The sequence below is a fragment of the Cupressus sempervirens genome, chromosome 10 (genome assembly GCF_028749045.1).
Source record: "Cupressus sempervirens isolate cs-2001-9-10 chromosome 10, ASM2874904v1, whole genome shotgun sequence".
NCBI lineage: Eukaryota > Viridiplantae > Streptophyta > Pinopsida > Cupressales > Cupressaceae > Cupressus > Cupressus sempervirens.
The window spans coordinates 315,182,013-315,254,101 of record NC_143127.1 but is presented as its reverse complement, the minus strand read 5'-3'; the positions used below and the strand labels follow the sequence as shown (position 1 = coordinate 315,254,101).

Below are 72,089 nucleotides of genomic sequence, written 5' to 3'. Positions count from 1 at the left end.
CCTTCTTGTACACACATTAAAGTTTGTCTTTGTACCTCCTTAAATACGTAATTCGGTCCTTTTTCATTTTCCACAATCATTGTAGATCTTAGGGTTCTTGATTCGATACATCAAGTTCATTGTATATGTTCATCTTCCTTCTTTTCTAGAAACTTCTCAATGGTTTCATCTCTTAGATTGTTTACCTAATACTCTTCTTGAATTAAATGATCCAACTCATCAACCCTTATCTTCAACATGCTTTCCATATCCCAAGAAATCAACTGAGTCAACTAGAAATCATGATTTCTCATACGCATTGAAATATTGTCACCCGACCATTACTAAGTTTTGACACTCACTCATCACTGAATTACTTAGTCACTATAGAACTTCTAGCATCGATATCAACATTGTATGCTCAATTAGTATTGATGCTTAGTCAACATTTAATTTGCTCGACACTTATCGTGGCTCAGTTGACCCTAGCATCACTTGACATGAACTTCAAATTTATTTGATTGTTTACTCTATTGCTTGGTCAAGCTTTACATAAGTGATTTGTCTTGGCTTGCACTGTCAAGACTTGAACATTATTGTTTATCAACATGATTTAAACAATCACATTGTCTTGTCAAATTCTAACTAATCAAATGTTAATTGTAACTTCCTTTTCATAACTCAACCTTTCCTCTAGGTGCTTTTGTTATGACCAATTTCTCAAATCAGCTTCATCAATCAAGTAGATATGACATTTAGATAAAAAAATAACATGTCTCATCAATAGATTTTCCATCAATGGCAATACAAAAATTGTTTCAATTGTAGTTTCCAACGATCTCCCTCTTTGGTATTTGTGGAAACACCTCAAAACACCTCAAATATATTACTTTGGGAATACAATATCCCTCTTTGTTACCATGCAATCCAAAAGATTTTACTTTCATGAGTGACCAATATCCTAAGTTTCATTATGATTCTTGTCCATGCAATTTTAGAAACTCCCTCTAAGTTCTGAGTTCAGACTCCCTCTGTCATAGATATTTCTCCTTTACATGTACTCTTTCTCTTTAGTACTCTATCTCCCTCTTTGACAATAATACCAAAGACAAAACTCTCTTGGCTTCATTTTCTTCATACATCTTGATTATGTAGATAAGTACATGTCTAAGCTTAATTCTATCATCTATGTATGACTGATCAGTTATGTTGTTCTCATTCTTCTTCTTTACTTGACTACCTTAGGCACCTCCTAAAGTAGAACTATCTGCATTAATGTGTAAGATATTCTGATTAGCACATTTGATGCAATGCACCATTTCTCCTTAAGTTGTTTTGCTTAGGGGAATCACGCCCAGTTTACCTCTAAGATATTCATGAGAAACTTTAGGTAAGGCTTTAGTGAATATGTTAGCAATTTGTTCTTTGGTGTGTACATATTCTAACTTTATTTCTTTGTCTTGAACTAGTTCTCTCAAGTAGTGATACTTGATAGCAAAGTGCTTTGTTTTAGTGTGCATCACTAGATTCTTCGATATCTTGATAGTACTTATGTTATCACAATAGATAACCATTGGATATGTAATTTATTCCTTCATTCCTTTTAGTAATTATTTGATCAACATAATGTTTGATTAATTCACAATAGCTACCACATACTCGGCCTTGACTATTGATTGAAAAATACAATTTTGTTTCTTGCCTATCCATGAAACCAATCTCTTTGCTAGAAAGGATGCACCTCCACTAGTTTTTTTTTTGTCATCAATATTTCCTTCCCAATCAAAGTCAGTGAATAGCTTCAGTTCAAATCTATTACTTCTCTTATAATACAATCCATAATCTTCTACACCTTTCAGATATCTCAATATCCTTTTCACTGCCATCATATGGTTCTCCTTAGGATTTGCTGAAAATCAAGCAACTATCCCAACAACTAATGCAATATCAGGTCTACTATGAACAACATATTGCAGTTTTCCAATCATTGATCTGTATAGTATTTGATTCACATTAGTAGATTCATCATTTTTAGATAACTTACGTCCTATAGACATAGGTGTGCCCACTGGTCATGATTCTTCCATTCCAAAAGATTTTAGTATCTCCTTGATATATTTGGACTGAGTAATGAAAATACCAAACTTCATTTGATATACTTGCAAAGCAACAAAGAATTTGATTTCACCAAACATTAACATTTCAATTCCTTCTTCATTTCATCAGAAAATGATTTGCATAATGATTCTTTTCATCCAAATATAATAACATCAACAAAAATTTCAGATAACAATACCTCATTGTTCTTACCAATCTTCAAGTATAGATTACTGTTATCATTTGTCCTTTCAAAACCAATATTCACTAAGTAATTATGAAGCCTTTCATACCATGCTCATGGGGCTTGTTTCAATCCATATAGAGCTTTGTGCAGTTTGCATACCATAATCTTCTTGTTTGGGTTCACAAATCCTTCATGTTGTTCTATGTACATACTTCCTCCTCAAGTATACCATTCAAAAATGTAGATTTGACATCTATCTAATATACCTCAAAGTTTTTGTAGGTTGAATATGCAAGAAAATTTTTGACTCCTTCCATTCTTGCTACGAGAGAAAAAGTTTCTCCATAGTCAACTCCTTCTTCTTGAGCATATACTTTGCATACCACTCTAGCTTTATTCCTTGTGACTTCACCTTTTTCATTTGGCTTATTCTTAAAAACCCAGTTTGTTCCAATAACATTTTTATCCTTTGGTGTAGGTAGTAGGGTCCAAGTGTTATTCTTCTCAACCTATTCAATTTATTCATTCATTACCTAGATCCAATCTTCATTGTCTAGAGCATCTTTCACTGATTTGGGCTCGAATTCACAAAGTAAGCATACATCACTTCTAAGTCTCTTTCTTGTCATAACACTAGCTTCTGCATCTCCAATAATTTGTTCAGATTTATGATGTCTTCTTACGTACTTAGCTAGCATAGGTGGTCTTCTTCTCTATTCTTCAATGGGTTCATCTTGAAAAATAATCTCAAGCTCATTATTCCTTTCTTGTTTAGGTTCTGGTTTAGCATGCTCCACATTGTCTACCTAATGGTTGGCATTGTTTGTTTGTGACTCGACATCTTCTGCCTATTGCTTGACACCCACTATTTGTTGCTCGACAACCTATTGTTGCACCTCAATATTCCTCACCTACTGGGAAACTATAGGTTTGTTTTCTTATCCAGTAGTAGTGCCTTCAACACCATCATCCACATATATTAATGAACTATAATCTTTAGGTTCTTCTTTACATTCAACATCATTTCTTTATGTAAATTCATCAACTTTCACATTTGCACTTCCTACAACTTTGTTAGTATTAGAGTTCAAACACTTAAAAGCTTTACTCTTGGTGGAATATCTTAGGAATATACCTTCATCACTCTTGGAGTCAAGTTTTCCATTCCTATTATCTTTAAATATATGGCATTTGCTTCCAAAGATTTTAAAATATTTCACATTAGGAGCATATCCATACCGTAGTTCAAAAGGTGTGGTATTTGTACCTTTCTTGACTTGTACTCTATTTAAGGTATAGGCAATAGTACTAACAAATTCTCTCCAATATTAATGTGACGCATTCTTCTGCATTATCAATATTCTAGCATAGTCCATTATTGATTTGTTTCTCCTTTTAGCTATCCCATTTTGAGGAGGGGTCTTTGGTGCTGACTTCTGTCTCTTAATTCATCTATCATTGTAGAATGTATTGAACTCATTGGAAATAAATTCTCCACCTCTGTTAAATCTCATACCCTTCAGACTCTTCCCTATTTCTTTTTCAACTCAGCATCAAATTTAGCTTTGAGAAACATAACAGTCATCATCCTAGAGTAATCATTAACAAACATAATGAAATACTTATATGTACAATAGCTTTGAACATCAATAGGTCCACATAGGTCAATATGAACCAATTCCAAAATATTACTAGATGTGTATGTTTTGCTTTTGAAACTAGACTTTGTCATTTTTCCAAATTGTTTACACATAGCATTGTCATGCTTCTTTAGTTTTGGTAACCCTCTTACTTTCTTCATTTTACTAATGTTCACCAAATTGTAAAAAATTACATGACATAACTTTTGTGCCATAACCAAACATCTTCTTGTGCAAACAAACATGTCTCCTTAGATAAATTTAGATAGAACAAGTTACCTCTTGTTTGATCACCACATCCAATCAGCTTGCTATCAAAATCATATATCTTGGTCTTTCTAAGATGAAATTCAAATCTATATCATGATTTGTTTAGCTATGAAACACTTAACAAATTATAGTTAAGTCCTTCCACTCAGTAAACATTGTCACACTTGATTTTGTCAGTCAATTGAATTGCACCTTTACCTTTTACAACACATAGAATATCATTACTAGATTTAACATAGCCACTCTTATATGGTCCAATGTCGTCAAATTTATTTCTATCATCAGTCATATGATTAGAGCATCCACTATCAATTATCCATTTGTCACTTTTGTTCACATAAGAACTTAAAGCAGTTTTCTCATCTTCATCAAAATCCTCTTTCATAGCAACATAGACAACTTCATCATCATTACTTTTAGATTCAATGTCAGTTTCTTCTTCAAAAATATAACAATATTCCTTACCTTTGTCATACTTGTTCTTCTTGTAGTCTCGGTCATCTCTCATTCCTTTGTACTTGCTTTCCTTTCTTCCATCCTTGTCTTTCCTGTCAGGACATCTTGCAACAATATGACCAACCTTGTTGCATGAGAAACAAATATTAGGTAAATTTCCCTTGTATTTACCTCCGACTCTTCCAAATATTTTTGCAATAAGTGCTTCAAGGTCATCAAATTCATCATCAGAAGTGTCACTGCCACTCTTTACATGTTTGCCTTTTCTCTTGCTAAGAACCAGTTGTGACTTAAAAGAAGATTTAACAGTAGCAGGTGTGTAGTTATCAAAATTAGACATCTCAAAAGTAGTAAGTCTACCAATTACACCTTCCAAAGTCAAATTTCTTTTTGGAGTGTATCTTAGCTCTTCTATTGAAGAAACTCTAATGGCATATATAGGAAGTAGAGTTCTCAATACCTTGCTTATCACTTTTTCATCTTTAATTTCTCCATTTTTACCTCGAATAGCATTGACAACTTCCTTGATTCTTGTACAATATTGCATTATGTTCTCACCTTCCATCATTCTCATTTCATCAAATATTTGTCTCAGGCTTTCTGACTTAGCTTTTAAAACATTATCATCTCCTCCATATATGGTCTTCAGTTTGTCCCACATTTGTTTTTCACTGTCACACTCTTTTATGTCATTGAACTTGACATAGCTTAGGGTCAAAGCAATCTCCAACATTGCCTGATTATGTTCTTGTTTTTCTTTCAGTTGTTGAGCAATCAAAGGAATGATTATTATCTTCACATATTCATTGTCCACAAAGTTCATTGTAACATCACTAATATTGGATATGTGTAACCTCATCAACATTTTCCATGCAAGAAAGTTCTCCTTGTTTAGCTTTGGTACCTCCCTTTTGTGAGTCACGATCATTAGCTTTAACTACCTTCAACCTTCTCTTGATAAGCACCAATTACTTTGATACCAATTGTTATAGAATAACTAAGGCAGGGGGGGGAGTGAATCAGTTACTCAAAGTCCATAAGTACCAATTGAACAATCCAACCTTTTAACATTATCTATTCTGCTTATCCAACTGTAACTCGATCTCTACTATAATCTAAATAATAATGTTAACTAGCAGTTCACTATCCTAATATAGCATACTTGCTAAATGTAAGCATTTGAAATATAAAACACCATAAAACATTCATCACAAGTTTGACACTAGGATTTAACATGGAAACCCAATTTGGGAAAAACCACCAGCAACATGTCACCACTTTTCACTCTTTTGAAGTGAGCCCTGTTAGGAGCGAACCCTATTAAAGGTTACAATACACAATCTTAAATGTGACCTTGTTAAAGGATTTAATCACCCTATTAGGAGTGGCCTTGTTAGAGGATTTTAAAACATTCCATTAGAAGGTCACCCAATTAAAGGATTTACTTATATTGTTAAGTCCTTCAATGATTGTTAGGTCAACTTTTGATTAAAAGGATTTCAATACAAACTAATTACAATGATTAGAAAGAAAATAATAGGGTTTGATCTGTATGATTACAAATCACTTTGCAGTTTTAGATCTTAGTTTAGTTCATGTGTTGATTCCCTGATAAGCCTTCCTTGTCACCTTTATCCTTGATTCACTTATTAACTCTTCAAGAAATCACCCTTCTCTTCACAACAAATTTAAGTCGTCTACTTAGATCTGCTTATCAACCTCAACAACTTTGTTTCATCTTACTAGAAACATGTACAACTTCTCTATTATGTCTCTTCTCTGCATGTCCTCTCCTTACTCTCTTCTCTTCCCCTTCTTGTGCATACATTAAAGTTCGTCTCTATACATCCTTAAATAGGTAATTCTGGTCCTTTGCCATTTTCCACAGTCACCATAGATCTTAGGATTCTTGATTTGATATGTCAAGTTCATTGTATTTGTTCATCTTCCTTTTTTTTCTAGAAACTTCTCAACGAATTCATCTCTTAGATCGTTTACCTAATCCTCTGCTTGAATTAAATGATCCAACCCATCAATCATTATCTTCAACACACTTTCCATATCCCAAGAAATCAATTGAGTTGGTTGGAAGTCACAATTTCTCACACGTATTCAAAATACTTTCACTTGGCCATTACTAAGTTATGATACTTGATCATCAATGAATTGCTTGGTCATTGTAGAACTTCTAGCTCGACATCAACAATGTATGCTCAGTCGATACTAATGCTCGGTCAACACTAAATTTGCTCAGCACTTATTGTGGCTCGATTGACACTAGCATCACTCAACATGAACTTCAAATTTCCTTGATCTTTTACTTTGTTGCTTGGTCAAGCTTTACATAAGTGATCTATCTTGGCTTGCATTGTCAAGACTTGAACATTACTGAACTTGTCAACACAATTTAAACAATCACTTTGTCTTGTCAAACTGTAACTAATCAAATGTCCATCGTAGCTTCCTTTTCATAACTCAACCTTTCCTCTAGGTGCTTTTGTTATGAGTAATTTCTCAAATCCTTTTCATCAATCAAATAGATATGACATTTAGAGTAGATAACAACATGTCTCATCAATAGATTTGTCATCAATGACAATACAATAGTTGTTTTAATTGTAGTTTCCAACAGTATGTATATATGTATGTGTGTATGCATATGCGTATGTGTATGTGTATGTATATGTACATACATACATATAGATATATATATAGATATAGATATACATATTCCTCTTTGTGGTTATTTGTTAGTTTATTATTTTTCTTTTGTTTTTATAATATAGATATTTTCTAGTTTATTTTTTACTTTTATTATGTTTTATATTCACTCACACATACATTTTTATTATTTATTTTATCGGCAAACGATCAAAACTTGGATTACTTATTATTATTTGTTGTAATTAATTCTTTTTTATGTGTTAAGTTTGTGTAAACTCAAATCAAAGACCTCCCACATGAGAGGCTCACAAGTTGCCATTGTGTTGTAGGCTCTTGCCTACATTTTTATTATTTATTATTTTCTATAAATGTTTTATTTTATTCTTTTGATTTTCTCGCTTTACTTATCTTACATGGATTCTTACAAATGTTATTTTATTTTATTTATTTATATTTATATTTTATGATTGCTCTCCCCCTCTTTTTGATGTTGTTTTTTATTTTTACTAATTCTTGTTGCCTTTTTTATATTTATATGCATGCATTTTTTTTTAGTCTTGTCAATTTTTAGTTTTTTTGAGGTTCACTCCATTATATTTCAAGTCCCCTTTGGGGTGGTATTCTTTTTATGCCTCATTATGGCTATTAACTTTAGATTTTTTCAAAGGTGCATAAATAGTGAATCTATAATGCATGTCAATATTCTTTATTAAATTTAGATATTTTAGGATATATCTCTTTTTTTATTGGTGGTTGAAATTTTTGCCAGTGATTTTAAACTTTTTCTTATATTTTAAAAAAAATTAGCCACTGTGAGTAGCCCATACATGTGAAATATAGTTTTTTGAGCTCCCTTCCATAGATTTGTATGGTGCATGTTTTTATAACTTTTTTGGTAGTTGTCTATTTGATTTATGCTCCAAATTCCATACAAGCACACCTATGACAAGAAATAACGTAATGGTTGTACACTACGTTTGTATTGTGAATGCTTGAAGAAAAACCTACGTGCCACTGGTATTGTCCTCCCAGAGAGGAGTCACCACAACCAACCCTACTTCTACATAAGACTCAGATAAGTCATGGGATTATCCACAAGAGGTAAGTGCACTAAACAAATAATTTTTCTTAATTGTCTTAATGTGTTTTTTGTTTTGTTTTGAAGACCTACTTAAACAAAGATATTTTTTTCAGAATCCATAGTCCTCACCCTTTGGATTTCCCTCCGCAAAAAAACTTAGCTACATTAATCTTCTTCCACACAAACCCTCAAATGCCTCTATAAATTATCAATAAATAACTTTTGTCGCAAAAAAATTCAAAACATTAAAAAGAAATTTGCTTGAGTCCATCATAAAAACCCTCAAAATAGCTACTTCCTCTTCAAGAATGTGAAATTCATAGAGCATTCTCAAAACCACCCTTCTTTAGATTTCAAGCTCAAAAATCTCTCATCTTCACCATTAAACACTTCATATTTCAAATGTCATCACTATATCTCAAAACCCTCATTTCTTCTAAGCTCAAGTTTGCCATTTTCTTATGCTCCACATGTATCTAGCCTCGTACAGATCACATCTCCTCAAATATAACTTCGTCCATATAGATTTGATGATTAGATTTCAGATAGCAAGAAGCCTACACACTTGTTCTTAATGAATTTTGTAAGGTCTTATTTTATTGTTAGCTTCCTCCTACGTTTGTTGTTGCATATGCCAATCCACTCATCATGTCAAGGGTTGAAAATATTATTTCCAACATCTTGTTTCTGAACAATGGCAATTTGTAGGCGTCTCATCTCGACAATACAAAGTTCAATCATAACCAATGTCAACACTTCTCATTCCAAAAATGGGTAAGATATACATCTCGATGTAATATAAAACACCCCACTCTAAGTGGTCACAAAATGAGTTTTGCAATAGAGCTCGACAATTCTTTAGAAAAAAATCCACCCCTGCTATGTAATTGATTATGCATGGTTTGAATTCATCAGATAGTTTGAGGAACATTTTTATTTTAGGCTATAGTTGTCAAGTTTTTAAAAATTTTTACATGGCTTATGTTTGCTTTCACATTTTACATGTCATTGATTGTTAATTTAGGGCATAGTTTTTGAAGTGTCTTTGTGTTTACGATCGAGCAATATTTTAAGACAATAGCTGGATTTGGCTAAATGCTTTCTCTAAAAAAATTAAGACATTTTTGTTGAAGTAAGATAAATATTTTATCAAAAAGATAAATTGTGGCATCTTTTATTCTTAGATAGGGTTTTGATATTCATTTATGGCATTAAGTGTGGTGGATGGAAGAGCTATGAGGAATGAAGGGCATATGATGTGAGCACTCTAATTTGCCTCTACACTAGTAGCCTCTATTCTATGGCCTTATAGAGTGAGGGTAATAGATGTTTTGTCAGCACGGGGTTGGAGGATGTATGAGAAGTGGAATAAAATTGAACATTAATGTGATTCAGTTCAATGCAAATTGGAAAGTGATTGTAAAGGTAAATTTTTAGGCCCCTAAATATTGTGGAATATCTATTTTTAGTTCCTTCTCTTTCTTTTATGCATGTGCCTCCATTTTCCTTTCCTTTTTCTTTCCCTTTTCCCTTAGGGCTTGTTTGTTTGTGGGAATTTAGCTAGATTAGGAATTGAGAATTGTAATTTGTTTTCAGTTCTCTGTTTGGTGCACCAAATTGGAATTGGGAATTAGAATTTTTTTTTTGGTTGGTGCACCAAATTAGAATTGGGAATTGGAATTCATTTTCCCATTTTGACCCAAAATAACATTTGTTAATTCTACCAAAATACCCATTATTGGAATTTCAAATTCCTATTCCCATTTTGACTTTTTCTTATTTGATAAATTTTTTAGGTCCACTAAATGCAACCTCCTTTGGTGAGGAATTAGTCTCGATATGAAATGATGCTGACGATTTTAGTGACCTAGTTTATAGGTCTATAAATCCATTTGTTTGCTTTCGCATCATCATCACCATTTACTTCATTACGATGTTTTTTGAAGAATTTGTCATCCTCCAATAGAAACGAAAATATAGCCTACATATGCCAATTTGAGTTTAAATACATAATCAAGGTATACCTTCAGTGCATGAATAAGAAGAAAAGGTTGAACTGAATTACCTGAAGAAAGATAGTCTATGAATTAATTAAAAAAAAAAGTAATAGAAGTTACTCAAAAAACATTTTGACCAAAGTTCATGAATTGTATTGACGAGTACATTATTTTGCAACTTCTAGACTCTCGTCAAATAAAGAACATTGTTCAAATATAGGTGCGCTTCTTGTTCAAATACAAGGGCGCTCATTGTTCAATTAACTTGATAATTCTCAATACTGCAGCTTGAGCATATATGATCTCAACTAAAGAAGAAGAACATCAATCTCAATTTCAGTGATGATTTTGTTGTTGTTCTTGCTATACTAGGCTTTGACCCTAACTTTGGTGCAAGACTAGTAAATAGGGTGATCTAACAATGGTGGAGAATGAACTTGCATTAACTTATCTTAAAGGAAAGTTCAAGGAAGTTTTGTAAAACTAATCAAGGTGTGGAATAACAAATTCTATTCCTATTCTCAATTCCTATTCCCGCAGCCAAACATGCCCTTAAACAATTTCATTTTATCAAGGGATGCTTCATATTTGAAATTTTAGTTTTTTGGACTTTACCTTTTGTTAACATTTATGGCCTCAAGCATATTTACTACATATGTGGAATTCATTTGGTCTTATATATTAATTCCCCACTTTCAAATATCATTGAGACTTGTGCAATTGAAATGTACCTATTTTTAACAATGGACATGACTTCAGCTCCAATAATGAAGCTCTTGTTCTTTTATTTTTGCTTTGCGTGATCTTAAAAAATTGCACACAATCTTAGGCAAGAAATACAATTGCTCACAATTTTAAATTCTTTCACCACATATATATTTTTGAATATATTTCTTGTGTGTTTTAGTCAAATCACACAACATATAAAGATTATGCTCTAGCTACAATAAATTGTAAAATTTCATCTTGATAACAAGCTAACTCATTGTAGAAGTCTATCTATTTTGCTTATTTTGATTCTCTATAGTAACCTTGTAGCTGATTTTTGATTGGACAAATATTTACTTTAGCCACTTTTAGTAGCTTTCCCTATTATATTATTTATTCAATTGATTTATTCTATCTACAAAATGATACAACACAATCATCTCAAATAATGACAATGCATATTATTTAACAGTTTTATAAAACACCCTCAATTTTATATTCTTTCACTTTAGTGATGAGGTTGAATGAGTGGTGAAGAATCCAAAGAACTAGGCTAGACTCAATGCAAGAAGAAAGAGGATGACAATCATATATATATATATATTTAGAATGCAGCAATTTAAAAAAAATTAAAAAATACAGACCTAATCAAACCTTGGAAAAAATCCCTTAATCTAATCTTGTGTAATGAAGAGACTTTAATATCCATGGAAACACTGTATCCGGCTTTGGCAGGAATATTTTCATTGGATTTAAAATAAGACAGTAAAGAGCATGGTTGTACATCCTGATTTCTCGGAGAAGCTGCATAGCAACACACACGATGCACTGTTAACAAGTACATTATACCCGGATAACGAGGAGGCAATGAATATTATATTGACTCCATTATTCCTCAATCCAGGAGACCAAGAATGAAGATTTGACCAGCATTTTCTCAACATTTTTACATCTCTAGTGGGGGTTGCTCAGTGAAACTACCAATAGCACGGTACATATCTGCCATCTCATACTTTTCCCATTCCCGATGATGACAATGCCCGATGGATATTAGTTTATTAGTTTCTTAATTTCTGATTCTACAAGGTAACCGAAATTGTTTTGCACGCCTTAAATTGGAAGCAATCAATCCAATCACAAGGAACGGATTTTACATGATCCATATATTCGATTCTTCTTGTTTGATTTGCTGGATTTGAAAGCATTTAGAACCGCCTGATATGTTTAAATCCATTGCTCATTGCTCGGAAGAGTAAGTCGTGTGTTATTTCCCACGGGTCACTTTTATTTCTTACATTTGTTGATTCTGCACTCTTTGCACGTCCAGGTTGGACATACACGTGAGTTGCCGCGTTCGTCATCAACGATCAACGGCGTTAGGGTTCCGTGAGCTGGGAAAGGTGCACACTGTTTAACGCCAACTGTACTCAAGGCCAAAAAGTACCAGGCGGAGAAAGGAGAAGCAAAAGGAGGACAGGGATTCTTTGCTCAGAAAGATCTTCGTCGATTGACGACGCCTTTGTGCTGTTCAATTTGACAGATTTGCAGGAGATTTTGAAAATCGGAGGGCGTGCGGTGCTTTAAATTCAGATAAGCGTTTTGATCTTTTTTTTCCAGAGTTTTGATTGACAGGGAGAGCTTTTTAAGTTTTTTTTACCCGGCTTTAAAGAGTTGTTTTAAGGGCATTTTGCGGGACAGCAACATGTACTTCCTCTGGTACCATATATCTTTCAAATAGCATTCAGAAAATCGGGGCAGTGACTGGTGAGAGTAAAGTGTTTTTGGATCTTTAGTTTTTGGTTTTGTTTTTTACAATTTGCTCCTGTCATGGGCCTCTGCCATGGAAAAGCATCAAAAGAGGTCCCAAAACAAGAGGGAAATACAAATAGTATCGGGACTATCGAGAGTAACAACAATGACGCTGGTAACAACGATTGCAAGCCCAAACCCTGTGTTGGTGAATCCCCGTCAGTTGACGGGATTAGCAGACCCTCGCCGTTTCCTTTCTATAGCCCTAGCCCTGCAAATAATAGTAACATCAGTTTTTTCAATTCTCCGGCGAATTCGACTCCACGGCGGTTTTTTAAGCGACCATTCCCTCCGCCGTCTCCTGCAAAGCATATTAAGGCCGTGCTTGCGAGAAGACACGGTTCGGTGAAGCCTAACGAGGCTTCAATTCCTGAAGGGAGTGAGAGTGAGGTGGTTTTGGATAAGAGCTTCGGATTCAGCAAAAATTTCCCCGCGAAGTATGATCTGGGCTACGAGGTAGGGCGCGGGCATTTTGGTCACACGTGCTTTGCAAAGTGCCGGAAAGGAGAGCTCAAAGGCCAGTCAGTTGCTGTCAAGGTCATATGCAAGGCTAAGGTTAGCGACCTTATTCTTTGCCTTTCTATGCTTTGTTTTCGCTCATTGCTTGATCTGGTTCTTTTTGAAGATTTAGGCTTACATTTTTCATATTTGTTTCCCTTCACATTTAACATACATTCAGATATTGCAACGAGTTATTTGCGACCTATGGTCTGTTTTCTCTTATTGGTCGATCGGTTGCTTTCTAAGTATCTAGGTTTACGTTTCTTTGTTTCCCTTGTTTCTATCTTTTCAAGTGTATTTTTATGTTCAGAAGGATTTATAGATTTCAAATTACCCGTACTATTATTTCAGTAATTTTGACTATAGTTTTTGGACTAGTTTGTTTTATTGCGGTGTGAAAATAACATTGGTTCAAAAATTGTCTTCCCGTGGAAATATTTAATCAGATAGTCAGTAATATACAACTCTGCGTCTGTATATTTTGCAGGCGGATTGTATTACATTTGCTTTTGCGTTGCATCTATGCACATTTTGCTGATAGACTGTATTGCGGTTTCTTTTTAACTTATGATCACTTTAGAACGTTTTATAATATATTCCTGTTACTTTTCCATATTCTATTGTTTAGACTAACCTACTATTCTCGTGTGTTAGTTCAACAGAGATGGCATAATATTTGTCGATTTAATGAAGAATGCTTTTAGCATATGTATATATTTCTGTTGTATATCAGCATTCTCACATTAAGTATAAGTTCAAACTGATTTTTTCTATTATTTTTGGCAAGCTGAAATTTGACGGGGACTCACCATCACATCACTGAATCTTGTTCTGTCTTGGTTAGAAACTTGTTATCACGTCACTTGATTCTTGTTCTGTCATTTATTTTCTATTATTTTTGTGTGCTGAAATTTGACAGGGACTCGCCATCACATCACTTGATTCTTGTTCTGCCTTGGTTAGAAATGTTTTTGCATTGCATTGATTTTTTACCTCTAGTGTTCATTTTCAAAAGAGAGGAATTGCATGGGATCAATATTAATAGTGGAAATTGGTATCAGGACCCTGCAATTAGGTTTATTCAGGATAGAAGTTATTTTTCTGAACTCTACACAAATGACAATCCATTGAAGCTGGTGATTTTTCCTAAAATGGTGTAAATGCTGTTTAGTTATGTTACCGTTTCTTTATTTGTGCAGTGAAAAAGTTATTGATTTCCTTTGTTGTTGTGTTTCGTGAACTGTAAAAGTTTCAAAGGATTTTGTTATCTTCTTCAGTGCTTGGAATATTGATGGGAGCTCAAGTAAACTTGGAGTATTTATTCAGTTTGTTTTCCTGAACATTCCAGCCCTACAAATTTGGCTTAGCCTTCAAATTATTTATCTTCAAGTCTTTACTTCTTAACTGAGAATTGTTATCAAATTATCTACGATCAAGTTGTTGACTTGTTAATTGCTTTCCTCAATGTTTTTTTCTTCATCTGATTTCTTCTGTGTTTTAACACATGCTTAGATGCTTGGAAACACAGATAATCTAGGATGGGGAAATCGGGCTGTGCAGTTTCCTTAAAGTTTAATCCTTCTGTTTCTCTTTCCTGTGAGTACTCACTCGGTACTCAGGTCGTAGGTATCTGTTTTGGCTTAGGACTCACTAAGTCTAGGTGAGTCCTAATGAGTCTTGGAGCTAAGATTTAAACAAATTAAAGGCAGCCAAAATTTTAAAAAGTAAAGACAATGTGGTGACTTTGCAATGACAATACTCCCCCTTTTAGTGCATAGTGCATTGGTGGCCTTTAGCAATTTTCAATTCAAAAATATATTCTTCTGCAACAAATGGAGCAGGCTATTCAATCTTCAAGAAAAGGATGTCCCCTTCAAACCTTGAGGGAGTCACCTGGACTCGTGGGAATGCATCTTCATGAAATAGTGTAGAAATCTATTTCCCAATTTTTGGTAGTCTCATGGTTCTGTTCTTTGGGATCTGTCCAAGTCTCTGAAGACTGGTAGATTTAGGTTCCAAGATGACAGTTTTATAGTTTCCGAAGATTGACAGTTGCATTTTTTAAGCCATTTTTTATAGGCAGCGTAATGGGCAGCATTCTGGAGACATGGGTCTGGGCTATATTACTTTGGATTCTTGGGATACAATCACCATGAGATGTCAGTACATGTTGGGGATGAAATCCATATCCATAGACCCGTTTTTTTCAGGGGAATGGTGAGCAGTATATCTACTGATTGCAATTGCCAATGGCATAACCATTAGGATAGTAGGCTGTTATGAAGGATGCTGACTTGAAGAGTTGATAGAGAAATCACTAACTTTTTGTTTCTGATGTCAGAGCCCTTTGAAATGTTTTTAGTTTAGGTTAAAGGAAGATTATGTGTGATTGGTGGTATAGCACATTAATTTAAATTTATTGCATTGAGATTAATTTAATTTAGAATTTATTTTTACATTGTGAGGGCCAAAATGTCAATGGATTTGAGATTGATGCATTATCTCGGGTTAATAATTGTGCTCATTTATGTCATCTGCACATTGTTATATCCCAAGAGAATGATCTAGCCTAATCAATATGATTTTGTTAAACACATATCTCTATATGATAATGAAATGACATAATTTTGTTTATACTATACATTGTAGATAAGCTTTCAATTCAAGACATGCTAACAAACATCCACTTGAGTTGTGATTCTCATATACTATCTTTAATTTATGATTTTTCTGGTTCAATTACAATATATTTTCAGCCACATTTGATCATACTAAATTCATGAGCATTTGTCAAAGTACTCTATTTCTAGTAATTTCTTCTTTTCTTTTATGTTTCTAACTTTCTAGCAACTGCAGGGGTGTTCAAACTCCATATCATTTTCATGTTTGGATATCTAACTAGGAGGTTTTTATAAATATTTCACACAAATACAAACAACCAAATGTTTCTCTTACCTGCTTGGAAACTATTGATTGACAGATGACTACAGCCATTGCCATTGAGGATGTTAGAAGGGAGGTGAAAATTCTGAGAGCATTAACAGGACATAGCAACTTGGTAAAGTTTCATGATGCATATGAAGACAATGCAAATGTGTACATAGCAATGGAGTAAGTTCCAAATGCTGTTACTTCTTATAGCGTATCTTTTTAGTTTTATAAGTGTCCTAGAATATCTATGCATAATGAAGATGACTTCTTATTCTTTAACTATGAATGGTCATGATTCTTCATCATATAATTTTTCATGCATTTTTATTTTAAAGGCTTCTTGGGTAAGGAAAAAGTTTGCCATTGATTCCAGTTGATAGGTATAGTGGTCCTTGAACAGACAGATAAGTGATTGGGTGTTCAGTCCTGGGCATGATAAGTGAAACATAAATTGGTGTGACTGAAATTAACAAGAACTCTTCCAAGCTAAAAAAATACAATTTTAAAGCAGTATAAGCCTCGTGGTTAGTTGGTGCAAATATATAATGTCTTTTGTTGGAATATGTGTCTGGGAGCTTGATATCAATGATATTTTTGTAATAGTAATCTTTCCTTGGCCTAATATAATTATGGCAAGACTAATGAAATAATAAGTGGAGTATATAACCTATTTAGAAGTACTGGTGTAATTATCCTTTTCACTATTTGAACTAAAATAGACAAATTATGACAACACACACACACTTAAAGGAAATTATTATTCATCTGGATCATAATCTTTCTGGGAGAAATTTGAAAGGAATAAACCCACTTTAGACTTTTTGGAATAACCCAACCTTTCAGGTGAGCTACTCTCAATTGGTGAAGACAATCAATCTTTTGGACAAACTGCTACAAATTCCGAATATCTGATTTTCCAATCACCTGAAATGATTATTCTCAAACCTTAAATGAAAAAAAATGGCTGAGAAGAGAAGATGAGCCTGCTTGCAGTCATCTTATTATTATCTATTAATTCATTCACCTTCCATTATATGCATAAGTAACATTCTAATGCATGTTAATTATATATTATATTTTGAACTAAAATTCCAATAGACTCATAAAATTTAGCTTTTACTCAAATCTTTTTGTTTGTGTATTTTGGATCCCTGTGTAGAATTCACTTTATTTTTTTAATGTTAAATAAATATAATAAATCCTGGTTCACAGAAATAGTATGCATAATTAATTACACAGTTCCATGGAGTTTCTTGATGGGGGACAAAAGGATGGGTTTCAGGGACTAGGGGAACCAAGGGCATAAGTTTGGGAACAACAAGGGAATAGCGGTGCAGTGACAATGTTGATATACAAATTGAAGTGAATTAAAATCTTCAAGTCAAAATCTTCAATATAGCATTTCCATGAGTGTCCATTGAAAGGTAACCTAGATTTGTCCCTTGAAAGGTAAACTAGAGTCGCAATCAGTAAATAATGGCACGATGCACATTGCAAGCAACTCAGTGGCATCCCTGTTGGAGGTGGTTCTGTGGGAGGAGGTTTTCCCCAAGTCCTCAAGTGTCAGAAACATACCCCAATCAAGGACATGTTTTTATTTATTTATTTATTTTTTGTGGAGGACGCATCCATTTTGAACAATGCTTAATTATAAATTTATTAATTAACCCAGAATCAACGTTTTAACAGTTGTCTAATTCAGATACAATACTTTGACCATACATCTGAAAAAAAATGAACTAATCCTCTGTATCTCCTGTTAATTTTATACCCAACCTGCCTGAATCAGAGTTTTTATCCACTAACTTAGCAATGAAAATTAGGGGCTTCTCAACCTCTAATTTCTAACCTAGAGGGCTCTCATCCTCACTTTGCCTAAGCCACAGCCTACACTCCATAAACAGTAATATCAGATATAAAAATATCTTTACCAACCTATCCTCTTTTCCTTCCTTGAACTTTCTTAAATATTAGCACTTGCACCTTTTAAGGGTGCAATAGTTATACCAATAGTAAAATATATATCAAATGATGATATAGATCTCTAACGTTTGCTATATCTATATCCATATGTTTCTATCTAACTGACACGCTCCCTATCCCCTCCTTTATATCTTCCATTCTTACACACATAGAAACTCCTTTCTCCTTCCTATCTCTATTTATCTTATCCTGCTCTTTACCTTTCACCTCTCTCTATATATATCCCATTTCCTCTATTTCTCTTCAAGTTGTACTCTATCTATCTATTGGTCTATTTGGCTACCTACCTACCCATCTAGCACCTCACATATCTTTATTGTTTTATTTTTTCATCTCCTTACTCTCCTCTTTCCTCTTCCTATCAGGCTATTAATTTATCTACTATCTCTCTCTATCACCTTATATATCTTTATTGTTCTACCTCTTCAAACGATGTAAGTTATTATCCTTGTCAAACTCCACCTGCAAATATATAGTACTACACCCTAACTATGAGGAGTTGATGATGTAACTTGCATCAAATAACATGGATTTAATCAATTCGATATTTGCAAACTCTAGGAAAAATGGTAGATAATAATAATGAAGACGTTACTAACCTCTACAAAAAAAAAAGAAGAATTTAAAATGATATATTTTCAATCCATGGTTGAACTTGCCAATGCTAATAGTAATAAAATGGCAATATTGTAATATTTTAGAATATAGATAATATTTCTAATGCAATGCTAAATATAAGAAAATAGATTGACAACAATAAATCAATGTTAGGTGAAAAATAATGATAAGATGTATATAAATAATTTGTAAATCTAAAAAAATTAAGAAAAGGTTGAAACATTTAGTCATAGAAGTTACAAGTATGATACACTCAAATAAGTATGTTAGCATTATAAGATATAGATCATGAAAAAAAAAGAATCACAATTAATAAGTTTGGCTTTACAAAATTTATATTTGTACACCAAACCACTACAACAGTTGTGCTTTATTAATGAGAATGACAATGCTGTTGTTTTACAAGATATAGATCATGAAAAAAAAAGGAGCATAATTAATAAGTTTGGCTTTACAAAATTTATATTTGTACACCAAACCGCTACAACAGTCGTGCTTTATTAATGAGAATGACATGCTGCTGTTGCACCCATTCTTCTGGAGGACAATAAAAGTACAAGCCATTCTGACCAAGAGTTTGTGAAGTTCATTGTAGACAAAACAGGGTGCAAAGATAATGGTAAGACTTCAGAAGAATTTTTTCAGAAATAAAGGATGAGTCTCAGCAAAGGATAATTCTAACAGAGTGTATTTCATGGGTACTAAGGAAGAAAAAAAAATAAAGATGAAATTATCCCACCAATTGCTATGAGCAAACTTTATACCTCAACAATACAGTGACATCATTAAATGCATATAACCCTATTGGCACAAGCCTTGCACCCTTCAAAGCTGCAGGTTCTAGTTTTAGAGCTTTCTTATAACCATTAAACCAACTGTGAAAAGCAAACATCAGTTTTATTTGTTGAAGTCGATAAACCCGATAAATGCCCTGTTTACTAAAGTATTTTATATCGCAATATTGATAATTAAGGTGCAAAACAAATAAATATTTTTTTCATTTTCCTTACAAAACTTTGTCGGATAATACTACCTCATGGCATGTAACAAGTAGGCAATACCCCAAGTCAAAGGAATTCTCCTATGTCTTTAGTTTCCTTTTACCGATTATTAGAGTAGAGAGTATTTAGATGATTGAATGCAACTATCAGTTCTGTAAAATTATACCATTCAATACCTTTTCATGTCATTTTAGAGAGGAGCAGCTTTCAGTGGGGTCAGGAAAAACAACCCTGGCCAGAGAATTATACAATCACAAACAATCTTAATATGATGGCGTGATATGCTGCAAAAGGTAAATTGCTCTCTTTGCAAAGTAGGCTTGTCAAAGATCTAGGTTTTCTAGGGCCTGTCCAGTTTTACAGCATAGCTCAAGGAGCAAGCTATTTGAAAGATAATCTTGGAAGGAGAGCCACCCTCTCATTTACATATGCTTCTCAGATGCTCTTGAAGCTACAGAAACCCTAATACAATTAAAATTGCAAGAAATCTTATTTTTAGAGACACAACTGTCATAGCCAAGAGAGAACAAGAAGCCTTTATTCATTACCCAGTTCTATGGCTAACCTAAGAACATAAAAGTGTCCACCATAAGTTCATCAATTCACCTATATAGAGTGTTTATAACAAAAAGAATGTGAATTGATAAAAGCCTTCGCCCAATTTTCTCACTGCAACCCTATCAATGTGTAAACATAGCTCTATCCTCATTCTCAGGTTCTTGTATTGACAAGATTGGTAGTGAAGAAATTTAGAGGGCAAATCTAGTTTGGCCAAGTAGAAGGTGACATAGAACAAGTATAGGAGAGTTCAAATATTACAGAGATTTATGTATTACAAATATGCAACTTTAGTTGGGGATAGTAGTTGATATAGAAAACCTAAAACATCAATCATTTGTAACAACATCGAGAGCATAGCTTCAATCACTGATAAGGCATAACCAAACAACTGACTACCCTCCTAAATAGAGAATCACTGGGGTAATGACCACACAACCGACTACCTTCCTAAATAGACAATTACTGTGATAACAATATTGTGGATCCACATGAATTCAAAGGCGAAGACCAACCACAAATATCACAACATACTGGACCGGTTGAATGACAGTAAATATAAGCTCAAGCACGCACTCGGAGACAAAAAGATCAAACAAATTAACTCTATCCATTGCTAGGAATACTCATGTTCATTCGTCTTCCCAAACTGACTAAAGAAACCACTCTTCTTCTGGTCTGCTTCATTTGATTTCAGTGCTACTTCACACATGATTCACAGGAAATGAATGCTGTTGCTGCTGCTTGTTTGTGGCCTCTTTATCTTCCTTTCCCCATAAACCGAAGCTCTCAGTATCTTTCCGCTCATTTATTTCCTCTTCACTCTTCTTCTCAGGCAGACTGAAGAGATAACAATCCTTCTGCATTCCTTCATTTCACATCAAACCTCCTTGCTATGCAGCTGATTGGATTGAGGGACTGCTAAGAATGAATTTTGCCCCTAAACCTGATGTATCCAGTAGTATACACTGTTTGCTGACTCAGTAGGGAAGATGTCTGATTGTCTTGTCCTGAACATTCCTTGATTGGTGCCACACAAGTAGTGAAGTTCCCACCATCCCATTGTTTTCTGGCGCTGTTCGCTTGTTTACCAGCATAAGACTGCCGGAATGTCTGAACAATCCTGCGGGCAGTCTCTTAAAAAGAAGCCTATTGGATTTATAATACATCTCCGAGAGTCACCACTTTTGGAAATTCTCTTGATTTTATTTGGTGATGTTATTTGAGCAGGCTGCCTTTTTTGTCTTCTAGCACCAAGAGAAAAGAACTGCAATTACACATTCTTTTTTTTAATAGGTCACTAGGATTTGTCTTATTCAAACTCTCTAACGAATTCCTCACTTATTTGCCTTTTATTCTCCTTTGACCTGTAGATTTGCTCACAGCTGCATCACTTTTCACTTTCTTAATAAATTATTAATATTTTGGAATATTTTAAGGAGTGTCATTTCTTAGGTGGGCATTTTACTGGCACTCATAATAGTCTTTGAGGTAGTCTGTGCAACTCATAAATAGCTTTTATGAATATGAAAGCAAGTTGATGTGATTTTCAGTTGATTTCGATGTGCATAAAATTAACATATGGTTATTTGGTCAATTACCACAAATTTGCAATCCCTTACCACAGATCTGGTGAATACCTGCGAGGGATTCCATGCGTAGGCATTCTCATTGTTTCAATGAGAATAGATAATGGCTGAAGTAAGACTGGACTTTTAACAACTTCCAACTTTTTCCTTTGGCATTGTTGTAATGTCCCCTAATGAGAGTTTACATGGTTTACCCTATAATTCCTAACTGGGGTTTGAATTGTTCATGGAAATGGCAATTTACTTCGTTAATGTTTAGCATCAGAAGAAGCAAAGCATGAATTACTTGATATACTGATAATACTGTTGATGCCATATATATTACAGGGATCTACATATACATATATGTGTGCATACATCCATGAATTATAATATCTGTTATCGGCATCACTGAGATCATGTTATTGACAGACTTCATTGTGTTTAGGCACTTATATTATCATGCCTTGTTATCGGGCAAATATTCCCTATCGTGCCTTGTGTTGTAATTAGCACTTATGATACATTTGTTATTTGTTTGTTTGGATTAATTAACATGCCTCCGAAGAGGCATGTCTCTACATGGCCTTTGGGCCATGTAGACACATGACTCTTTAGAGTCATGTCTGTCCACAATGTTTATATGGGAATTCACTGCCGCAGGGAAAGTATCAATCCCACGGCAATCAAGTACCTGCAGTCAGCGACTAACATAATATATATTGCTCTTTGTTATCATTAGCATCTTATCTGTTACATAGCATTTCAGTATTGCTGTTGCTGCTAAATGAAGAAGATAATCAAATTCATATTACTGAGATCGCTGCCAAAGTAAAGCAAAGTCATTCCGCATTGTGCAAGTCAGATACTCTCTGCAAATATCTATTTGTAATTGTTTTATCTATCAGAGATCCACAAAACTTAACAGACTTAGTCTTTGTAATGCTCTCTACTAGGAAGCTGCCAATTCCCCATGATTAACATACATCACTATGCATTTAATTTGATTAAATTAAGAAACAATGAATGATTCATAATACATTTGACAGTTAACATGGTTAACCCCAAATTCCTTACTTCTCTCCTAAACACCAACTCTAAGGAGGATAGGGATTTTCTTTTCTTGGGTCTCTTGTACGCCAATCTACAAGTAGCCTCCCTCAAGTCTTCATGACCCTGTCCATATCCCATTTTGGGATTCACTTGGCTTCTGAGGACTTACTCCACCTCTCCCAACAGAGCAACAACCTATCCTCTTAAGGGGCTATAGCGAGTGATTAGAAATGGCTAGAGTATACTAATATCTTCTGTATTTTGGAGAATATCTATCTATCTATCTATCTATATTTATTTATATAATAGTAGCAATCTGTAGTATTCTACATCCTGATAAATTAAGGATGAATCATAGTCAGCCAAATCATTATGCATTATATCAGTATATGAGTCTGCTGTTTGCCTTATAGCAGTTTGATCTGCTGCTTATATTCAGTTATCTATGTCTTAATCCGATTGACTGCTTGTCTTATTCTTTCTTCTAAAGATTGGTCCTTGTGGATCAAAAGAAGAGATAAATTTCCAATTCCATTCTATATTGATCCTTGTATGCCCTCCTCAAATGAAACCCTCTCCTCTTTATATCTTTGATTGTGTGGAAGAGTCATACCTGTTCACCATATTTGCCCCTAGCAATGGTCACACTCTTTCACAATAACAGCCATTTGAATGGGTCACGACCCTTCATCATTTCTGCCCCTTTGGATATTACTTCCTTATTCTCTTCCCCTTACTTTTTCTTTTTCTGTTAACCCTCCCTTAAATTCTTACTGTTCACCAGCATGTTGCTAAGAAATGTCAGAACAAGCTTTCTGAGATGAGGATGAAATATCTTGTTCATGGTAGCTTGGAAAACCACTCATGCATTTGTGACTCCAAATGAAATGGTTAAGAATTCATGGCGTCTGACATGTTGAGTGGCTTCTTTCTGCGTCTTCTGATTTTATCTTGATTTGGTGGTAGCCATATCTTAAATCACTATATGAGAAAATAGTATTGCCCATGAAGCTCATAAATCTTCTCACTCACCTTATGAATAGGAAATCTATTTTTCTGTAGTCTTCTTATTCAAGATTGATAATTAATATGCATAAGGGGATCCAGCTTTCTTGTCAACACAACTGGTGCAACAAATTGACTGTTGAGCTAAGTTGCCGGTTCAGATTCTGGTACAGATGCGGGTTTGAAATTCGTTCAAATATTTTTTGGCTTGGGTTTGGATTCAATTTGGATTCCTCTGTACCCAAATATATCTTTGAAAATATATATGTGTCTGTGTATCCAAGAAAAATAAGTTCATAAACCACTTTGCTAAGCTATCCGTTTATGCAATAATATGAAAGGGGGCCCCTGCATGCATACCCCGGTCCCCTACTATTTATCAGGGGCAGCGTAAGGGTAAGGGCTCCCTCCCCATCAACACCCACGGTATCAAGTTATAATCCATCCCGCAGCAGGGTGCCACCCTCCTTATACACCCCTGGTTGGCCTGGCACTATAGAGTAAAGGGCAACCGTTTCATAGGCCTGGGATGGGATTTCTTGTTGAGAAACATCCTTTGTTAATTGCCACTGTCCCATCCTTTGTTCTTGGACCATCCTTTGCATCTGCCTATAAAGAAATGGGCAGGAGCTAAACTGTCTATATTCTTTCGCCCTACAATTCTATGGGACTAGTTTCAAACAGTAAAGCAACATAGGAAAATACACCACCATATCTATATTTCAATATAATAGGATACTAATTGCATCATTTACCCATACATACAACATCATACACTTGCTTGGTATGCATGGGACATATTTCCATATCAAGGGACAGTTTGAGAATGAAAGGAATCATCAAAAGATAAGTCCAGATATCTGATTTTTTTTATATTGGTTAGAGGATTTCTAACCAAGCTATATCAAAAGTTGAGATTCAGATTTGAAGTACTGGATTTAAAGAATATATCATAGTTTTTAAAAGAAGTTCCTCTATAATCGTCAATTTGGACTTCACCAATTGTCAATTTGTATTTCCTCTAGAAGCAAGTTTTCATTTTCACCCACAAATGCATAAATGACATATAAACCATATTTTTTGGCCTTTTTAGTGGTCACGTTTAGGGTTGGGAGGATCGAATAAACCAAATTAGGCATAAAAAAACTTTAAAAATGTAAAAACAATTTGTTTTGAGACCAATTTCAGCTTGTGTTCGGCTGTTGGGCAGCAAACTCTTCAAAATTCGCTCTGAATTCTGCCCAGATTCCTCTGACAGATTTTGCAGTGAATTTGTGGCACTCTAGTAGAATTTGACGAGAATTTGACAAGGACCACTTTGGACAGAATTGAACCAGACTTTGAGGGTTGCTGGAGAGAATCTGGTAACTTAGCTGTTGAGTGGCACAATTTGACCATTATCTAGGGATTCTTGTAGCATCTTGGACTTTTCAATCTATCTTTGAACAACTTGGTCTATAAGGATTGGTCATTACTGGTTCTGTACCTTTTTCAATTCCGTAATATGCTCCTCACGTGTATCAGGGAATTATTTCTATGATGTCATGCTGGAACAGTGGTCATTTTTAGCATGTGCTTCTGGTAGGGATGTTGAGGCAGGGAAGCTCCTAACCATCTCAAAGACACAAAGGAGTCCTCATAGTTTCTCTATGTCCTGATAATGATTCTTTTATTGGCAAAGCTTTGAACTGATAGATGACATGATGCCATAAGTGGTTGACTGTGGAAGAAAGACGTTATATTTACTTGGTACTGGAGGCAGAATAGATGATTAAGGCAATTTTCATATATTATACTAACTATTCGAAGTTGGTGTTCATATATTTACTAATTTGTAGGTTATCGACATCTCAGGCTTAGTAGAGAATGGAAGAAGTGGTAAGGGTGAGGTGATGGTGGGTTTAATAGAGTTTTCATAAATAAAAAAGGAGTCTAAAAACTCATTTACTAGAAAACAAATAAATAAATATCAAGAATGATGATATTCTTGCCCTCATCTGTGCAATCCTCATTATTTAGAGTGGTCAGATTCTTTAACTCCATTATTTATTACTTGAAGAATGAAGATTTGGTCTAGAATGATGAGAACTGTGTTTTGGAGAAAACATTATGATAAAATCATGAACATGGCATGTGAAGGTCCATCTGGTGTTTAAAGGCCTTCATTGGGCTTGGTAGTAGGGGCTTTGCCTTTCAGGCCTGCTCTACACCATGATAGGGAATGCAACAAGGGCATTGCCCCTAGGTTCTTGCTAGGGGACATTGCCTCCCTCTACAAATTTACCACTCACTGCCACTCCCCGCCATCCACAAATTTGGGTCTATGGTCTCCTCGTCCTCCAAACTTTGTAGGACAATGTCTGGAAGTAGGCAACCTTCCTTGATTATACTATGTTGTTTTCCAAATGCTTTATTGAGGGATTTCTCTAGATATTTGATCTTAGTGTTAAATGTGAAGCTTTCTAATTTGCCAGTATTTTGCATTTTTCAGCTGTTATAGTTTTAGCAAGACCATAACTTTCGACAGCAAAGTACTTATTGATGTCCTAATTGCTTGCTATACATCTTGAATTTGGTCCTGGGATTTGGAGACTCGCTTGAAGTTGAAACCTTGGAAATACTAATTTGCTTGCTCCACCAGTCTCAAATCTGCAGTTCTTCCCTCCAGTATAAATATAAATATAAAAATAAAATTATCCTATACCATGTGTTCAGTGCACCTGAGTTTTTGTGCCTATTATGGTGAATTGCAGTGCCAGTGGCTGTATAGTTTAGTAAATGATCTGCACTGTACAAAAAGACTGACCCTCACAACTTACAAGTACTAAGTCTAACAAAACATAAAATATTAAAATGTTGTGATTCTACTGATTACAGTAAGCCTGGAATCAATGAATTCGTGAGCATTGTCTGGATTGGTCAAAACAATTACATCTTGTTTCAATTGATTCTTCCACTCATAAGGTGGGGTGTGATGACTCTTAGGGCTGTGAAAGGGTGCCCGAATTGTTGTGCTTAAGAGCTTCCATACATCCTTCTATTTAATCATCCAAACCAACCTACAAAGAAACATTCTTGCAGAGTAAATGGAATGCCACAGACCATCATGCAAATTACTAAGCTTATCAGTAACTATCAACATTTTCAGACTTTCTTGCATAGTATGCTGCAAATGGCTCATCTCTATGTCATAATCATTACTGGATTTCTTGTCAAACATATCTAGAAAAAGTTGAGAAAAATCATAATAATTTAAGAGCTCATCTTGGACATTGACATCATGATGTTGCGACCAATCATATGCATTTCCCTTCGAGTGTAGTTCTGTAGACTGAATTTTTTCTGGATCACACACAGTTTATGAATCCAATTTATGTTTTTGTTTTTGTTCTTTATATTTAGTTCCTTGGCTTGTTGTCTCACTTTTCACTTGTTTCTTTATTGGTATTTCTCTCTTTTATCTTTTTGTTTTTGCATTTGTTCTATTTTGTTTGTAGTTCTTTTCTTTTCTTTGTTTATCTTGTCATTTTTAGCCATTAGTTTATAGATTTTTCTTGTTAGGCATTTTTGTTTTTGTGCCGTTTTCTTATTTTCTCTTTCTTGTTTTATTTGTATTTTTTATTATGTCCATTCTTGTGTTTCTTACTGTTGGGTTTTCTTTGTTGTACACACACACACACACAGTCTAACTCTTTTGTATTCTTCATTTTTACTTATTATTTCTTTTTGTCTTTTCTTGGTCAAATTATTCTTTTTATTTTTATTTTTGTTTTTCCTCATTTTTATTATTATTCTAGGGTGGTGTATTGTCTCTCTACCCCATCCCCTCCCCCTTTTAATTGAAATCAGGTATGCAAACCACGACTTTTTTTCTTTCTTCTCTGGCTTTTCTCTCTTGCATCCTGATGATGGATCACAGAGTGTGATACAAAACATTGATGATAAAAATTGTCTACATAATCGAATCCAGAAAACAACTTAATAATACTAATCACAAGCTTCAATTTTTTCTGATGCATCAGATTTGTGGACCTCTACCTTTTGAACTTTTGAATAATTATCTGTTCTAGGCAATTCTTCCTTGTTGCACATGTTTAGTATTTCATATCGTAAATTTCCTTCTTGTGCACATGTTCAGTATTTCATATCATCTCAAAATATGCATGAAATTCGTATTTCAGCTCAAAATCATCATTATTGGCCATGTAGACTCCACATCATCATCTATTTGGATGTTCACCAAAATCTCATGCTTTCTCCTGTTATAGTCCTTTGTCTAGGAGGAGAGTTGGCTAGGAAATACCAGCGAAACCTCCAAGTTCTTTTCTAGTGCAATGAAAGGAGAGGATCTAGGAGGAAAGGGTGATTCATTAACACAAGCAAAACCTTTACTACATGTTTTGAGCCATTCCTCTCAGATGTTGTCTCATGTGAATTATATCTTGGACCAGGGGTTGAAATATCCTTAATGTCATGTCTTAAAATTCAGTTCTGCACCTTTTGTGTTCACATTCTGATCTAGATAGATTGAATTCATTTCACATGTTGGCAGGACTAATGATCTGATACCCATATAATTGTCCTTCCCACAATCTGAATTAAATAGATAAAATGTTGACAATATTTGCATTTCTAAACTATTATTCATCTCTCATAGTACTCTTTCAGATCCCAAATTAAAAAAAAATCTCACTTTGTTCTTCTGAGCATCGGCTAAAAGCCGTGCTGCATCCTCATGCCATAACTGGGTCCATCCTCTTGGTTGGGTATCTTTTATGCCATTTATTTAGTTGACCTTCTGCTTTTGGATCATTATCACATTGCAAAAGTGAAAAAGGAGAACTATGAAAGGAAGCAATCTGTTTTAGGCTTATTGGAACAGCCTAAGCTTTGAAGTGAGGCACTCCCAAACTGTTGAAGGCAACCAATCTTCAGGACAAACTGCCACGACATTCCCAATATCTTATTTTCCAACTATCTGAAATGATTCTTCTCAACTTTTTCTAAGTAAAGAATGTCGAAGAGAGAAGATGGCCCTGCTTGCAGTTATCTTCCTCTATTATTCAGTCACCTTCAGTGAGTATGCATAATTGAAATCATAACTGCACGTTAAGTATTTTGCTGCTTTTACCAAGTCTAGAAAATTTAGCTTCCACAAAATTGAAGTAAACTTAGTCTTCCACTTACTAATTATTTGTTTTTCTTTTCTTTTTACCCTAATGCATATAGGCTTGTCTGAATTGGGTTTGTAAATTAATTATCTTATGGTGCTCTCTTTAAAGTATAGGGAGATAATTTGGCTACATTAAAAAATGATGAAAGTTGCATCAAAATCCATGAAAGCAACGAACTGGAAACTGTGCAGTTTAGTTTTGGCATTGATAGATCATAGGATTAACTTCCTATACCTATCTTGACTACTTTATATCAACACCAAAATATTTATGCCCTATTTGGTTTTGCTGTATCCTTTTAGTTGCATGGCTGTTTGAGTCAGCATATCAGTAGGCAGTAGAGTCTTGCATCTCTTTGATTGCAATGTTAGTTAGCATTTTACCTACAAAAGACAGGAGCAACAGTCTTTTTGGTGTCTCTCCATTAAGGGGAAGGTTGATGGTTTTATGATTTGTGAATAATTGAGTGTCTTGATCCAGTAAGGGAAGAGTGTTATAATGGATGGTGAAGTTTGTAATGTCCCCAAATTTTTATTAAATACTTTAAATAATTAACAGTCCTAAAATTTAAATAATATTATTTCGACCTTTAATTATTTAATAAAGGGGCCCATCGTTTATTAATTATCCGTAGGTGTAAACCCTGGAGAGTTTTCTTTGAAGGGGCATTTATGTGTGGCATGTAGGAAGTTGTTAGTATGTTGTTTGGATATTTCTTTGTATTTACGAATTCCTATTGGAGTTCTAGATTGTTTGCCATTTCGAAATTGGAAGATCTTTCCTACTTGGTTATTTCGGTTTTAGTGGGATTCAACCCTCACCCTATTCCATCGCCTGTACTTTGCTCGGATCTGGCAAATTGGAGCACCATCTTTGTCTGTGAGTATTAATTGGAGGTTATTTGTATTTAATATCTATTCATGCTTGGCATTTATTTGATGGATTTGGTGTTCTAATATTACTTGCATATAAGTTTGTATTCTCTTTCCAATTTTTGTGCAACACCCTCTGTACGAACAATAATCATCTCCAAACAGTAATCACCTAAGGATAGAAAACATCTCTGGACAAAAACACCTCTGGATAGAGGCACCTCTGGACAAAAATCACCTACAAATAGAAAACACCTCTGGACAGAAATCATCTCCAAACAGAAGATACCTTCGGACAGAAAACACCTCTAGGCAAAGATCACCTCTTGACAGAGATTGCCATCGAAACATTACAGTGGTATTAGAGTTGGGGATTCTGCCAGCCTGTTGGGAGAATTGAGAGTTTAGTCTTGGATCACACTATAGCACCCAACAATGCCATATGGTCTCCAGCTGATTGGAAGGCACATTTGTTGGTCGAATAATCCAAGAACATTTTTGCATGCAAATTGATGGATAGTGACATTTAGGAATACAAATACAAGGTAGTCAATGACATCATCTACTACAAAGACATTATCTATTTGGTAACGGAGTCGAAGATGAAGGAATGAATTCTGGAGGAAGATACATGTACAAATATCCTCATACCAACACCCAGTGGAATTTTGGGTTCTATTAGTGGCTTTCCGAATGAGTAGGCTTTACTGATGGTTGTTCAACTTCATGGATATGCTAGCGATGATTCCTTTGCAGGAGCAACCGCAGTTTGTTGAATATGGAGTTTTTCCTTCGGTTGTGCATAAGGCGTGCATGATTGCAATTTTTCCATGTGAAGGGCTTCCTCATACAAACAACAGGATCTACATGAGCTATGAGGTTCTTGAGGAGATTGATGTGCATGATCCCATGAAGGTTTTGGATCAGAGCACCTATGCGTTTTATGATTGTCTCACATGGGATCTTGGTGGTTTTGGATATAGCACTACTTATATTAGAGTGGCGCAATGGAGGTCAAGTGGCGGTCTACTCATCTCAATAGAATTCAATTATGCATATGTGATCCTGAAGAAGCATGAAGTTTTCAACAGATATAGCAAATTGCGTCCGCGCATGGTTTGGGATCCTAGAGTTTGCAGATTTCTTGAGGACAAACAATCTTTGGGCGGCAAGGATTTGTAATGCCCCAAATTTTAATAAAATACTTTAAATAATTAACTGTCCCAAAATTTAAATAATATTATTTGGACCTTAAATCATTTAATAAAGGGGCCCAATGTTTATTAATTATCCGTAGGTGTTTGCCTTGTCAGCACTCTTTTGTAAACCTTTGAGAGTTTTTTTCGAAGGGGTATTTATGTGCAGCATGTAGGAAGTTGTTAGTATGTGATTTGGATTATTTTTTTGTATTTGCGAATCCCTGTTGGAGTTCTGGATTGTTTTCCTTTTCAAAAGTGGAAGATCTTCCCTACTTGGCTATTTCGGTTTCGGTGGGATTCAACCCTCACCCTATTCCGTCACTTGTAATAGTTTGCTCGGATTTGGCAAATCGGAGCACCATCTTTATTTGCGAGTATTAACTAGAGGTTATTTGTATTCAATATCTGTTCATGTTTGGCATTTATTTGATGGATTTGGTATTCTAATATTATTTGCATATAAGCTTGCATTCTCTTTCCAATCTCTGTGCAACACCCCCATTTGTGCATCGTATGACGTTGTTGCATTGATACCATACATATAATACAAGCTGTCTCACCTTAGGACAGAAATCACCTTCGGATAGAAAACACCTCGGAACAAAATCACCTCCGGACAGAAATCACCTATAGATAGAAAGCACCTCTGGACAGAAGACACCTCCGGACAGAAGTCACCTCTAGATAGAAAACATCTCTAGACAGTGATAGCCTTCGGAACAATACAAAGTTTGTCTCAATTCACAGTTGGATGGTGTTGTCTTTTGGTGGATAATGGGGTGTTTCGATTCACAAGAAGGGTAGTGTAGTCGTGAATAGTCCAATTTTTGTCAATTGATAGGCATCATTGGATAGATAGGACATTTGCCTAGAAATGAAGATGTTTTGGAAAGCAGCAGTTTGGGGTGTTTTGGATGAGCAAAGAGATTGTGGAGACGCTTTTAAATATTGTGGAGATGCTTTTACATATTTCTAGATGGGCTGTGGCATTCTGTAAATGTTTTAATGTTTCTGTGTTATGTTTTCCTATTTTTTGTAATGTAAATCTTAAGCATGCATGTTGGGAAATTAAGGTTTACATATTTAAGTAAAGCTTTTAGTTTCAGATTTAATACATATTTAATTGAGAGTTGATGCCTTTAAAGTAGTTAGGGAGTTTTTAGCGAAAGGTAGAGGAAAACAATGTTGTATAAGTATTTGCACGCTTCATTGCAAAATCCCTATGTATGAATTAAATAAAATGATTATTATACAAGGTTGCATGAGGACGGGGGTACTTGGGTACTTAGGGTACTGGCACGAGTACATGTACGGGTATTTTTCAAAATAGGGGATGAGGGTACTAGGGTAAGTCAAACTTTAAAAAAAATATAATTTAAATTTATAGAAAATCTGGAATTATGAGTCATGACAATGGTTTTTCAAAACAAGAACAGTGATAAAGTTTGCAAATGTAATGTATTGTTTTCACTTTCAGATTTGCAATATGTTTGTAACAATAAGATCATAAATCATATAACAATTAGATATTGCTAATGATAAACTTCTGACTTGAACAGTGATAAAGTGTACTGTTAATCAGTATTGCATCAAAGTTTCAAACTGATTACATATTTGATTAAGCTCGATAAACAAGAAGCTGATTTGCAAACAAAAAAGAAAAAAAAAATCAGAAATCTTAATCAAGGTCCTTAGTTATGATGCTCTTCACTGATTTCATGATACTTGGGGTAAGGTTGCCTGGTAATTGGGTATGTGGGTACACATCCCAGGGGTGTGGGTATGCATACTCATGCAACCTAGTTATTACATGTATTTCCTTTTTATTGTAAAATGTAGATGTCATTTTCTATTAAGATTTCACAAGAATCAATCGTCAAAATGAGCCTTCAATCAATTCTCAGATCGCCAATTATATGAACAACTTTGAATTGGTGGATAAAATCAATGTCAAATTAAATGGAGTTCTTTGTAATTTAGCCCATTGACCAAGCTTGGCTAGAGCAGCCACAAAACTAACCCTTTTCATTGTCGCGAGAATATGTTGGAATCCCAAATCTGTTATTGGGAAAACAATCTGAGCTCAAAATTGTGAAGTCTGAAATATTTACTAGAACCCCAGTTCTTAAACTTAAATTAGAACTGCAAACCAAAATCAGATACTTCTTAATCTGTTGTAGTCTGAAATCTGAAAATGCCACTGCAAACCTAAAATTTTGAAAATTGAAAAAAAAAAGCAAGTATTAATGTGAAACTCAGTTTGATTATAGTGGAAAGCAAATAGAATCTTAATTTTGCTGAGAATAAATAAACCACAAAACAGTGTTTGAGGAAAGATATTTATTATTTATATTCCTGAGAGGGTGTAGATGCTGACTCAGGCAAAATCCAGGGTATTATGGTTGCTGCCTTGGCTAAACACAATCTTAAGACCTGTGTAGAAGTGATGCTTTAATTGAAACAGCTCTACATATCAAAGAGGTAATTATGGAAAAAATCCATCTAAATTTTTTCACCTCTCACACTTGAGATGCTTACTTATGAAAGCACAAAACTGGTTTCACACGAAATCCAAAAATGGGTCCCAAGAACCTAACAATGTCATTAATTTAGCAGATAAGCCATCTTTATTGGTAAGACAAGCCGATGGAATTCAATTCCTAATGCCGGCAAATCAGATAAAACGACATCCAACTAGAAATCCCGACATCTATAAATATTCCAGAATAGTTTTGATACAATGAAATGATTGAATTTGATTCATTGTGTTTTATTGCGTTCATTAAATAAAAGAAAAAATCGGTAAATCTGGCTGGATTCATGGCCATTGACTATTCTGCAATAAATGATCCAACTCAACAACGAAGTGCCGACAGTAGGCAACAGCTTAATAGAAGTGGCACAAACATCAAAATGTTTGGGGCTCAGACAATCTTTATCAAGCCTGGTGTACTATGACATCAGATCCGGGTATGTGGAGATCTTAGAGAAAAGAAACTTGAAGTACTTATTTGAGGAAAAACATTTTAGCAGAATAGCGAAGCTGATTATCAAAATACACTGACGGAAAGATGAGTTAGCCAAAAGATTACGACTGGATTAGGTTTTTCATTCTTTTGAGAGTGGGTGCTACGTGCAAGTACCGTAGGCTGCCTTGGCTTTGTGGATGTTATTAAAATATTTCATTCATTCATTCAAGCTATTTTTCAGACAATTTGGCACTTCAGAGGATTCAATTTTGTTTGTTTATTTCTTTTCGTACATAACGGGTTGAGATTTGAACTCGTGACCTTGGAGTCCCACGAATATTTTAAGATTTGAAACCACACTATAGTGCTTCCGTCCGGTAGGAAAGGAAATCATTGAAATAGGTGCAAAATAAACAAGATTGTATTTTCTTTTCTTTTGGATTTTAAGGAGACTCTCTAGCATGAATCCAAATGGATTTGAAACTGCACGGTTCTATGGCTATAGAAGCATCCTTTCAAAATATTACTATTCATATATTAAAGATCTAAGCCTTTTTTAGTTAATGATATTTTTCTAAATAAAAAAGATGGGCCACAACACTTTAAATACAAGTACTCTTAATTGCCTTCCTTTGCAAGTAAAACAAAATTTAGTTATCTTCGAAAAATTGAAATCTATTTATATGTAAATTGGCTCAACTTGGAAGAAGACCTATTTATATAGGTGAGTTTATTTTTGTGATTCAAAGATTGATTTTTATTTTCGGTGAAACTTTATATATATATATATATATATATATATAATAAAAACTGGTTCAAAAAGGGATGATTCAAAGATTGTTAATAATGATTATTGCTATTAATTATTGAATGAAATAAGTTTAATATGTTTTAAAAGTAATAAAAATTTGGTATTATATTAATTAATGAAAACTATTATATATATAATGATCATTTTAATATTTATATTCAACGCATTTTATTTTTATATTTAATTAGTCAGTCATTGTAAAGAATTGAAAAATTTGAAAAATACTTTATTTATTTTATATTTGAATAATTTTTTAAAATTTTTTTACTGGTTCATATTAAAAATAAAAGTTGTTCAATTCACTATTCTAAATAGTAAGCAATAGAAAAAACATGTAATGCCTATTTTAATAGACTAGCTTGATCTACTGTAAAATTCTAATCTTATAATGATGTATATATTTATATATCTAAGTTTAATCCCTTCTTATATTTCTTATTTTTAAATTTCTATTTTCATATTTTTAAATACACTGATCTTAACAGATTTTATTTCCTTTTAATATTTTCAAATCTATCTTTATATTTGACAAATAGATATTTATTACTAATAGTTATTTCTCATGATCTTTTAAGAACACAATTATTTAAATTTTTTTATATAGAATTCAAAATTTCTCTTCAAAGTAAAAAGTATATTTTATGTAGAGCATTTTCTATCTCATATAACTAACAATATTATTTGTTATCAGTTATTATTGTACACATTTGATTTAAAATATAATTATGGACTTAATTTATTTTATAATATTTATAATAGTATTTAATAAACAAATACTTTCTACCATGATATATAATAATATTAATTCGAAATAAAAAACTTAAAAGCTCACATCAACTCTGTTGATTTGTTCCACATACGTAGTTATATTTTTTTATAATTCACTTTGAAATTGTAATAATAAATTTATAATTTTCTTTGGTATTTAATAGTAAAATAAGGACAATAATAGTTTGGAGAATAAAAAAGGAAGATATCTATAGGATGATAAAGAATATTACATTTATATTCATAAAATATTGAAATTAACTCTTTTGTTTAAATGAAACAAACCTAACAATTGGTGATAAATATTAAAGTACAAGCCTAAGATATGGTGCACAAACTCATTTGATAAAATAAGTTTTTATCTGTGTAATAGTAACATAGACATCAAATGAGAGAAGTCAAATCTCATATATCTAATGTGTGTTTCATGTTGAAAATTTATGATAGGAGATGGAATCATAAGTTCCAACCATATGCCATTTGTTTAAATTTTTTACATGTAGTGAATTTAAAAATGTTAGCATGCTACCACATGTAAATGCACATTTATGTAGAATGAAGGCAAGAAAAGAAGTGCCACATATTGGCATGTACTTGCTGTTATAGTTTTTATACTAACTATAAATTAGAATTTAAATTAAAAAATTTAATACTTCAATTAGATTAGAACATGGTTTACCAAATTCATTTATGACATAGTTGAAATTTGGTTTAATTTGAATTGTTAAGTCTAGCACAAAATTTTAATAGAAGTAATTTTATTGTTTGCCCATCTAACTCCATCAAAATTCTAGAAAAATATATTAATATAAAATACAACAATTATTTTTATATATTTTGAAATTCTTTATTACAAATAGGAACAATTGAAATTCAAAATAGTAAGAGATTAATTTGGCATTCGTGAACTACATACAATATATCAAATAATTGTGAATAGAAAAAAAAATATCTATAGTAAATTTGAGAAAATTAATTTTTAAAATATATTAAATTTATAACTACATAACAAAATTTTAAATGTCCAAAAACTAGTTATATGTAATGTAGAAATTAATTGACTAATCATAAATAGTATATTGCCTACATAAACTATATTATTATAAATAAGATCCAAGTAGAAATAACTTATGCAAAATATTTTATATGTGGAATTAAACCCTAATATGTATGAAGTGGTGGTGAATGTAGCGAATACATTGTATAATCTATACATTTTTGTATTTAAAATAGTTTTCAAAATATTAACATAATTACCTAGGATGAGATTAATTTTTGTATTGTAATGATCATGTTATTAATCAAACTTAAAACCTAGCCTAAAATCTAGCCGAAAATAATTCAACATGGAGGAAGCCTCTGAGAAAAAGGGTCCTGTAAGACCAAATGAAATGAACCAATTATAATTGAGATAAATAGCAAAAATAGTACATTGGAATAATAAATTAATATATTAACTTAACAAAAGTTTGATCAACTAAAGTATAGTTCTTTCTCATTAGTTGATTGGTTTTAAACTAATTAAGTAATTGTGGAAAGTGAATGCAATAGTACTAGCCTACAAGTAGAATAAGACATGAACATACATCCAAAGTATATATGAATGTTGTTTTGAAAGGGTTTAGGAGATTATACAAAAGTTGCTTACAAATGCGGCTACAAATTTGGCAACGTGGATGACAATGACATTCAAGATTATTTCAATGATCCCTAAAACTCATTAGTTTAGTATCTCTTATGGTGTGAAACAACCTTAGGTTTGGAGTTGGTCCACAACAACTTCATTTTAATAATAATAATATGTTGTAAAAAATAAATATTGACAACTGATGTCCATATACACTGCTTATGTGACCTCTAAGGTGGTTGTGGAGACGATGACCAAGATTTTGGTGAAGGAATTGAGTGGCGCCAAGATTACATCCAATTATGTTTCTTTAATGTTCACAATCATAAGAAAAATAAAGATCGATTGCACAATATATAACTATCTTTCAGTGTAACCATTTCACCTTTGCACCTTAATGGTGCAAGTGCTAGTTTCAGAGGAATCTAGAATGTAAGATGACATGTGCATGCCATGTTGGAACAAGCTACTCCCAAGTATAAAAATGTCATAATCAATTGCATTGGGTTCACATGAGCATACCAGCAAAACCTTTCCTTTGTTCCGAGTTGCCAAAACATATGTTTTCCTGGTTTCGTACTTCATTTCTGGGAAAATTGCTTATGTTTTACAGATCTGTTGCAGCAGTTTTTCTGTTGTTATGTAATCAATGTTTGAATACACTGATATTGATCACAGCCGGGAAATTATATGATGTTGTAATCAATTGCATTTGGGTTTTTATGAGCATACCGGCAAAACCTTTCCTTTGTTCTCAGTTGCCAAAACATATGTTTTCCTGGTTTCCTACCTTTATTTCTGCCAAAATGGCTTATGTTCGACAGATCTGTTGCAGCAGTTTTTCTGCTGTTATGTAATCAATAATTGAATACTGATATTCATCAATGCTAGGATATATTATGAATACTTGAACTGCCTTCATTTAACACTTATTTCTAAACAATCATCCGGATTCTGTATGGGATCTTTGCATTTCAATTAAAATAGCACATATTGTCTGGTGTTGACACCATGGAAACAATCAAAAGGAAAGGCATGTTACTGATATTCCCTTTGTTGTAGGTTGTGCGAAGGTGGGGAGCTTTTAGATCGGATTCTTTCAAGGTACACAAAAGGCAATTTCATTTTCAGATCATTTATACATTCAAATCGTTATGCACATCTTTGAGAGTTAGTGCTTTTTTTGGAACTTTCTTTACTTGAGGTAGAAACATTCTTTGCCAACTTATAGGTCAGAAGTCCTGGAGTTCTTTTTCTCATCCTTTCAAGTGTGTAAATGTTGCTTTTTAAATTTGGTTTGTAACAGAGGAGGGAAGTACTCTGAAGATGATGCAAAGACTGTTGTTGTTCAAATTTTGAATGTTGTAGCCTTTTGCCATCTCCAAGGTGTGGTACATCGGGATCTAAAGCCAGAGGTATCCTCAATTTCTATTTTATGAACTGTATATTGTTTATTTCTAGAAATTTGATATATATAATTTGCTTGCTAAACCTCAGCCTTTTTAGGTGCCCTTTAAGCTTTTTTACACTTAATATAATATTAATCACCTTATCATATTTTTTACTTATAATAACATTTTAATTTAGTATTAAATCACAATTCAAAAGGGGACATTACACACATCAGCTTTCCCAAGCATCAATACTTCTAAAGTCAAGACACTCTTTCAGTCTTCTTAAATTCTTATCTAAATCCAATCCTTAAGGTTTTATATATGTTCTCTGAACCTTCCAAAATCCTTTTCTCAAATTGTCTTTATGAATTCCAACGAGGCAACACATTTTCTTAACCATTTTCCTTGATTGCATAAACACTAGTTTATCAATCTCCTCATTAGTAATATTTTGGCAATTTGTTACATATCCAGTCTCTTCAAGGTGAGCCAAAGGATCCAAAAACCACTTTAACAATAATATGGTCAGTTAAATTCCAATAAAACAAAGTTTAAGATAACATTTTTTAACCCAAATTGTTCAAGATATTTATCTAATTCAAATTTAAAGACAAATATAAATGCAACTTGAGGGGACAAACTCTTACATGCCATGTGGCCTTGTCCTGGGCTTCAAGATTATGTTTGAATTATCCAAATTGTTTCCATTTCATATAAAGTGATTATCCATGAGCAAAAGGCCACCTAAGGTTTGAGGCTATTAGAAGACTCCTTTCATAACCATATCAACCCAAAAGCCAATTTTACTAATACAATAAGAACTTTAACTTACCTTCTAAAGATAGCGTAAGGATGTCATTTTCACACAATTCCATTAATGCACTTTCCAAATTTAACCCCACATTCAACAAAAGTGTATATCAGTAAAACATATTTGCTAATCCTTGGACTTCATTAAGGCATTATAAATTAATTTTAGAGAACAAAGATAATAATTGAAATATATGGAAAGGGATACATAGGGTCTCATAAGACTTGGGTATTCTGACTATACTGGTAATGCAAGTATACACATTATAATAATCCCAAAAGTACTGGCTTGAACTTGTTCCTATACACTCATTAACCACATCATGTTACATCAAATAAGAATATCTGAAGCAACAGTAATTAAAGCTAAGGATAAATGCATACAAGAAATACTCACAGCTTCAGTGTTCTAAATATACATGGAATCTATTTCAATAAAACACGTCTCATTAGTCATCTAAATTGACTGCACCAATCCATGTAATAAACATTACATGTGATGAATATGCATTTCAGTAAAATTGTAAATTCATGAATAATCTGAAATAACAATTGACACATAACAAGATTTATTAATCAGAATTGTTTCTATCATACAGTTATATCTAATATCTCATAGTATCATACAGGGGACAATGACTGCAAAGATTTATAGTAATATCTTATTATCATATATAATGTAAAATGCTATGAAATCTCATAATATGAAGTGCCGTAAAAATGGATCAATAACATAATGATAATATCTTCAGGCTATAAGTAAAGCAAGGGTATAAATAAAAGTGGGTATTATGCTCCATCCTTGGAACCTAGTAAAATCTCCAGATGCATATCCTTGGAGAACAGTGGAAATGTTAAAGATCAAGGCAAAGGATTTAACACATGTTATTATGAGTGATGAATTGGCATCTGGAATTGCTATTTCTATGCATCCAATTATTATATATGCATGCCCCTATTTGATTTGTTGTTTGCCACAAAAACCTGATTCCATGATATGCACGCTCCTATTTGATTTGTTGTTTGCATTAAGAATAATAATAGTTTTAAAATGGCTTTTGAGATTTTCAATATTTGTGGTCTTAGCTTCCATTCATTTAGGTTATAACATTCAAGGCTCACTTTCATTGTAAACAATTTTTACATTTCAACAGAATTTCCTGTTCACCAGCAAAGAGGAACATGCACAGTTAAAGGCTATAGACTTTGGCTTGTCAGATTTTGTTAAGCCAGGTAATTACACTGGCTTCTATTGGATATTTTCCCATTTAGTCTGCAGTTTTGGTTTCGCTTTTTGTTGGACACATAACGTTTACAATTTGCTATGGATCATGTGCAGACGAAAGGTTAAATGATATTGTAGGCAGTGCATACTATGTTGCACCAGAAGTTCTTCACAGGTCTTATAGTACAGAAGCAGATGTGTGGAGTATTGGTGTTATTGCATACATCCTTCTGTGTGGCAGCCGACCTTTCTGGGCTCGAACTGAATCTGGTATTTTTCGAGCTGTTTTAAAAGCTGATCCAAACTTTGAGGAAGCCCCTTGGCCCACTATGTCTTCTGAGGCAAAGGACTTTGTCAAGCGCTTATTGAATAAGGATATGCGCAAAAGAATGACTGCCTCACAGGCTCTTAGTGAGTAGTGTAATGTTTAACAGGTTCAACTTTGTATTTGCTTTCCATCTTATTGGTAATTATCTGACCAACTCTATATAATGATGCAGCCCACCCTTGGCTCAAGAATTCACACAGTGTTAAGATTCCTTTGGATATTCTAATTTATAGACTTGTGAAGGCATATCTGAGGGCATCAAGTCTTCGAAGATCAGCACTGAAGGTAAAGTTTGTCTTTGAATTCATTAGCATTTATTTTTTCTCGTATTTTTTGTCTTATTATGCTAGGATGTATTTATTTCCATAGAAGGTTTTCAATATTTCCTATGTCATAAGTAATTTGAGTTTTTCACTTTCTGATTAAGCTGTATAATTTGATTCACTTTAGTGGTAAATTTAGCATTTTCCTTCTTGTCACATGGAATGATTGATATTAGAATTTGACCAGTACTTTCAACATCATAATGTATTTTTTCAGGTACTATGAAATAGTTGAACACAAGCTGTTTTGAGCCAAGGTAGCTGCCATAAGTGAAATTTATTAAATTGTTAGTTTTATAGGGATTCAAGTATCTCTATGCAGAACTAATGGTTCTCTCAAAATTCTTGCGCACATTAGTGAAAAAACCTAGACCTGTTTTTGTAATATCTCAGTATGATATTATCTCCTAATTTTCTCAAAATAAACTTCAGAACATAAACAGATAAATGACGCAATGTAAACTAGCAATATAACCAGTAAATTCTCATTAAAGTGCCTCAGAATATGTTATTGCATTATACATCAGCAATACAATAACCATATATCAGATCCAACCTTAAATACAAAAAATACAATCAGATTGGAAATAACAATAAGGTGCACCTATAATGCCAAGTGTGAATTTTGATATGAATACACCACAAAGATGAATCGGGGCTACGTCTAATCCACCCTAAAAGAGCCCAAAGGTTTCCAACCTCAAGATCCTCAACAAGAGAAAGCTAGTAGCTTCCCAAAGTTCTCCAAAGAGAAACCAGAAAATAAGTCTCAAATCCAAGCAAGCTGAGAAAGAACTTCTCATCCTTCTTTTATGCTCAAAACTGTGACCCTTCAGCTCCCTTGTCCTGTCTTTCCATCTTATTCCTCCTTGTCACTTTTATTTGGCCACTTTATGATATTAAATCGACCCCGTTTTATAAATTTGTATTATGCTCTCATAAGTCAATTTTAATATTAGATGGATATGTCCTAAAAAAGGGACATTGCAAGTCCTCCCTCCTCAAGATTGCTTGCCCTCAAGCAATCATGAGTCCATAAGCCAATATCGGGGTCCCATATCAATTTGCTAGCATTATTGTGACCCATACTGGTAACTCTAAAGTCAGGACTTGCCATGCTGTGGTACCAAAAGTGAGAATGCAACCCAACTATCGATATGATCCCTGAATCCCATGTCAATTTCTGAATCTCCATGAATCTCCACTGCGACTATATTACAATAAAAGACAACGTCTGTTATTAGTTAATGGTAATCTACTTGTAATCTATTGTAAATATTAGAATGTTTCTATTATTTAGTTAGCTATAGTTGTTTGTGAGCTTTCTTTAGCTTTCTTTTAGCTAGAATAGAATTTTTCAATAACAATCCTATTAGTGAAAAAATTCTTTGTTAATAACAAGCAAGTATTTTACCAATTACTTCGTTATATTAAAATGGTATTAGAGCCAATACCTCAATTTTTTTTGAAAATTTTATAATTTCTTTGAAATTATATGCTACAAAATTTTTGAAATTATTTTTGAGTTTATTACATACCGTCTAGGGTTTGGGGATCTGAAAATCATGTTTTTCTCCAAGCAAGAGCAAAATCATGAGCTAGGAATGACTCCAAATCACGTCCGTTTTTGGTCGTTTCTTGTCTGAAAAATCGGGTTTCTCTCTTCCTTACTAGCTTGGAATTGTAAACGTCTACCATTGGTGATTGTTTTCACCAAAATTGCGACCTCAAAATCACAGATTTTTGTGTATACTCGAATTTTTTCACAGATGACTTTGCCCTTTTTAAAACGCCTGTGATTGCAAAATTCGTCATCGTTTGGAGTTAAAACACTGATCTTCTATGCCACCTCTGCCTGTAGCCGCAATTTGTGACAAAAATTGGCAAGTTTTTCCAAGAAATCGCCATTTTTTCCTCCATGAATGTGGACTAGGGTTTTCTTCGAAACCGTAATTTCTGATCTTAGGATTTTTTTGATTGTAGGTTCTTGGTGGGTTTTTTGAGAGCTCAACTGGGTTCATTTTTTTGGGTGCATCGATTTTTGTGCTTCAATTTTTGAGCAAGTGGATCTAGAAACTAACATTCTTTTTGGGTTTTTTAGTCTTCCATTTTTTGCCTCAAAAAATGTGTTCATAGATTTTCACGTTTTTTCATTGAAAACTGTGACATGGCATCTCTAACAAACATTTTGCTCGAGCACATCTCAAAATTAAATGGTCGAAATTATGGCACTTGGAAGCAATGGATTATAGCAATTATTGATAATTAGAATATTGATCAAATTGTTTAGGGGGTTACGAAGTGTTTGATTGCTCTTGGTATTGATTAGGATACATGGGATTTGAATAATTGAGAGGTGGTGATGCTTCTCAAATTATCCGTAGTTGATAATCAACTCTCTCTGATTCCATCCGGCAAGACAATTGTCGAGATATGGGCACATCTCAAAGTTCATGAGACTTTTGACAAAAGCAGACCTTTCTTTTTGAAGAACACATTATTTTCTATTATTATGGATGAGCAAATCTAGGGACCTAAATAGGATTTAGGAAATTTGTGATCGGTTGCTTACCATCAGTTGCAAGATGGACAAAGAGTTCATTGTGTTTATCACTCTCCGGAGTTTACCAAAGTCCTAGGATCATTTTATCAAGACCCGCAACATCACGTCTTCTTTGTGTTGATTTGAAGTTCATCGATCTCTGCATAGTTTTGCTTTAGCAAGATCAGTGGAAACAACAGTTCGGTAGTAGTTCCAGCTCTGGCTCCACAGAGAAAGCCTCTGCTGCTAAATCCTTTCAGAAGGATAAAGACAAGTCTCAACAGTCTTCTCAACATAAGTCCTCTACTCCAACTTCAAAAGGCTCTCAGAAGAAGAACATTTAATGCAACTATTGCCACAAGTTTGGTCACATGAAGGGTGATGTTGGAAATGCTTAGCTGCCCAATCTAAGCAATCAGGTTCGCAACCCAAAGCAAACAGTGTAGAGCACACTGAGCAGACAAAATCTGCCTTTTATGCCTTCATGGCTAAAAGGCTTGCAGATCATGTGAAGTTATCTCCCTAGTACATTGATTCAGGTGCCTCTCGTCATTTTCACTCACCGCATAGATTAGTTTACTAATTGCTAGCCTTAGTCAGATTTTGTTATTTTTGGTGCTAGAGAAGAGTACACTGTTGTCGGCAAAGGCAACACTCAGATTTAGTCTACTGGGAGGAATCTCATTTTCCTTGATGTGTACTATGTTCCAGGGATAGAACTAAATCTACTCTATGAGTCAGCTACTGCGACATTCTCCACACTTGGATGCCACCTTCAATGACTTAGTCTACTGTTGCAGTGGGTCTTGAGGATCATGGACTTTTCCAACTTACTGATTCTGGTGATTTTTGAGACGTAGCTATTGTTGCTCGACGGTCTTCTGTTAGAACACTTTGGCATCATTGATATGGACACTTAAATGTGGATTATCTCTCTCAGCTTACTCGGGATGAGCTTGTCCTTGAATTGCCAGAGATTCAGACTTAGAAGCTTTAAGTTTGTGGTGCATGCCAGCCTAGGAAGCAACATCACACCATTTCCCAGTGGTGATTCATGGCGAGCTTCTCAGGTGCTTCAGCTTGTTCATGTCGATATCTGCTGCCCTATGGCCACTCCTTTTGTTCTTGGGTTTAGGTATTTTCTGTTGTTTGTTGATGATGTCAGCTGAAAATGTGGGTGTATTTTCTTAAAAAGAAATTAGATGCATTTCTTGTATTTCAAAAGTTTAAACCTTTAGTTGAAAAAGAGTCTGGGAAATCTATTATTACTCTTAGATCATACAATGGGGGGGGGAATTTGTTTTAATGAATTCTCTAGCTTCTTTTTGATAATCATGGCATCAAACGCTAATTACCCACACCCCACACACCACAATAGAACAATGTAGTTGAACGACGGAACATAACAATCATTGAGATGGCTCGATCCATGCTCGAACACAAGCATGTTCCGAAGAAGTTATAGGCAGAAGCAGTCAACACTGCAATTTATCTTTTGAATTGGTCATCCACAGCGGCAGTCAAAGGCAAAACTTTGGAAGAGGCTTGGTTAGTTTGCAAGCCCACAATCAGTCACTTGAATTTTTTTGGCTCCCTTGCTTTTGTTTGGCCAAGAGTCAGAAATGCTGGTTACTGTAGTCTTCACAAAGCCTATCGCTTGATCAACATTGAGACATCTTGTGTCCTATATAATCATGATGTAGTCTTTGATGAGCAACGATGACCATTCATGCCTGTTTCTCCTGTTCTTGATCCAACAGGCCAGCCTATGAAGGCTCATGGTTTGGGAGTTAGGCTTCCATTAGGTCCACTTGATGCGAGGGCTCTAGTTGCTCCAGTTATACCTGTGATCCTTGTACAAACACCTCCAACTTCTCCTGCAAGATCACCTCGATTTGTAGATGCTTCATCTGAGTTTGATCCAAATTCTTCTGATGAGGAACCTGATCACTAAGCATCACCTGATACTAATGTTGGTTGTTCTTGTTCGACCTAAGTGATGGCCTAAGACATTTGTTGATCTTCATGATGATGAGATCATTGATGGGAGAACTGCTTAGAAAAAGAGAAAACCTATAGAGTTTGTTAACTTTGTTGTCATGGCCAACATTCATAGTTTGTTTGAACAGGCCATGACATCTGAACACCAGAGTCTGAATAGGCCATGACATCTGAACACTAGAGTTTGTTGAAGAGTAACACCTGGGTCATTTTTGATCTTCCATTAGGGAAGAAACCCATTGGCTGCGAATGGGTTTACAAAATCAAATACAAATCTGATGGTATTTTGAATAAGTACAAGACTCATTTAGTTGCGAAGGGCTTTTCTCAATGTCAGGGCATTGATTATGAGGAGACCTTTGCTCCTACTGCAAATATATTTCGAGGCTAAAGGAATTCCAGAGTGGGAACAGACCATGACATCTGAACATCGGAGCTTGCTGAAGAATAACACCTAGGTCCTTTTTGATCTTCTACCAGGGAAGAAACCCATTCACTGCAAATGGGTTTACAAAATTAAATACAAATCTGATGGTACTTTGGATAAGTACAAAGCTCATTTAATTGCGAAGGGCTTTTCTCAGTGTCAAGGCATTGATTATGAGGAGACCTCTGCTCCTACTGCAAAGATGAGCACAATTAGATTAGTCCTAGCCATGACAACATAGTTTTGTTGGAAGGTCCATCGTATGGATGTGAAGAGTGCTTTCCTAAATGGTGATCTCCATGAAGAGGTCTGCATGACGCAACCTCTTGGTTTCAAGGTTGCTGGTAAGGACCATTAGGTTCTCAGATTGGTGAAAGTTGTCTATGGCTTGAAGCAGGCCCCTAATGATAAGTACATCAGTGATCAAGGCTTCAAGAGGAGTTCTTCAGACTCAAATTTCTACATCAGAACTACTAGTAGGGACATCATCCTTCTGGTTATTTATGTAGATGATTTGATCATCATTGGCAGCTTGACATCTTTGATTCAGGGAATTGTTACCTAAATTTTTACCTCTGGCTAAATTTAGGTAGAACTATAGTTATGACAATCAAAGGTGCATTTTTGTGTACAAGAGCTTTGCTTTCATATAAACTAGAGAGCTAAAACATTATATTTCAGAGAAGAAAGAGCATCACATAAAACTAATTTTTTGACAATTCTTTTCTAAAAATGTATTTTTTTATTGATCATATATGTTCAAATGTTTCACACAAGCTGTGAAACTAGCTAAAGAGTAAATTCAAATTTTGAATTTGAAAACATAAATACATATGTGGAAAAAGAAAAGAGCATAAATAGTCATAGGGGCTAGTCATTGCTTGAATGACTGGCAATGTTGCTGCTCGCTTTGACCATGCATGTTCTGGATGCTTTGTTGCTCCTGTTTTCTCGGGTTCCAGCGCCAAATGCTGCAATCACAAGAAAAGATGGAGTTAGATCCAATGGATCTAAGCAATGCCTAGCGTATCTCTATTGGAAAAATAGAACAATAGAAACAAAACAAAGAAAGAAGGAACTTCCAGCTTGGTATTCTTGAATAATAGATGCATATTTATACAATAGCTTGACCCAACAACATTCCTAAATGACTGCTAATAAGATTGACAAAAAACACATAAACTTGACAGCCAACTGAAACTTATGGACACCTAACTCAACACATCTACAATAAGAACTAGATTCAAACTAAAGCTCTTTGACTCACACCTAAACTAAACTTGTGTTGCCAGCAACTCAACAAGGTTCGCCACCTGTGCAACAATTATTATTGATTACTGTTGGAACATTAACTCCAACACCCTCACTTAATGTGACAACTAAAGGAAACATTATGTAAACATTATACTTTGAAAATATGTCATAGAGGAGTAAGATTTTCTCATAGTGATGCAGCTATCATCCAACTTTGAAACACCATTGGACACACCCTCTGCACATGAAATGTTTTATAACCCTCATAAAGGTATGATGCCAAGCTTCCAGACTTTTAGATCTCCCCGAACTATTGGACACACCATCTCCACATGGAATGCCTCATAACCCTCGTAAAGGTATAGCTTCTTCAATCCTATAGCACTTCAAACTATTCAAGCATCCATCTAGACTGTACCACATCTTTTTGTATTTTGCAAAGCATTGATCTCTTCAAAATCAAACAAATTCTTCAATGAAATCATAATTATCTGGTGGTTCTTCTACCAGCCTCATTTTCTTAACAACTTCTTCTCTAACAAACATAACTTAATAGGAAGATAACTCTGATACCATATTGGAAAAATAGAACAACAAAAACAAAATAGAGAAAGAAGGAACTTCTAGCTTAATTTTATTGAATAATAGATGCATATTTATACAATAGCTTGACCAAACAACATTCCTAAATGACTGCTACTAAGATTGACAACAAACACAAACTTGACAGCTAACTGAAACTTATGGACACCTAACTCAACACATCTACAATAAGAACTTGATTCAAACTAAAACTCTTTGACTTACACCTAAACAAAACTTGTGTTGCCAACAACTCAACAAGGTTTGTCACATGGGCAGCAATTATTATTGACTACTGCTGGAACATTAACTTCAAAAATCTCATCATCATGCCCCACACATGCGTTCACATTGCAAAAACCCAAGCCTTGTTTGCTCTCTAACTAGTTTGTCTCAAATGCAGTAACAGATATCTCAGCTTGTTAACAAGAGATAAAAATACATTTTGAAATGATCAAATACCGAGTATCAATTAGCAAGTAAGCATCTTCTTGTTACAAAAGGGCATGATATATACTGTGCAGAATCAAACGGTATGTTTCAGCAAAGCATCCAGACTTATTTATTGCATGAGATGATGAAATCATTCAAGAACTCTGACCTATGGTGTAATCATTCAAGAAGATTACATTTTCAAAGCAGCCATTGGGAATGGATCGCTACAATTTGATCATGATATTTTGACATTCTAGCAGAAAGTAAAAATGCTGTAAAAGCAATCAGTCAAAGGTATGATCAGAGTATCACATGCTTTAGAAACTATTTATTGCAAAAGATCTGACTGTAGAACATCAGATAATAGTCATAATGCTGCTACAAAATAATTTCACCAAGTCATAACTAATATAGGGAGCAGTATCTTCAAATCATCAGCACTAGCAGAGAGAGGCTTTGTAGTGTCTCTTTATATGAACGACTAGTATGGTAGGCATATGGACCCATGCTAATATCAGACAAGTAATTGTTGCATAGTACCGAATGGCAAATGTAGACAAGCAGCTTTAGCATGTCTGAACATATGTAAAGATGATATGAAGCAACAAGTGCAAGAGAGTAGCTACAGTGTTGACAATTCTCAAAGTGATAGCAGCTGCATTATAAAATGGCACAAAGAAAATTAGAACAATGAACAGTTGCTACACAAATATGAATGCATAGAAACATCCTCCACGTCAACAAAGGGGTACATTTCTCAGTGAAACTTTTAACCCATATTTTCTAAATAAACAGCCCATGTGGAATTTCTCCAAAAAAGCACTCAGTTGATAAGAGTCTCAGGTTTTGTTTATTTTTGGGAAAGCCTTAAAGATTGATACTTCAACAGTGGATAACATGTTATGAAGGAGATATGTGGGATGTCCCTGTACAAGCAATGAATAATGATTTCCAACAGCAAGAAGGGGTCAAATAAAGTGTATATTTTCATGGTGGCTTATTTCATTCCCAGAAATTTTCAGCAAACAAAATGCCAACATGAAATGCAGACCCTGTCACAAAGAAAACATACCCAGATTCATATAGTTGAAGCAAGAGCAATGCATGGGGACTATGAAGCTATGGTTAGCAACAAGTTACACATCTTCCATTATGAATGCTTTGAGTGTATGAAAATAATCTTTGTAAGAATATATCAGATGTTCATGCATAGAAAATACCAGACAAAATCAAACCATACCATGATGATCTTCAGCAAAGTTTTGTGTTTTCTTTAGCAAGAAACGTGTAAGCAAAACACAGAGATAGATATGCTATGTAAACCCAGAAATATGCATGAAGAATGGTGCATTGTAATGATGAAATCTTCAGCCAAAACCCTCTATAATGACGCCTTAAGTTGCAGCCAGAAAACAGAAAGAGGATATGCCATTTTGGGCCACAAAAAAAAGTCTTCTTTCTCCTCTCCATGGTAGCTCAGTCAAAGAAGAATGAAATACACAACAGAGCTGTGTTTTTTCTCCAAGGGAAAAGGGCAAAAAGAGCTCCTCCGACAAACCCCTTTTCTCTTCAATAGCAGTGGCCCAACAAGAAAAAAATCACAGAAATGATCACCAATCAATCACAACAGCAGTGAAACAAGAAAAAAGCACCCAGAAATGCCTAGTTTCGAGCTGCAAGTGCTAAAAAAATTACATCAAATTAAAAGCCACGGCCAAGATACAAACTCCAGTCAAGGTATGAACATAGGAAGTGAGCAGAAAACCCAACACTCCAACAAACTTAATGTTTCTCAGCCTTGAAACCCTCTTCCAAGTGGCTGGAGCTCAAGCAAAGGCAAAGCAAATGAAATGAAAGGAAACAATGAAATGCTTTTAGGGTTGAATCCCTAATATTCCTCATGTTCATGTGGAGTTGAGAAGGCTTTTTGCCTTTATTATATTTTTGCCAAAGTCCATGTATCATCAGGCATTTACTTTGCCTTGGATTTATTTTTTCCCCTCCCTTACATACCCATGTAAGTTTGGGTTTGTTTCTGTAATTAAAATGCAGAGTGCCAAAGTGGTAAAGTTCCTCACTTTATTAATATAAAATCATTATTAATCTAAGTGATATAATTATAAATCACTTGATTAATTTTTGGTTTAAAAACTTGAGTAATATTATATGAACTTTTTGAATATAAAAAGTATATATTTTATTTATTTATAATATATTTAAATATTTATTGATGAAATTATTTAATATTAATAATAAATATATATTCCTATCAGTTGGTCTCATAGCTCTTCAAATCAATGTGTCCAAGACAAAGCTGCAGTGCATTGGTATCCACCTATCCCAGGTTTTGTAAAACTAAATTTTGATGGTTGCTCACGTGGTAATCCCGGTATCTGTGGAATTGTGTTATGTATTAGAGACAATCAGGGTGATGTATTAGCAGCTAAATCTTCTCCATTGCAACAGGGTACTAATTATATGGCCGAAGCGCAAGCATTATTTGCAGGATTAGTTCTTGCTAGAAAAGGCAGATTTCAGCACATACAAGTGGAAGGTGATTCAATGGTTATCATCAATGCATGCATTAAGCAGGATTCACATAATTGGAGATTAGCATATATATTACAACAAATTTGGCCACTATTAGATACCTTTCAAGAAATATGCATGTCACATACCCTTCACGAAGGGAACATGGTGGCAGATTACATGGCCAACTGGGGGTGTGATGATCTGGACAGTGAAACAGATAAATCATTCGGCTTTTCAGCATGCCAATGATTTGCAAAAACTAATCGCAATTGACAAATAATATACTCAACATATGTAACGTTTAATGTAGTTTAGGCTATCTTTGGGATTTTCGAGGGTGTCTCAAGGTGACAACTGCACTAACTTTTTGACTTAAGTTTCTCGCATATATCATTTTGTATAAAACAATGATGTCGGGTTTTCTGTATGGTTCTTTCCTGATTGAGTCTTTGAACTATTCTATTATATGTAACAATATATATAGTGGCACGTCCACTTTTTCTTTAAAAAAAAAAAACTTGATTTAAAAATCATTTAAATAATATCAATAGATTTTGTATTTATTAGTAATAAATTTATTTATAGTAAATATATAGAATGCATTAATGTTATTGAGTGATTTAATAATCATTTACATAACATCAATATAATTAGTATTTATTATTACAAGTTACTATAATTTTTCAATAAATATTAAAATAAATATTTATTTTTATATTTCAAAATTGATAGATATTTTTGGCAAGTTGACAAGGAGATGGGATGGACAGTCAGTTGAAGAGTTATTGCATATCAGAGTCTTCTGAGTGCTTATTTTGGAGATAAGACTGCATTTATGAATGGTCTTTATGTTGATATTATCAAGCCATGTCTTTTAGGGCCACTTGTACACTTTTTGAAGACTTTTTAAGCGCTCAAAAATGGCCTTGATGGCTGAATTCGACCAAGGAGTGGTTGTTTACATTTATGATGCAGTTGGATGTAAAATGCTTAAGTATGAGCTTGTGGCTCATTTGTAAGGATTCCCAGTTTTTTGTAAGAGAGCTATTGTTGTGATTTCTTCTTGAATCCTTCATAGTTTGTATATAGATTGGTTTGTAATAATTATGGGAATGCTATTGTCTCAGGTAGCGGTACAAGCATCTATTGAGAGATCAAGTGAAGAGGAGATTGGAGAGGACAATTCAAAGGAGGATGAGACTAATACATACACATTTTTAGATTCCCAAGATGAAGAAATTAGTCTTAGCCATTTGAAGGGTACGTTTGGAGATGTCACTTTTCTACCAACAGCTGAAGGACCATTGCCAAGCGGGGTACTTGAGTATGCTTAGATTCACCAAGCTGAGATTAGGAGTGTTGAAGTTAAGAGTACGGAGGGGGCTCCTAGAGGTAAGCAACAAGAGGAGGGTCATACCACTAGTACGGAGGAAGACGTCCGTACTATGCCTAGTATGCAGGAAGGCGTATTCCATAATAAGGAGGGTGCAAATGTTTGTACCATGGAGAACCATAGTATAGAGGGGGAAGGCAATAGACAATAGCAAATTCCTTAATGGGGTAACAAGACTTCTGTTGCGAGGAGTAGCAAACTTGGTTCCTACAATTCAGCAAACTCGTACTAAGATGATAGATCTCAGGTGTCAGAAAACGTGTGGGATAAGATAAGACTACAAACACTGTATGGTATAGAAGTAGCACACCCTGTAGCTTTGGTGGTATAGCTTGCAGGAAAAATGGATATATAGCATGAGAAGCACAGGGAAGAACCTGAAATTGGAAATAAAGACACCAAGGAAGGATACACTAGTTGAGATTGCAGTACTAGAGGAGCTAGATAAACTACTTAAAGAAGTTGGGATGGTAACTCCACCCTTGTTGGCCCCGTTGGAGGTAGAAGGGAAAAACATAACAGAAATACAAAATGAGGAAGGACCTTCCAAGACAATCTCATTGGAAAGACAAAGCAGAAAGATTTCTCAAAGAGTTACAAGTTATGGAACATACTACCAAGGAAATTATAGAACATGTTAAGAGTCAAAACCTCAAGGCAATAGTCAGAGTAGTGGAATCCTTGGCAACATTTATGAAAGGGAAATGCCATACAGATTGGAGTCTACTTCAGGAGAGTGGGTATAGGCAGGAGGAATTAGTTGAAAGCTAGACAACCTACATACCTCTAGCTGCGGGACAACCACCCCTCATGCACACACTTGTAGAAATGAAGGTAACATTTAGAAGGACCTACTTGGAACTTTGGCAAGAAAAAGAATTGAAAAGATGCGTGGAAAAGGAGTTGAAGGTAGAAAAAGCTGCTCTAGAAGAAAAGTGGAGGGTTGAGAAAGCTACCCTAGATGAAAATTGGAAGATAGAGAAAGCTGCTTTGAAGAGAAATTATCAATAACAAAGGCAAAAAAGATGGATGCATTGAGGGTATTGCAAGGAGTTCATGCCAAACAGAAGGCTGCTGAACGGGATCCTCTACATCTCTGAGCCTCGAGTCCAGGGATGTCTTCACAACCTACTTGAAGTTTGATTTTTCTTTTTAGTTTTGTTGGGTAGTCATCGAGGAGACCACTTCTTTTCCGAGGGGCATAAATGTAGTACGTAATAAAGAAATGTTGTAATTAGAACAAGTCAAGCTCTGTTGGATTAGGGTAGTTAGGAAGTGAGGGGATGTGTCCATTGGTTTTCCCAACCAAACGACGAGTATATAAGAAACATGGATTATGGATGATGTACTCATGTTTTCGGTAATTTGTAAAGTAATAATGAATGTTATTTTGGTACAGTTGAATTCATGTTGTATTGCTCTATGTAACCCGTGTCAATAACCATTCTACACAACTTGTGCCTCTTGAATCAAGACTTTACTTACATATGTGTCCTTGTTCTTACCAATGTGGGGCTGCACTAGTTCTTCTTTATCTTGCTGCTGTTTGTACTTCTCAACCTTAAGCTCACATTGTTTGAGCACTTTGTTGAACAGCTTACGAGCAGTATTAGAAGCTTCTTGTTTTTGTCTTGAAATTGCTAACAACTTATGTGCAAGAGGTTGGAAATGAGTTTCACTTTCATTTTATGGTTATAGCCATAATAGTTTCCATAGCTGCAAAAATACCTGCGTGGTGCTCTTACCCAATTGTGCACACAATTGGGTTGAAACATGATATGAATCAAATCATACAATCCAAAGTCAAGCAGAAGATTACACAATCTGACTTCTGCAAAAGAATTTAGCATGGCTGCCCTCGGGAAATGACAACTGATGTTAGCAAGATGTTGAAAACTATCAACAATAAGCTGAACTACCTCCTTAATGGTGTCTTCTTCATAGGGTTCCTGCTGTGCTAAAATTCTTATGATCTCCATTTGGCATGAAGCAACTAATAGTTTTATTCCACTATTTGAATTTTTCAGCCACTTGTGATGATTCAGAGGAGTTATTGGAGGTATAAGAGCAATCTGGAACAAGTCAGAGGGTGATTGCTCAATTATGCTTAAGCATCCTTCCAACTTAATCAGAGTGATTAGTGTATGTTCACCTATTTGTGAATCCTGTCCCAACTTGCCAGACCATTTTTTGATGCCATTTTTGAAGTTTGCTAATCTCAAACAACTAAAGTTCCACACTTTGGTTTGCACTGAAAATTCCTGGGCTGCACTGGTCTGTTTTATCTTTCAGCATTGAACAGAGATATCCAACAAGTAGGAAGGTAAAACCCAAGTTGACGTACTTAAGATTGCCCCTCAGATTTCGTACGATGCTCAGTTCTAGTAATAAGTAGAAAAAATAGTCTTATTTCTTCTTCACACAGCATGCCTTCGAGCACCTTCTCAACAAAAATCTCTCCTTACAGCAACAATAGTTTGTTTCTGCTCTGCTAAACCAGTTCTAATTTGCTGTGTGTTTTAACTTTCAAGCTTCTGTTATTAATTGTCATCGTTGTGGTTCACTGTTTTCCAAATGGCTTATAGCCTTATGCACACTGCAGTCTTTCCTACATGTCGTCTGTGTGTGTTCTTTCAATAGCCTGATAATCTCAAGGGTGTTGGGGTGTGCTCTACTCGAGTTCGAATCTCAGCACTTGTAATCACTAGAAACTCCTGTAATTTGGTCTCAGCATGTCTGTTTCTACGCAGATTCACTACCATCAAGTTAGTTTATACTGTCTACACCTAGAAAAAATTCCAATGGTACTGTGCTGAGTGTGCTCGCTTGATGTCTACAACTGCTCACAATTATTACCAAAATTTCTAAAATTACCCAAAGCTGGCATGAACGATTTCTAAACTTCCGGCGACGTAAATTAAAGCTTGATAATTTTGAAACAAATATTCCTGCTATAATCAACTGACCCAAAATTTTGCTTTTATAATGGGAGGAATTCTAAACCAAATATCATAAAATATTGTTGCTTCCAGTCACATAGAATGTGAAGGTACGCACGATTCTGACCTGTTTGATAACCTGTTACTACAGCTTCTGAAAACCATGACTGAAAACACCAGTCTGTGCTGTATGGCAAAATTTTTTGTAATGCCTCACAAATTTGTTGGTTTCACATACTAAATCAAAACGCATATCAGAAACCCATCATTTCTACAAACGGTACTGAAAAATTGGTCAAGTAACATTCTCAATGGTTCACCTGTCGATGCCAGAGGAAGAATCCTCTCTATCAGTTACATACCTTAACCAATGTAATCATTGATTCTATTAGTTGTGACACTTGTCAAACTTGGTCTATTAGTTACATTCCTTCCAAGAATCAACTGGATAACTTAACGCAGAAGATGAATTTCTGTGTCATGTTCAGCTCAAAAATACGCATGAGTTCTCGTAATGAAGTATTATCAAAACCAAAGGTATTTCTTCAATTAAATTATACCAATGATGTTTTTACCGTCTTCAAATGCGCAATTAGTTCTTGGTTCCCCTTCAGATAATCCATAAATTGATCACATAGGCAACCAGTCCCTGGTCTCAGTTTTTTCGAACCAGGTACATGGTGTTCGTCCAGTTAGCTGGGACGATACAGTCACCCAGTTGAGCTACTATGGCCCCCATCTCATTCAATAGAACGACCTTCGTTAGAATATGATGCATTGAATCCGCCTGGTTTGATCGCCACCAATCCCCTTAGCTGTTTGCACCCACCTACAAAGTTTCTGAGAATACGTGGATATGCTTTCCACCTTGCTGTCTCAATCAGTTAAGTGGCCTATGCATGCCTCACAACCTAGGTGCAACTTGGAGGGTGTGCGTTTAGAAACTAGTGTCAGAATGACCACGTATATTATGGCGTCTACTCAAACTCCTCATTTCCACCAGCAATCTCTTCCGCACGCTGGAAATGTAGTGCCAAGCTTGCTCCTGTCAAGTAGCCTTGAAGTATTGGCGAATGATAGGGCCTGAAGCTTTCATCTTAGGCTGGTTAGTCAAAGGTGATTATAATCACTTGTGTCCCCCTTCATTCAAAAACTAATCAAAATGGTTCCGATTGCAAAATTTAGTTCAGAAGTATATTTTTCGACAGCTTTCTCCCCATTATTGAACAGTCTGATAATTACTAAAACACACAGGAAGCACACGATAGCTTACAGCTCGACATTCTCATAAAGACACCATTGAATAACAGACTAATCAGATGTTGATTCTTCGCACATCTTGATCCTATTCTCTTTTAAATAAGCGCTTGCAGAATGTTACATAATCTTATGCCATTAATGTTGCAAACGAAGAGGCTGTGTTGGATACTGACAGTTATCCTTAAAAATTTCTGCAAATGCCAGATAAAACTGAGACCCAGATAATATTCAGAATTGGAATTCCTCTTCCACCATAAGAAAGATGACACTTTATTATTTCAGAAACGATCTTGAAATATTACAGAATACTAATCTGCTCAATAGATCGGCGCTTCTGTCACTCACAGAAGCACCCAGGCATGCTCTCTTATTACCCTTTCTTAAAAATGTTTCTGATGAAATATCTGATCAGACCCAACAGGTGGCAGGGTCGATGCTCTGATACCACTGTAATATCCCAGTAGGATATTATCCCCAAATTTTTTCAAAATTAACTTCCGAACATTATGCAATGTAAACCAGTAACTTCTCATTAAAATGCCTCAGAATTTGTTATTGCATTATACATCAGCAATACAATAACCAGATATCAGATCCAATCTTAAATACAGAAAATACAGTTAGGTTGAAAATAACAATAAGGTGCACCTGTAATCCCAGTGTGAGTTCTGATATGAATTCACCACAAAGATGAATCGGGGCTATGTCCAATTCACCCAAAAAGAGCCTGAAGGTTTCCATCCTCAGGATCTTCAACAAGAGAAAGCCAGCAGCTTCCCAAAGTTCTCCAAAGAGAAACCAGAAAATGAGTCAAAAATCCAAGCATGCTGAAAAAGAACTCCTCATCCTTCTTTTATGCTCAAAACGGGGACCTTTCAGCTCCTTCGCCTGTCTTACCATCTTATTCCTCGTTGTCACCTTTATTTTCTCACTTTATGATATTAAATTGACCCCTTTTTATAAATTTGTATTATGCTGTCATAAGTCAATTTTAATATTAGATGAATATGTCCATAATTTCTTAATATCCTTAAAAAGGGACATTACTCTTTTTCTTTATCTAGTTTCATTGAGTTATTTGGGTACAGGACTAAAGCAATTTTTTGGCTCTGGATTTTATTCACCAAAGATATGTTAAGAGAATTAAAAAATTTCCCGTGTTTACATTTTATAGGAACCAGAAAATCCACAATTTCGTACTCTCTAGATATACTTAGCTTTGGGGCATGTGCGTGTGGTGAAGTTGTGAAGGGTATATGGTATCGTAGATTATTTATTTCCGAGATGTGGCTCCATTCCATGTATAAAGCTTTTTGTTTTCTCATTTCAAGGACATACTGAAATTGCTTTTGGATAAGGAGTAGTTAAATTTGTCTTAGGATCCACATGATTTTCCTGCTGCCAGTTTAACATGGGTAGATGTTCTAAATATGTGATTTTATAATTTTGCATGGTGGGTAATGGATGCGACAACTGCTTCTGAGATGCAAGTCTTGTGGAACTGTTTGATAATTTCTTTTTCTTGAGGCATTTTATTATTGGTAGATGATTTGTATGTGATGATCTATATGCAAGGCATGTGATGATTACAGGCCCTCGCAAAGACACTTACTGTGGATGAACTTTTCTATTTGCGGGAACAATTTGCATTATTGGAGCCAAAAAACGGACAGGTTACTCTGGAAAATTTTAGAGCGGTAAGTTTGTGTAGGTTAGCATCTGGGTTCTTAAAGATCATACAATGACAGTAAGTTTAAGAATATATCATAGAATTTCTTAGATCATGATATTTTATGTGGATTGAATAGCTCTGAAGTTAAAATCCCAAAGTTAATGCTCTGATTACAACAGATGTTAAAGAATGTGAGCATCAAGATTCTGATAGCTCTGTTTGTAATTGGACAAGTGAGAGTGGTTTTAGGCCATATTCAAAGAATTTAAATCATGTTCAATTGGTCATAAGATAAAAAATGAAAACTATCCTTTTTTATGCCTGTAGTCATGAAGCTTGAAATAAGGATTACATTTGGCTCACGATGAGGATGTGTACTTGCCAGGCATTAACAAGAAATGCGACAGATGCAATGAAGGAATCTCATGTTTATGACTTACTTTCATCGGTAGGTCTATCAGAATGTTGGATCAATATTTAATTAATTAGTGTATTATGTGAATATTTATTGAAAACTAAAACTGTGCATCTTTACTTGGATGCACAATGTTTCTCAAGAAATAGAATAAAAGTTGATAATGAAAAGGTCTAATATGTGCCTTACTGCTTTCTTGTTTCTAAATGCAGATGAGTTCTCTACAATCCAGGAAAATGGATTTTGAAGAATTCTGTGCTGCTGCTATAAGTGTTCATCAGCTTGAAGGACTAGATCGATGGGAACAGCATGCTCGTTGTGCATATGAACTGTTTGAACAGAAGGGCAATCGAACAATCGTGATTGAAGAATTAGCCTCGGTATTTCTTGTGTTGTTTCAATTACTTTATTTGTTACTATCTCACTAAAATTACTCAATGGCTGAGAATTGTTTTCCATTTTTCTCAGGAACTTGGGCTAGGACCATCTGTCCCAGTACATGCTGTACTTCATGACTGGATAAGGCATACTGATGGAAAATTAAGTTTTCTTGGGTTTGTAAAATTGCTACATGGAGTGTCTACAAGATCATTGACAAGGCCACAGTAACAACCTTGTCCATCCTCTGATCTTTGTACCTCTACTTGATATTGAGGTGAAGAAATCTGCCAGGCCTGCCTGACTACTAGTCATGATATCTTTTTCTGAAGTTGGGAGGATTTGTTCCTGTTGTGAGAGGATTTTCACAAACACAAATCCCTAACCTTGTAATCACAAAATATTCTTCTAGAGAATAATTTTGCTGACCATGATCATTGTTAATGTGGCTTTTTTGCAGGCAGGGATCTGATACATGTATATTAATCCCCACTTTAAAGCCTGTTCATACTTTCTAGGGCTTTGCATTGTTTGTATTCCACAATTCATTTGGCATTGTAAAGGGGAGAAAATTTGTGGTACCTGCTAGAGCAAAAGATGTTCAACTGGAACTTCCTCAAGTAGTTGTGTTTGACGAAATGCCTCTCTATGTGTTCCCAGTAAGTGAGGCGCATTCTTTCTGTAATGTATAGTTACAAAATCATAGCTGATTGAGGGATCTGCAGACAACTTGATGCGGTTCCCAGTCAAAGCAACACTCATTTTCAGTGCCCTGTCATTTTGTCTGGTACAAAGCAATTGATTCCCGTGAATTTTTATCATTGAGTTAGTTCACAAATGAGCTGGAAGAAGAGGTTTATGACATGTACGGTGAACTGTGCTTGATTATGCAGGACTTTTATCTTGAATGCAAACATTTATCTGTTTGTAGACTACTATTCCAATGAATTTTTGTGTAAATGCCCATTTCTAGATTTTTTTTGAGGATTCTTACTTTTGGTTGTTTTATTATACAAATGAGGAACACTGCAAGTGCACATAGAGCTAAAATAATATCTATTACTAGTTCCTCACAGCAGTGGAAAGATTTACTGATATTGGCAGAAGAATTGCACACAATTAGGGGAAAAGCCCCAGTAGCTGCCCAGGGCTAGCTTCGTGCACCTATATCTCCCAAATTGTAAGTTGAATTATGCCAATTTTTTCGGTGCACCTCTGTAAGTGACTCGAGCTAAAGCTAAGGGTTCAACATTTCGGCATATACGGATTGCTATGTAGAGGCCGTGGAGTGCAAAGTGGTTGAAAGTGTCATTCTAAAACACTCCTCCGATATCTGTTATGTTCACCCCCAATAGTCACTCACCGGAAAACACTAGTACTTGTGGTAAAATGTCTCAGTAATCGTTACGAAATGTCCCACTAGCGGTGCACAAATTTGTCATTGACCAACTAAAACAGCTAAAAAATGGTCAACTATCAGTACATGTGTGATTGGCTATTGGGAGTATTTATGACATCTACTTTATCATGATCATTAGACCCCCTAACTGTTCCACGGTCTCCCCAAAGTCAATGACAAAGAAGTTATAGTTTGGTGCTTGCCCAAGGTACATCTAATGTTGCTGCTGATAAACTGTATAAGGTCAAAACTCCCGCACTACGTGTTTTGATCTATTGCTACCAAATCTATATGATGTTTCCCTGGAAACCCTGGAGTATAAAAAGGAGTGTAATAAGTATAGCAGTCGTAATATAATCACATTAAAACTTCGTAAATAGACAATGCATTTTTATTTTTGAAGTGTAATAAGGATAGCAGTCGTAATATAATCACATTAAAACTTAGTAAATAGACAATGCATTTTTATTTTTGAAGTTAGTAACTATTTGATCAATAATAAATAAAATCAGGCTATATTAGGCAAGAGCTTATAACACAATGGTAAATTGCGAGCCTCTTATCTAGGAGGTCTTGGGTTTGAGTCTACTCAAAATGAATAAATTATAATATTTAATCACAACACAATAACTAATCTTGGTTTTTCGACCTATTACAGATTAAAAAATAAATCATGTTATAATATTTTCTTAGCACTCTCACCAAAAGGAGATGTCGATAGCAAGATATATCTTCTTTAACATACTCTTTTTTAACATACTAAGGAATTGAAATGAGCAAAAACCAATTGTATTCTCCTTCACCTATTTCTACTTCTCTTTCTTGTTCTCCTCGTTTGCCTCGTCCTCCTCCATCTTAACCTTTCTCCTTGGTCCTTTTTGGCTTCTTGTTTTATGTTTTCTTCCTCATCTTTTCATTTTCCCTCTCTGTCTTCCCCTTTTTTTTCTTTATGTTTTGTTGCATTTCTTTTTCCTTCTTCATATCTCTTCTTTTTCTTCTCCTCTTTATGTTGCTTCTTTTTCTTCTTCCACTTCATCTTCACCTTCCCGTTCCTGATAATCTTCTCCTTCGCCTCCTTAGTCTTCGTGACCTCCTCGTCTCCACCTTTTCCTTCTCCTCCTCCTCTCTCTCTACCTCTACCTCTCCCTCCCTCTCTCCCTTTTGTTCCCCTCCCTCCTTTTCGCTCTTTTCGTTCCACTTCTTTTGCAACGTCTTGGTCTTCCTCTTCCCATTTTTATTATACCCTTTCAACTCCTTCCTCCCCTTATTTTGTTATTTAGTGGAAGAGAGTGTCTTAGACAGTTTCTCCATTATTAGTTCTTGCCAAAGGCACTTTTGTATCCATTCGATTTCATTTTCCAATTAATTCAACCACTCATATTGTCAGATTTAAAAACTTAAACACAAATTCTATAGGCTATAACTATTTTTAGTTTTATATGATTATATAAATCATTTTTATTTTATCTTATTGGACCATACTATTTTAAGTAGGGGTGGAAATTAATCTTCCTTAACCAATAAACAAAAATAAGCATGATGTCAGTGCATTAATACTTATCTCAAATTTAGTGCAGCATGTGTAAGATGCGTTAGCAAGCTACCCAACCTCATTAATACACTTGTGTTGAGCAAATCCCAACTTCGAGCATGTTGCTTAGTTAGGCATCTTAGGAGGTTGCTTAGTGACCTATTCACCACCTTAGTTTGCACATCAATTTGTGGGTGATAGGCAGAGCTATAGGTCAAGTTAGTTTCCATCTTTTTGAAAAGAGTCCTCCAAAAATGCCTTTGAAAATTTACATTCCTATCTAATAAAATAGTTTGGGGTAGGCCATGGATTTTGACTACTTCTTTAAAGAAGAGATGTGCAATGTGAGATGCATTATTAGTGCTCTTGTAGGGTACAAAGTGGACCATCTTGTTGAATCTATTCACTATGAAAAACACACTGTCAAATCCTTGTTTTGTTCTAGGAAAACCCATTGCAAAATTCATTGAAATGGATTCCCAAGGCCTTGTGGGAATTGGTAAAGGTTGATACAATTCTTGATTTGTAGATACTCCTTTGGCTTGTTGGAAAATGGTACAAGTCTCACTGAACTTCTTGACATCATTTCCCATCTTTGGCAAAAAACAACTCCTCTTTACCATGTCTGTTGTCTTGTCTATTCCAAAGTGACCACCTAAGCCACCACAATGCTTATACCTTATCATGTTTGTCCTCATGGTACACTTCAGAATGCATAGTCGAGCCTCCTTGAATAGGAGTCCATTCTGAATCAAATATTCAGAAAAGTCAATATAGTACTTGTCTACCATTTTAGTGCAAACTTCAAAAGCTTCTCCAACATCTGGATCATCAACATACAAGTGCTTTAGTGAGTCTATACCTACACTCTAGAGTTAAACCTCTTCAATTAATCCAATTCTCCTGCTAAGAGCATCTGCTACCTTGGTTGCTACTTCCTTTTTATGCTTGATATTGAATGTGTATGTGTGCAGTTGCTCCATCCATTTGAGATGTTTGATTGATAACTTTTCCTAAGAATTAAGGAAACTTAATGCATGATTATTAGTGTAGACTACAAGGTAGCATCTCCATTTCTTTAGGGCTTGTACCATAAGATATAACTCTAGATCATATGTAGAGTACTTTTTATTTGCCTCATTTAGCTTTTTTGAAAAGAATGCCACTGGTTTGCCTTCTTGGCTTAGAATTGTACCTATGGCCAAGTTGCTTGCATTAGTCTCAACAATGAAGACTTTGTTGGAGTCAAGAAGCACCAAGATAGGGTATTGAAAACTCTATTCTTTAAATACTAAAAAGCATCACTAGCCTCTTCAGTCCAAGCAAACTTGTTCTTCCTTCCACCTTTAATTGTGTCTAGCATAGGAGCACACACATGATTGAAATTCTTGATGAATTTCCTATAGAAAGTGGCAAGGCCATGGAAGCTTCTTACATTACCTTGGTTCTTTGGTGGAGGCCGGTTGATAATGACTTCAACCTTCTCAGGGTCCATCTTGAGGGTGCCTTGTGAAATGACAAAGTCTAGGAACACAAGTTCCTTATTTATAAATATGTATTTTTCCAAGTTGATTACCAACTTGTGTTGATGAAGTCTCCTCAAAACCTGTTGCACATAATCAAGGTGTTCTTTTCTACTATGATTAAATATTAGTATATCGTCAAGGTATATAACAACAAAATTTCCAACAAAATCAATGAACATCTCATTCATAAGCCTCATAAATGTACTAGGTGTATTACTTAACTCAAAAGGCATTACCAACCATTCAAAGAGACCTTCAATAGTTTTAAATGTTGTCTTCCATTTATCTCCTAGCTTGATCCTGATTTGATGGTAACTTGACTTCAAGTCAATTTTTGTGAAATAGCAAGTACCTCCTAGTTGATCTAGCAAATCTTCAATTCTTGGCATGGGAAATCTGTATCTTATGGTGATCTTGTTTATAGCCCTACTGTTAGTACACAACCTCCACTTTCCATCCTTTTTAGGAGCAAGGACAGATGAGCCTGCACAAGGACTAAGACTTCTCTAAATTAGGCCTTTCTCTAGTAGGTCTTGTTTTGCAATCTCTGCATGTTGGACTGGAGTCATTTTGTAGGGTGCTTTGTTAGGCAAGGAGGAGCCAAGGATCAAGTCAATATGATGACTAATATCTCTTATAGGAGGAGGCTTGAGGACAAGTCAGAGGCATTGGCATCAATGTATTTAAGTAAAAAATCCTTGACTTCATTTGGTATAGGTTCTTTGTCCTTAGCACTGATGTTTTCCTTAGGTTTATAAACCAACATGGATCCTTGGGAGTCAGGTTCTTTCAATGCCTTCAACATTTCTTTCTCTCCTATGGTGACTACAATAGGTCCTGCCTTAGGATTAGGCATTGATTTCAGTGTAAAAGTTACCCCATTCTTTATTATGGAATAGGTGTTTTTCCTACAATGGTGTATGGCATCTACATCCTATTGCCAATGTCTACCAAGGAGAATGTGGGAGGTATCCATCTCAACCACATAACAAAGAACTTTGTCTTTAAAATCTACAATAGAGAACTCTACCCAAGCTTGTTCAGTTACTAAGGTTTGTTGACCTTTTGTGAGCCAAGAGACATGATATGGGAAGGGGTGGGGCTTCTTAGGAAACTTAAGTTTCTCAATCATTTCATAGAACATCAAAATCTTAGTTGAACTAGAATCAATTAACAAACTACATACCTTGCCTTGACATTTGATCTTTTTTTTGAATAGGTTCTTGCTTTGGGGTGACTCTTGGGTTTGAGGGATTTGTAAGAAGGCTTGCCTCATCATCAACCATGCATCTTCCTCAAGTTCAATATCCTTGTAGTCAACTTGATCTTCCTCAATGAGTTGAGTTCTCCTCTCCCCTTGATTGTTGTTCCTTTTTTCAGGACACTCTCCCGCATGGTGACCCGACTGATTGCAATTGTAGCATTTGATGGGGCCATTGCCTCTACATCTACCTTTTCCAAAGGTCTTTCCTCCTTTATAGTTCCCCTTGGAACTAGACTCTCCCTAATCCTTGTTCTAATCAAAAGATTATTCAATTAGACTACTATTTTTCACATCAGGTTACTATTATGGTACAAGTGTGTTATCATCATGCACAATCAGAGTTGGATGGTATTCAAAGCACAACTAAAGAGCGAGTCATCAAGAAATAATATCACTTCTACATAAGTGATGATAAAGAACATGATAGTCATAATGTAATATTGTTTCAAGATTTTTTTGCATATATCAAAGAAAGGGGCATAAGTATTGGTAAACATTATGTTTGTTTAAATGGGTGTGTTGCACAGTTCAAATTATCTAGACTATTTTATGCACTTCTTTGATATCATCATAATGAAAATATACCACATGTATGGAGTTTCTTTGAAAGTGGACATGGGAAAGGTGAACATGATGGCACTAGAGCTTGAATCAAACATTCTCTATAAAATTAACAAATGAATTACAAGGGAGTTCACGTAAATAATGCACATCATGTTGTTGAATGGTGCAAGACATATTTTGCATCAAACAAGGTTGGTGCACCATCAAGAATGAGTCAAGTAGTACTATGTAGATGTTGACATATCAATCAAGTTTGTTATTAGTGACACAAACACTTATTCAGATTCTATACAACTACCGAACTCTTTGAATAGTTTACAGTGTTTTCCATGTAATTCAATAGCCACCGAGCTTCTACAGTTGCTATTGAGTCCTTTGGACTAGCTTCAGTGGTTACTGAGCATTTTAGTATCTATAGAGTTATCAGTTCATGCGATGTGAAGACAATGTTAACCGAGCTACTCCATGGTAACCAAGTAATTTAGTGTTTGTTGACTTGCACAATATCTATTGAGTCACTAGTGCAGATCGAGTTCAAGACTACTTGAAAGTGATCAGTATGGACCGAGCTTCTAGGTCTACCAAGAGCATGGCAATGCCAAGTAGTGATAGTGGATGCCGAGTATCAGAACCTCACTGAGTCAGTCTTTAGAACTCAAGTATCTTCATGTGGGCCGACTTTGTAATATTTGTGTTAACTTGTGTCATGGACGACTTTGTAATTATGTAAATTGGATTGGTATATATGTGATGTATTGTATCATATCCAATGTAATATGTAATATGCAATGTGTAATGCAAGCGATGCGAATGTGAAATAAATGCAACAGATAAAGAATTGTAAAGGTCAAATCAGCATAAGGAGCAGCAATGACAAATCTATCATAGAAAGGTGATTGGTACACCAAGGAATCTCTATCAGCAAACTCAGTTGCAAGTCAGAGATCTACTGCTTCCTCCTAACAGGTGAACTAGTCAAATCCTCTAACAAGGTAGAACTAACAGTCTTTTCTAAATCTCTTTACCAAGTGCATACTTTATTGTATGTTTGTAAATCCTCTCACAAGGTCGATCTAGTAGTCCTATTTACTCCTAACAGGGCAAATCATCATAAGTGATCAATGTAAGCCTTAACCAATGAACTTTATATTGTAGTACTAAAGTTTTTGGGTATCATTCCTGTAGACACCTAAAAACCTTCAGAAAATAAAGTATTTTTATTTTCTGAAAAATTCCTGATGACATCATCATTTATTAATTAATTAATTTATTTTTATGCCATTAAATCCCTTTATCTTAATTAAAAATATTTAATTAAGGAATCCCTCCCAAAAATGTTTAAATCTTATTTAAACATTATTTCTTTATTTATTAATTATTTAATTAATAAATTGACCAAAAAACCCAAAATAAATAAAAATTTTATTTTTTGCCCCGAACTTCGCCAATTTCCTTAAGACCACTAACCTCTTCCAAAATCTTCTAATCCTTCTTTAATTTTGATTAAAGGCTAATCCCATCATTTCCTACCCCTAATCCCAACTCAAAATATTTAATTAAGATTAAATATTAATCCTCATGTTTATTAAAAAAGTTTTAATAAATATCTCCTCAACCCAAACCCTTGAAATAAATAAAACTTTATTTATTTCTTAAAAATCTAATTTATCCTCATCTTAAGAAATTCTAGACTATTCTAGAAAGTCTTTATCCTCATCCAAAGTCTAGACTCTTCTAGAAGATGTCTTTAAACCTAATCTTAATCCCCTTCTAACCTTGTCACATTCTCTAAACATGGGTTAAGACTTACTAACCCAAGCCAAAGTTAACAAATATCTCCTCCTTCACCCACCCTCATTAAATGCCATCCACTTGCCTATCCCTAAACTAATCCTAAACCACCCTCTAATCATTTGCACAATCCTAAGCAAGCTTAAAACCCTCCTAATCAAGCCCAAGTCGAAATTGCTTTCATCTCCCTCAAAATATCTCAACCATAAAACTTTATGAAGCCCACTAGGCCATAAATGACTCTTCCAAGCCCTTTTATTGCTCTTACAAGCCATTATGAGGGTCTTTATGAAGATTTTATCCCATTGAGCCTCCTTTGTTGACTCATCCTTCCCCTTTCCTCCATCCTCTCACCCTGTGACATGTGTCACTCCCTGATTGGCTGTAAGGAAGCACAATCCATGTGCTCTCTTCTCATGCAATCTGAGCCCTCCATGAGCTTTTTCCCATCCTTGCATCTTAGCCCTCAATCCCTCAAGCCTCTTGCCTATAAATTGGATCCTTCCCCTTTGCAAAATAAGACAATCCATGAAGTAAAGTCATAATGCCATTTTAAGAAGCCATTTTACATCAAAACCATACACTCACACCCAAATTCCAACTCCATTTGAAGCCCTTTTTGAAGCATAAAGCTTGAGCATACATCCTATCTATTTAGACAAAGCTACTCAACAAGAGAGCTTCTCATCGAGAGAGCCCATTAATGGCTCATATTCTCAATTGAGAGCTCATCTTAGTCTATCTTGAAGTTTATGAATTTTGTTTAGTTTGTAGAAGCTTTATTTAAATTTGGTTTCTATTAGCATACTAATATTGCTCATATACATTTTGGCATCTTGTAGTCCATTCTCTCCTCTTCTGCTCTAGCCTTGGGCATCTTATTTTCTTATCTTTGACGCCATGCCACTTGCGGCATCACATCAAAGAGGGGCAAAATGTAGACACCTAAAAACCTTTAGAAAATAAAGTATTTTTATTTTCTGAAAAATTTCTAATGACATCATCATTTATTAATTAATTAATTATTTAAATAATTAATTTATTTTTATGCCATTAAATCCCTTTATCTTAATTAAAAATATTTAATTAAGGAATCCCTCCCAAAAATGTTTAAATCTTATTTAAACATTATTTCCTTATTTATTAATTATTTAATTAATAAATTGACCAAAAAACCCAAAATAAATAAATTTTTTTTTTTGCCCAAAACTTGGCCAATTTCCTTAAGACCACTAACCTCTTCCAAAATCTTGTAATCCTTCTTTAATTTTGATTAAAGGCTAATCCCATCATTTCCTACCCCTAATCCCAACTCAAAATATTTAATTAAGATTAAATATTAATTCTCATGTTTATTAAAAAAGTTTTAATAAATATCTCCTCAACCCAAACCCTTGAAATAAATAAAACTTTATTTATTTCTTAAAAATCTAATTTATCCTCATCCTAGGAAATTTTAGACTATTCTAGAAAGTCTTTATCCTCATCCAAAGTCTAGACTCTTCTAGAAGATGTCTTTAAACCTAATCCTAATCCCCTCCTAACCTTGTCACATTCTCTAAACATGGGTTAAGACTTACTAACCCAAGCCAAAGTTAACAAATATCTCCTCCTTCACCCACCCTCATTAAATGCCATCCACTTGCCTATCCCTAGACTAATCCTAAACCATCCTCTAATCATTTGCACAATCCTAAGCAAGCTTAAAACCCTCCTAATCAAGCCCAAGTCGAAATTGCTCTCATCTCCCTCAAAATATCTCAACCATAAAACTTTATGAAGCCCACTAGGCCATAAATGACTCTTCCAAGCGCTTTTATTGCTCTTACAAGCCATTATGAGGGTCTTTATGAAGATTTTATCCCATTGAGCCTCCTTTGTTGACTCATCCTTCTCCTTTCCTCCATCCTCTCACCCTGTGACATGTGTCACTCCCTAATTGGCTGTAAAGAAGCACAATCCATGTGTTCTCTTCTCATGCAATTTGAGCCCTCCATGAGCTTTTTCCCATCCTTGCATCTTAGCCCTCAATCCCTCAAGCCTCTTGCCTATAAATTGGATCCTTCCCCTTTGCAAAATAAGACAATCCATGAAGTAAAGTCATAATGCCATTTTAAGAAGCCATTTTACATCAAAACCATACACTCACACCCAAATTCCAACTCCATTTGAAGACCTTTTTGAAGCATAAAGCTTGAGCATACATCCTATCTATTTAGACAAAGCTACTCAACAAGAGAGCTTCTCATTGAGAGAGCCCATTAATGGCTCATATTCTCAATTGAGAGCTCATCTTAATCTATCTTGAAGTTTATGAATTTTGTTTAGTTTGTAGAAGCTTTATTTAAATTTGGTTTCTATTAGCATACTAACATTGCTCATATACAATTCCCACCACAGTTTTACTTTCTATTTGGAAGGTTTCTGGGTTACCAAATCATTGTGTTCAAGTGTTGTGAATGCTTTTTAATTTCAGTTTCTCATGCATGCAATTAGATTAGATGTGATGAATTAAATGCTAAATGGTTTATTGGATTAAGAATTGAAATTGGTAGAAGTTTTAAAATTTACTGATTCACCCCTCCCCTCTCAGTAACTTAGCATAGTCTTGAATATTTCCAACAATTGGTATTAGAGCATTTTGGTTCTCAGAAGAAAGTTTAATAGCTTGAGAAAAGGTCAAAGATATGGAGATATTCAGACTTGACAAAGCTATTGACAATGAAAAGTTGCATTTGAAAATGGCCATTGCCCAACTCAAGAAAGCTAAGGAGCAACTTTCCCAATCCTTGAAAAGAAGAAAGGAACTTGCAAATCAAATAAATGATCATCTTTACATTGAAGAAAGAATTGAAGATTTTTCCCTTCAAGCAGTTCAAATGAAGCAAATGATGCAATCAAAGAACTCCTAGAGAAGAATGGCTCCCTGCAAGAAGTAATAAAGTTGAAAAGAGAATAAGAAATTCAGTCAGCAAGGTTATGTGAAGTCTTGGAACAAAAAAAAAAAAAAGATAAAAGAAGAAATGGATGGAAGAAATAATGAGATCCAGAACCAATCCCTTCAACATGTAGACCTTGTTGATCAACTCTCCAATGCAAATAAGGAAATCATGAGCCAAAGATAGATCAATGAAAGATTAAGAAATGACCTAAAATTTGAAAGAAAAATCAATGAAAGAATAAGAAATGAGCTGAGATCTAAAAAGAAAATCAATGAAAGATAAAAAATTGACCTAAACACTAAGAAGCAAATCAATGAAAGAATGATGAAGTCTCAATTAGACATGGTTCAACTGAATGAGAAAAACCTCTATAGGCAAAAAGGAAAAGTAGGAATTGGATACAAAGAAGAAGGTGAATCCTCCAAATAAGGTGCTCAAAGGAATCAAAGACCTACTCGCAATCACTGTGGTAAGATATGTCATACATCAAACAAATGTTGGAGTAATGGAAAAACAAAATTCAATAGAAAATGTCATAGCTGCAATCAACATGGTCACAAGGCTAATGAATGCAAAGAAAAACCTAAAATTGAAGGCAATTGTCATAAATGCAAGAAACATGGACACAAGGCATCAGAATGCAAAACAAAGACATTGAATCCTGCAGAACAAATTGTGAAGGCAATATTTGGTTGGGATTATAATATCTGGTGTAGATGTCATTACTATGGGGAATATGGACACATTGGTATGAATTGTGTTAAACATCATATGCAAAAAATAGATACCACTATAAGATGTTATATTTGTGCAAAACTTGGTCATATTGGTAAGAATTGTATGAATACTAGTAAGATTGAAGATGAGAGGAAGACAAAAGCTGATAACATTCAAAAGCAAATGAGACAAAAATGGATTCCTAAGTCTACCAAGGATTTTGGTTTGAGCAATGATGGTCAAGTCACTCAAGAACTAGGTGACTCTACCATTCCTAATTAAGTTCTTAATAAAGAACTTGAACTAGGCTATCAAAGAAGACATTAGAATCAGTTCCAGTTGAAAGGTAACAAAGATCCAAATCCATATGCAAGATACAAAGGGATCACTAAGAAAGATCTGTATCAATCATTACCGAGTTACCTTCTTTACCAAGTAAGGTTGGGTCATAGACTCTATTGAGCAAGGTTGGGAGTAATGAAGGCGATCATGAAGACTTCGCTGAGTGATCAATACAAAGTAGTGGATGATAGCTTGTCAAGCATTATGATAACTCATCTACCTCCGTACCAAGCATTAATGATAAAATTTTGACAAAAGGCATGGAAGAAAATTCATTTTTCATTTAAAATTTTAGAAAGCTATTGCGAAGTGCTATTTTCTATGTGATCACGCGACTTGAGCAAATTTCCTACAAAAGTTTTTGAAGTTTTCTCAAGCTACTGAGCAAAATGGCATCCAACAACAGTAGCAAGGAAAATAAAGATTTTGATATGTTGGTTGATGGTTTTGAATGGAAGGCATTGGACTTCATGCTTGTGCTCGTGGTTGCAGAAACCCTAGACCCTAGTGGAGCCCAATCACAAATCCCTACCAAGGTACTTCTTGTCAATGACATTAGAACTCATTTTAAATGTGC

At 34.8% G+C, this 72,089-nt stretch overlaps 1 protein-coding gene across 3 annotated transcripts; it reads left to right on the top strand.

The window, feature by feature from the left end:
- The first annotated feature begins 11,874 nt into the window (after positions 1 to 11,874).
- LOC149533887 (CDPK-related kinase 5-like) lies at positions 11,875 to 60,418 on the top strand. 3 transcript variants are annotated; one of them, XM_089806735.1, is made up of 13 exons: positions 11,875 to 12,070; positions 12,407 to 13,443; positions 16,370 to 16,500; positions 38,589 to 38,630; positions 38,833 to 38,941; positions 40,885 to 40,963; positions 41,070 to 41,366; positions 41,456 to 41,568; positions 58,564 to 58,668; positions 59,029 to 59,091; positions 59,271 to 59,438; positions 59,527 to 59,713; positions 59,897 to 60,418. In XM_089806735.1, exons 2-12 carry the CDS (start codon positions 12,907 to 12,909, stop codon positions 59,665 to 59,667), a joined length of 1,785 nt encoding a protein of 594 aa, XP_089662861.1. In that variant the 5' UTR covers positions 11,875 to 12,070; positions 12,407 to 12,906; the 3' UTR covers positions 59,668 to 59,713; positions 59,897 to 60,418. The 3 variants fall into 3 exon arrangements, with proteins under 3 accessions (XP_089662861.1, XP_089662860.1, XP_089662859.1); XM_089806734.1 differs by having other exon boundaries at positions 11,888 to 12,070; positions 59,527 to 60,418; XM_089806733.1 differs by lacking the exon at positions 11,875 to 12,070 and adding an exon at positions 12,168 to 12,331 and having other exon boundaries at positions 59,527 to 60,418.
- Positions 60,419 to 72,089: the final 11,671 nt, after the last annotated feature.

Coding starts and splice junctions, on each gene's coding strand:
- LOC149533887 (XM_089806735.1), top strand. CDS start 12,907: ATGGGCCTCTGCCATGGAAAAGCATCAAAAGAGGTCCCAAAACAAGAG. Junction 58,669..59,028: donor CTCTGGAAAATTTTAGAGCG/GTAAGTTTGTGT, acceptor TGTACTTGCCAG/GCATTAACAAGAAATGCGAC. Junction 59,092..59,270: donor TTTATGACTTACTTTCATCG/GTAGGTCTATCA, acceptor TTCTAAATGCAG/ATGAGTTCTCTACAATCCAG.